The sequence below is a fragment of the Ambystoma mexicanum genome, chromosome 1p, assembly GCF_040938575.1.
Source record: "Ambystoma mexicanum isolate Mex_15411 chromosome 1p, UKY_AmexF1_1, whole genome shotgun sequence".
In the NCBI taxonomy this organism is placed as follows: domain Eukaryota; kingdom Metazoa; phylum Chordata; class Amphibia; order Caudata; family Ambystomatidae; genus Ambystoma; species Ambystoma mexicanum.
The window spans coordinates 1,420,791,754-1,420,863,842 of NC_090921.1; positions in this window are offsets into that span (position 1 = coordinate 1,420,791,754).

The following is a 72,089-nucleotide window of genomic DNA, read 5'->3' on the forward strand; positions in this document are numbered from 1 at the left end:
TTGTATTGTACTCCAGTATCACATGCTTTGTTACCTTTCCCTGTCCATGCTTTCAAGTTGTATGTAATTATCTGCATATAACTCCTCTGTTTCATTTATCCATTGCACTTCCTTTGTGTGCCCCTGAAACAGCCCCCGGTTTCTGCATAAGCACAAGTGCATCAGGCATCCCACTGTCTCTGATGCTACTTCTTACGACAGTAATTGTTTTGGTATCCCTGTAACGTGTGGGATTAGCGAGCACATATAGCAACTGCCATTGGTGCTCTCCTGCCCCACACTTTTCGTTTCATCATACAACACATTCCCAGATGCTGTGTCTCCCCCCTCCCCAATGGAATCATAGAACTTCTCAGTGCTTAATATACTTATCTTAACATTTGTGTCCTTTCCATGGTCAGTGGGAGCACCCCTACTTTTTTAATATAGTAGGAACCAGAAGAGAAAGAAAAGAGAAACAAGAAAGAGACAAAGCAATCATATGCCTATATTTTTTACGTCATATTTATACCTTCTCCCAATCCCCCCACTTGTGTCCTGCCCACCTCCTTCTCGCTCCATGCGCTTTCGATAAAATCTAATAGCTGTAAAAAATGTCAATGATAATTGTGTTATACTTCCCATCAAGTATCCTTTCACTTTCTCCTTCTGTGGTGCTGTCGTTGACCTTGCAGACATCAGGGATATGTATCCATGCCCTCCTTTCTTTCACTTTCACAGCTGTGGTTGTCATTTACACACCGTCATAAGTGCTATTGAACCTTGGCTTCTGCCTCCTCCGTACAATGTTACGGATGAGTACTTTTTCACCCAGGAAGAGGAGCTGTGCTTGTGGGATTTCTTCTTCCCTATGTGCACGTGTCTGTTCTTCAGTGTTGATCGGCCAACTTGTTGAACGTTGAACCAGGTGGGAAATGTATTTGAGGGCTGTTGTCATTTCAGTTAAGTATGTTTGCAGCTCTTCTTCCAAACCCTGTGTTGTGGTATTAGCATCTGAAAATGAAAGTGCAGGGGGCACATGTTTATGCATCCTTATGCAACCTCCTGCCAGTTACACCAAATGGGAGGTGTAACCATCTGAACACAAAAATATATGTGTAAGACAAAGACTGCAAAGTACAGTGTAACTTAATCACAAGTTTGAATCAATCATAAATAGTTCATGAAAGGTACCAGTTTAGTTAAACTACAAATCTCTTTCAACACAGGGTGAGTAACGCAACCCACAAAACTACATAAGGTCGGCTGAAGAGTTTCAGGCCTATTTACAGGTCCACATTCTAACCGAGGGAATGGGCCCGGCCTTCTTCAGTACGTGTGACAAAGAACAACAGTGTATGGGTGGCAACGTTTCATCTGTGCTTCCCAGCTTCAGTGAATGCTGAAAAAATAAGTCCAATAAAGATTGAATACAAAAAGGGCTCAATTCAATCACTGTGTATACAGTGGGCTATGTGGCCATTTGCATGAAGAGTTCAGTACCTGTGCACGAAGGTCTTCATCTCTTATCTTCATTTGTATGGGCAGACTAAATCTGGATCCAGTCCCATCATAGTAGGATTAAAGCGAAAAAGAAGCCAGCACTGCATTCAAGGACATATCAGGTACAGCTTCTGAGGGGCAAAACAGGAAGGTGCTGTCAGGGTGATAACTCTGAGCCACCTAGCAGTGAGAACCATCCCTTCATCCAATAGCAACAAAGGGTTCATGGTTGTTAACAGTGGAGACATCCTGATAACAATTTTAAAGCTGGAACTCTGGTGTGATGTTAGGTGTGCTGCAAGGTCGACTGAACAGAACCATCCTAAAGTGTAGACATGACTAAAAATGCAGTGGAAACTACAGGAAAAGATTGCTAAGATCCAAAACACACGCAGGACCTGGAGCCAACTGCAGTGTGTCCCTACCACTTAAAACAAGTAATAAAAAGTTGGTGAAGAAAACTTGGGTAAACTCATGTTTGCAACTGTCACTACATGCATTGAGCACCATACGGGTCCCAGATGGTGCAAAACAGGCTGTACTGTAATAAGACATCATGCATCCATATGAAGGGAGTGTCTTACCTTGCCTTGCATAAGAGACCGGCTCACAAACACAGTTGTCAGCCAGACATGTTAACATCTGCAATTGTAGACACACTGAAGCATTCACCCCGACAGTCCTCTGTGTCAGAAAATAACTGACGTGGGGTGTATGAAAAAAGAGAGACGACTGGACAAGCATAGTTCTGTGTATCTGTCAGATCGGCCCCGGGAAGGCTGCAATTATAGCGGTCATCATTGAACAAAATCTGCACTGCGGGTCTATGGGTTGAATGCCAAAAAGCAGGGAAATATTAAGGTAGTTGAAGTGACCCACATGCAGAGAATGGACATGAATGGAGGAAAAAACATGTGTTGCTCTGGCCAAATGGGCAGGCTAGCCATGTCCCTCAACCTTGAGAATACTAACAATGAAGATAAAGAATACGTATATTCGGGCCTCCAGTGAATTGCACCAAAAAGCAAAGTCAAGCATAACTGATTGTGGTAACAAAGGAGATGGCTTATTGGAGTAGAATTGACCAATTGAGGGTCTAGTTCAGCACATAGCTGTGGGTGTCTAATCGAAGAATCTATTGTTGTTATAACGTATTTAGAAAAGTGTCTAATGGAATGATTATTCATGTTAGGGCATATGGCTTCCTAAATAAACCCCGAAGATCATTGGCCATGTGTCCTTTTTCCAGGAAATGTTTACCCAGAGGCACTTTCATCTGGGCTGTTCTAATCTTAGACCTATGTTCATTGATACCGATGCGGGTGTTCCGTGTGTTTATGCCAACGTACCACAGCTCACAAGGGCAAACAATCATGTATATGGAGTGTTTTGTTTGACATGTTGTGAACTGTTTCAAGGTCGATGAGAAATTCCTGTAGATGGCTGTATATGTTTCTTAGTAAAGGGGCATGCGGAACAATGTCCACAGGGATGGTGGCCAACAGGTGGTGGGGTGAGGTTGCCAAACATCCTGGCAATATTCGTTGACCTTAAAGGTGTATCAGACATTGGGTGCACTCATTTATCATGCAGCTTGTAGCTTCTTTTGAGTGAAAGTTGAGACCCTGTACATTTGGAAATGTCTAGTGCTGTTCAGTATTTACGGACCAGTTGTTTTAACCTGGGTGTAAATCTGGAAAAAGCTGTGACACACACACAGATCTGGTTGGTATTGGCCTGCTTTAGTGAGGAATGCAAAAGTTGTTCTTGATTGGTGAACCAAACTCTCTTGGCTGTTCTTTCATATAGAGGTAATAGATAACTCCTTTCAAGAAATGTGTCGATCATACAGTTGGCCTAAGTGGTGTAATCTGCCTTTTTGGCACAGTTGCACTGTAGGTTCAAGAATTGATTATTCATCAGACTGTACCAAATATGTTGGGGATGCTGACTGGAATATTGTAGAGTGTACTGTACAACCTGTTGGCAGTATGTTTGATGGTCAAATCTAGGAAAGCGATTTCCTGCTTACTCCATTGTGCAGTGAATTGTAAATGATGTGTAATGTCAGTAAGCCATGCTAGAAACTAGTGCAGTTTATCAATACTGCCACGCTAGATACATAGAATGTCATCAATGTAGCAGCACCACATAACGATGTTGTGAGTGAGCTAATGTGTTGGAAAGATGTGTTTCTCTTCAAATGCTTGAATTGATTGAATTGATTGGCGATAGATTGGCGATGCTCAGGGTGAAGCCTGTCCCCGTTGTTGTACCCTTAATCTGCAGATATCTTTTCATATCGAACATGAACAAATTCCAGTTAAAAGCAATTTTCAAAAGCTGTATTAGGAAATCTGTCTGTACTGTATGTGGGATGCCCCTTGTGTTGAGCGCTATTTCTGCTTCCAATAGTTTCTCATGCTGCTGAATATTAGTATAAAGAGCTGTGATGTCAAGAGTTAACAGATAATAAAATGTATAAGATCCTTGGTGTCTTTCAGAAATGCACGTGCAGAAAAAGTAAGCTGTTTGAGAAAAAAATCCACACACTACCCCATTGATTGCAATATGGACCCACACAAGGACACTATCGGACTGCCTGGTGGTTGTAAACTGTTTTTATGGACTTTTGTTAGGGCGTAGAACCAAAGAGTTCTGACATCCTGTGGAGTAAGGAGCCTAGCTTCTGGTTCAGTCAAGAACTCAGCTTCAATGGCCGTCTTGATGATATCTTGTAAAGAGTACATGATGTTGTCTGTCAGATCTTATGAGTCTGACTGACTCATTGGACAACAATTCATACATCATTATTTCATACTATGAATGGTGCTGCACCAATACACCTCTGCCCTTGTCTGTGGGCTTAATCACTAGATTGTGATAGGTTTTAAGTGTATTGAGAGCTATTCTCTCCTCTTTGCGTAAGTTGTCAAAGATGAAGGGAGATGGATCTCAAATTAATTTATGTAGGTCCCTTATGATGCAACCCTAAAAGGTCAACATCTCAGGTGGCATGTCACAGTCTTGAGGGGTGAAGTTGGACTTATCCCTAAAATTGGTAAATGCTATGTCAGATTCAATATTAGTTTCTAAGAAATAATTCTTAAGGCAGGCTTGCCGAAAGAAAGCTCGAATTTCCAGTTTGGTTTGTTGAAGACTAACAGATTGTGTGGGTATGAAGTATAGTCCTCTGTGTGAAAGTGAGGTGTGTTGGGCATCAGGTTACATTTTGGAGAGATTGAAAATAGATGTTTTCATCGTGGGTAGGTTGCCGCCGTGTGTCGAATGTTCTAAAGGACCCCTGTATTTGGGGCTGTCTTGGCCCATGGGGGTCTTCTCCCCTTACTTTTCCCTGCAGGGTCTGGATAATTCTGAGAAGCAAAACAGAAGGCAAGTACTGAGGGTTAGAGATAATCCACTGTCAACTATGGATATACATTCTCCTTGGCAAATGCTGCAATATCTTTCTTAAGTCTGTCAGCTTTTTTGGCAGCGTTAAATTTAGAAAAATCTTCAATTTCTTTTTCAATTGCTTCTAGTTTGGTTCTGGCATCAGTTATAAGGGGGCTCTCTGGAAACTGTTTGGTGACAGTCTCCAATTCTTTGCTGATCTCATGAGCTTTAGGGGTATCTTCAGTTATTTTGTTTAGATCACAACTGCATTTTTTTGCAATCTGGCTAAACCCCCACTTTATACTCTTGATCATCCAAAAGGAGTACTGGATGAATAGAGACTGGTGAGCCAACAGGAATAATGTTAGTATGAATATATTCAGTCAAAAGAAGACTGTGTAATGCTGTCTGGAATTTCTTGTGAAAGGTCCCGAAAGGATGTCCATAGGTTGCTATTCTGTAAAATTAAGGGTGTTCTGTTCAGTCATAGTTGGCACACACAAACTGAATTTAAAACAAAAATCTGAGGTTGCTCCAGTTAACTAAAAAACCTAAACATATCTCAAGAAACATTTGCTGGAAATTAAGGCAAAAAGGGCTAACTGGCCATGGTCAGATCACACATGAAAATCACAAAGGGAACCAGGGGCAAACACCAAAGGAGGTTGCATCTGCTGCCACTGTGGCTGTGCTGTGTGCTGTGACAAACCCTTGCAGTTGTGCCATTTGAATCGCTTGTGCCTGAACTTGTTGTCTGAAAGGACATATGCATTCAAAATGCCCCATGTTCATGCATATAAAACATAGTACAAAAACCCTATATCCTGCACCCCTGTATCCTCCTCCTCTTCCTTATTGTGAGTACCCTCTCCCCATTGAAAAGTATCCCACCTGCATATAATTCCCCTGCTGTGGGGTTACTCAATGGGGAACATACTGTGGCTGCACATAACTCCTCTGCTGTGTGGGCGTTCCCCACGGGAAACCCTCCCTGTTGGCCGGGTGCCACTGCGGCAGTGTCAGGTACATGTATTGCACCTTCCATTGTATACTGTGCCACTTTCTTTTGTACTCATTTATTTTTTGCCTTTGCATCAGTTTCTGCTGCCTGCCTCTCGCTCTCCTGCTTTCTTTCAGTAGTGCACTATTGTCTGTATCTCTGGCCATCCCTTCACTTCTACCTATTCCCACAATCTTGTCTAACAACGCCTGGACATATGCCAGCAATCACTTGACCAATATATGGTAAAACAAGGGTATGCACTTGTCCCAGCACCTTCGTGTTTCCTGCGTCCAGAGATCCTACACCTGTTGTATATATCCAGTGGGGAGAACGCGATACTCACAGCGGCTGGATGCGGATTTCTACGCACCTACCCCTCATTTCTCAAAACACCTTGGGCTTGGATTTCTGTGGCCCACATGACTGTGGACTACTCCACTCCGTGCAATTACACCATGGACAGGGATCACCTAATTAAAGATTCCCTCTCAAATTGATCCAGCCTCACGGCACTAACAACTTGTGGGTAAAGTATATACACTTCCAACTGTCATACCATTACTCTCTCAATGCGGTCAGTTCTTATTCTATCTTTGACTGAACCGATTGACGGGAGTAGAAGAAAGTGGCCTCACCCACATGCTTGCCACTGAAACCGGTCGACGGTGGTTGCTACATACAAGAGGTATAAATTGTGCCTATCTTGTAGTTTGAGCATACCTTTTACCATTTCCCACAACCCGTCATACCAACACTACTCAAAGATGGAGTATGGGACTTGAGTCTTCTTTGTTGAATGTTCTGTCGTTTTTAGACTTGAGTTCACCAGGCCAGATAGACAATCTAGTGGGCAATAAACTGGTTGATACCCCACTGGATGCCTTTTCAGTTGACCATTGGTGTTCTTTTTTTAAACTACCATTGAGTACTTCTCTTCCAATACACATTTGCACATAGAGAAAGAGAGTGGAATAGGACCGACAAGGCTGAGCATTACCCATGTAGAAGTGGTTAGTTTACCTCTTTTTCTGTCCCCTGTTTGTAAGCGGCACATCACCATAACCTAGTGGAGGCACTGCACTTAGGCAGGGGTAGTTAGATACTCATTCTATCCCTTTTCTGTCTTTCTACCACAGCCTTGTAGTACATGCACCCTCTCTCTGGGTTCTACTACATCGGTCCTTGCCCACATAGGCTTTTTGATTTTTATGAGCTATAAACAACTATTTCCACAGTGGTTTTTGCCCTCCTTTTGTGTTAAAATATATCCTGTGGGGTCCTTGTCTGGCTTTATCTTGTGTGTCATTACTGTTCCTAAGTCATAGCTATCTGGGTACATGCTTCTCAGAACCTCCCACACGTGTGCTTGACAGTTGTTGAAGAGAGCCGCATCATGTGTGTTAGTGCTTAATTTCACCCCCTTGTACCCTGCCTGCTCCTTTATTTTGTCTCCTTGCTCTCCTATTATGGCCATGAATAAACTTTTCATAGCCCCTATTGCCAATGCCACCCCGGCTGTCTTCTACTCAAGCACCTGTATCCATTTGCTGGCCCTTACCACAAGGGAGGGAAGGCTACATGTTATGTTGTATCGGTCCATTCTCTGCCACAGTATGTAATGTGGGTCCTCTTGCCCCTTTTGTAAAAGCGCCATCTGCTTCACCATAGGCCCTCTCCCCCTCCCCCTTTGGTGACCTGAGACAGACCTACTTTTATCTTCCCCTTCCTACTATGAAGGGAGGTTGACCAGTCCCTTCCAGACTCCCTGCTGTCTTGCCATCTTCTTTGCTTTCTCCCCCTTCTCATGTCCTTGTCGGGTATCCAATCATCCCCTTCCCCATCACTACAGTCTCCCCCTTCTTCTTCCTCATCTAAGACTGCACTGTTCTCGCCCCTCCTTCTGCCTCTTCCTCTCCCTCTTCCTGTTCCTCGTCATCCAATCAGAATTGTATCCTCCCCGACAACCATTCCCCCTCATCCCCTCTATTTTTACTCTGCACCTCCTCTTCTATCATCCTTTTTGCTTAATTGAAGAATGCAACAACCTGTTGTCACATGTTCTTCTCAATGTCTGCTAAGTATTTCCTCTCCCCACTTTTGTGTGCCTCCTCCCGCCGTGTGTCCCTATCCTTCTTTTTCTCTATCATCTCTTTTTTCCAGTCTGTGCTTTCCCCGCTGCGGGTTTTGTATACCCGGCCGCAGGCCCTAATGTCAGATAGGCATCATTGGACGGGGTGAGAGAACTTGGTCTGCCCCCCTCCTTTGTCCCCTCTCCTTCCTTCTTTATCTGCTCCCCTTTTGTTTCCTCGTAAAGTTTCCAGAGCCCCAGTATATTCTGCCTACTCTTTAACTTTCAGCACTTGCATTTTGTTAACAAATATGAGAACATATTTTCAATTATTCTACTATTGAGCGTTCCTTCTCGAGGCTACGCATAGAAAAACGGACCTGCAGTTCACCGGACCCATTCAAAATTATACTTTAAATTTGTATTGCTATACTGAAGCAATTTCTTACACATGTGGGCCAGAGGGCTATCCAGATAGGCTATTATTTCCTGGCTCTTTGCTGCCCTTCCTCTTTGTCCTAATTACCCTAGGCACCCCCACACTCTTCTTTGTATATCCTTCTCCCTGCAACACTCACACTCACCCTTAGCCACTCGTCTCCCTCTTTTTTACCCCTTTTGCTCTGGCCTACTCCATAGGCCCACCACATACTCTCAACTGACAGAATGGCCTTCACCTGAGGCCAAACCACTCACTCCGGGCTAGTAAGAAACGGCCCTCTCCATGGGCTCACCTTCCCCTATGTTAGTAAAGGTAGGCGTTGAGTCACCTTCACTCCTCTTGCTTTCGACTACCGCAAACAATTACAAGCGTGTTATTATACACAAGGTACCTGTCAGTGATGACCCTTCCACCTAGGATAACGCAGCTAAAACAAAATGAACAACACTTACTACTATGCGCGCGTCCTTCTCTTCTTCTTCAAAATACTACACCAACAGCTACATTATACAATTGCACCCGACTTCCCTAAATACACAACTATACTATTACCTGTACTACACGCAACTCCCAACTACCAGTGCCTGCCCTCACGACGCATCTCTCCTACTCTAATGCTGTGTTGCCCACTCTCACACATCAACTCCCTATTGGGTGGCGTGTACTAAAATCTACAACTAATATGGTCAATCGTCCTCCCAGCTTGAGGATGCATCCTAAATACCATAAAATATAGTCCCTCCCCCCTCCGTGGGCATGCAACCATGGTGCAGCGCTTTCTTGCATGGTTACACTCACGTTACCTAAATTTGCCTTGAATCCATCCAGCACTGAGCCTCCCATGCGGTCTCACTCCTCCCCCTGAGCACGGGCAGCTCTCAGGACCAGGCAAACGTACGTGAACTTGGCGTCTGCAGGGCCTCCTCTGTGTTGCACGTGGCTCAGGTCTGTGGTCGTCGGATTCGTGCCCCCAAGGAGCCTGCCCGGAATACCCTCAATTGACCAAGAGTACTGCAGATCTCGTTGGGGCCTCCAAAAATGTATCAGATATAATCTAGGGCTCACAATAAATAAGTTACCACCAGCAGTCCGAACAACTAGCGCACACCAGGCAAGAAGTAAAACTGTTTATTACAGATAGACGAGCACAAATCAAACAGAACAGTGGAACAGAACTGATTGATGAGAGCTGACAAACTGTCTCACAATGGGCAGCAGTTTTATAATGCTAATACAATGTTTGTACAATTAGAAACAGTTGCACTTCAGACTTCGTGTCTTTTCGGTTCCCAAGAAGCTTACCGGTTAAACTACATCTTACCCCTATAGCTAGACTACATTAGACATGATTCGAGCAAACATACCTACCCACATTCAGCCCATCTCCTCCCAGTGTTGCACCACATTGCTTCTTGTTCTACCCTGCAAACACTTTGCAATTAGTAATAACACAATTGGGCAGATCTCCGGGTCTTTATTCATAGGCCATTGGTCAGCACCAGAAAGGAAAGAACATGAGACATCCTGAACTAGTGGGAAGGGAGACATTCACACCGCACCTGAAGATAGTAACTTCGCAAACATTGTTGTGGACACTCTGTGGGCTTGTAATTGTCCAGGTGCACCAAAACATACTGTCTGATTGGCTCTTCTTGGAGCGCCCCTCCATTACATATCCTGATTCCCATGCCTGCTGGCAAAGGGATGATTTGAAACCATCTTGGTGTCATACGAGTACCGCTCTGGATTAGATCAATTTCCCCAGCTCCCACGAATAGCTGTGGGACTGACTCACCGTCCTTGATTACATCACAGGGTGCTGTGTCCAGTGACTGCTGTCTGCTGGAGACGAGCAGCCTGAATTCAACTTCCCCTCTCCCTCAGGCCATGATGCACGGTTCATGTGATCAAAAAAGTGAGTCTACGTAGTGAAGCCCACCAGCGGTGACTCCACAGAGCGCGCTTAGCGGCAGCTTCGCCTTTCTCGCATTTTTACATCTGCTTCCCTTGGGTCCATGGTGTGTTATATACATGTGTCCCCCCGTGTTCCCTTCCATGCCTGGTTCTTGGGGCTGGCTACAGCTCCTCGAGGCCCCTCTTGTTTCCCACCCTATAAGGTGTGTCAGCCCATCCCACTGATTTCCGTAATTGGTAGGTGCAATCCCCTACCTGGTGCTGAATCAGCACCTTCTCTACAGGCACACCAGCCACCAGGCAATTGTGACAGGTACAGCATGGAGGAGGAGGAGGTGGAGGACGGGGACTACACTCTCTACCTGAACCCCTCTTTCAGCCCAGCAACACTACACAGCCTCCTTCCTTTACCCATGCCCAGCATCCAGGCCATGGATACGTGTCTAGGTGCAATGGTGGGCAGGGATGGGCAATGACCACACTTGCCCAGCAGCAGCTCACTGAGTTGAGGCTGTTGCATGAGTGCAGCCAGGCCAGCAGCCACAAGAGTGAACAGGCACATGGCTGTACCACTGCTGCCCTACTCATCCTGGCACAAAGGGTCTGTGAGGGAAATGAGGGCATGTCAGCCATGTCTGATTCCCTCACGCACTCCCTTACAAGTTACTCTTGCGCACTTGCGGGACCAGGGATCTGAGGCTGCTATCGTCCAACACTACCCTGGGAGCTTGCAGCAGGGCATCCCAAGCACCCTCCCAGCGGCTTTCGTCAACACCTGGGACAGCCAAGAGCCTTTTGATGAAGAGGCACCTCAAGTGACACTTAGCCTAACATTCAAATTCACTTTGAGCCTATTGGGTGTTTGAGGGGGTGGGGTCAGGAAGGGGATGTTTGGGAGTGAAGGATGTGTTTGGGGAGGGGTGTATCTGGGAAGGGGAATGTTTGGAGAGTGGTTGTGAGAGGGGAGTGTGTTGGGAGGGGGAGGAGCATGTGTGGGGAGGGAGGTGAGGAGAGCGAGGGGGCAGAAGGTGTTAGAGTTTGCATTTTTTCAATATATAGTTTTCACTAGAAGATTTTGGTACAAGTCTTTATTGTGTATGTGTATCATATTGAGTAAGGTGCAAGGGAATTGCAGAGTGAAAGGGGTACTCAGAAAAGGTTATCTATGATTTCTTGATGGGCCATGCACCCATCCTTGGCCTCCATGCACATGGCCATTGGGCCAGCTGGCGCTGCATCATCAGCGTCATCCTCTGGCGGAGGAATGTCCAGATCTGGGGGTAGGGGAATGTTGTGTCTGATGCAGATATTATGCAACATTGCACATGCCAGGACTATCTGCCCCACCTTCTCTGGCCTATACATGATGGCCTATACATGAGTGCACCCCAGAACAGTGTAGGCATCTGAAACATGCCTTCAAGAGCCCGAAGGTCCACTCGATGGTCACGCTTGTCCTCAAATGCGCCCTGCTGTATGCCATTTCCTCCTGCGTCTGGGGATTCCTCAGAGGAGTCATCAGTCGTGGAAGCAGCGGGTATCCTGAGTCACCTGCAAGGGGTAAGGACACATGTGTGAGTAATGATGTTCTGCAGTGGCATTGTCTGTGACAGCAGAATCTCAATGGTCAGTTTGTGCATGCATGTCCCATGTCTCATCAGGACATACATCTCATGACCCTAGGTGGCCTAGTCTACAGATTCACAGGCATTGGAAGCGCGGTTGCATTCTGGTACATGTAGGGCATTAGATGTGGATATCCTTTTGGGTTGAAATGGCCGGGTCAGCGACTGCTACATGTTCAGTCATGTTCTAATCCTGTGTGTTGTGGCCTGTCAATTGAGGCGTGCACCGGTTGGTCCTGAATGTGCAGGGTGCTTGCCAGGCATACAAATGTAATAGTCCTCCCTTTGCCTGTCACCCATGCTGCAATGTAGGAGTAAATGTTCATGTACTGCCCCAGCATCCAGGACCTTTGTCCTCTTTGACGTGCCATGTATGCCAGCAGGGTTCTGTTCCGCATTACCATGGAGTCGTGGGTTGATCCTGGGAACCTGCCACAGAAGTGTGTGATGGTCAGATCAGCGTCTCAGGTCACCTGGGCATTGATGGAAAGAAACTGCTTAAGGTTCCTGTATACCTCCCATGAGGCATGGGGGGGGGCACCAGCTCTACAAGCATGAGGTCCAATGCAGCGAATACATTGGTCATGCCTTCAATCGCATAGAATTGGACCTTGGTGACGTTTAACTGTGCCTGGGTGGTGGAGAAGGAAATGTGCTGGCCCACTTGGCTCAGGAAAGCCTTCGGGACGTGCATCAGCACTCTGGAGAAGGCAGGCTGTGAATTGACATGCAGCTGAACCACGAAGTGCTGGAAAATGCCTCTGGCCAGGAAGAGCAGGACCAACACCAGCTTCAGCAGCGATGTTATGGCTGTCCTGACCTGATCCTGCTCCCAATGTCCTCTTGGATGTGGGTCAGGAGGTCATAAATGATCTCCTTTTTTAGGTGGTACAGGGTAAGTATCTGGCTGTCTATGAGGGCCCAGGTTGTGGCCCTTGTGCGAGAGATCATAGCACGCCTCCACCTCACCACCAGCATCACCTGTATCACCATCCTCCGCCTCCTCCTCCTTCTATCTATGACCTCCTGTTACCAATGCAGCTGCTCCAGCACCAGCAGCTGGACATCAGCATGGAGCACCTCCAGGTCCATGGAAGCGGCAATGAGTGGCAGCATGGTTTTGTTGCAAAGTGTTCTTGGGGGAGGTGTGGCCCTTAAGTACTGTTCCTGTGTGCATTGGGTGCACCTGTGTCCTTATTTACCTCAGCTGTGCCTATTTACCAGCAGCTCTGAGGTGATGTTTTCTCCATCTTGGTGTTGCCGATATTAACAGCAGAAATCTAACAGTATTACTAGCAAATCCATTCTCTTGATATGCCGGTGATACCATTGTACCGCTATTACCGGCTCAGTTTTCCTGCGTTGCTGGTATTTACTTTGGCGGAATTACTGGGGATGGTAATTGCGTGTGAGGTGGTATTCGTGATGGTAACTATGGCAACTGTGTTCCTGCAACTTCATACTTTGCAGGATCGGTAAAAGTGCTGGTAAACGGTATTACAGCCACTTTTACCATTTAGCAGCAAAGTTGTAATGAGGGCCAGTGACATCTTCCTTCCTCACTGAACGGCGACCACACCCTTCTCATTTCACAAATGTAAAAAAAAATGGAACTATATATTTAACTGTATACATTTTAGTAACTGTACTGTCAGCCTATGCCCTCAGTCCATGTTCCAAGTGCCCTCTACCAGCTTCGCCAGCAGTTCCTCAATCAACTTAGGTACTGTTGGTTTAAATAAATACAGAATAAAAATGTACTTGTTGTCAGACACCAGCACCTTTTGGACTATTATCATGAATATCATAGTCTGCAGATGACAACTGGTACCCATTCGATTTCTACCACATCACCTATGCTCCTGAGACTCTCATCTTTCCTTTCTGACGCCCTGGTGCTTTTATGCACCGACCTAATCCCGCAGGAACCTGGGAGGTGTTCATGACTGGCGTTCTGCAACACATTAACTAACGTCTGGGAAGCCATGTGTCGACACCAAAGGGGACCATGCATCTGACTACATGCGATGTTTAAGTTATTCTTTTTTATTTCATACTTATTGTGTTTTTGTTTTTTATCCATTGGTGGAATTTCTTCACCATTGAAATCAATCTCTGCAATGGCACTTCTTGTAAAGTTATCACAGAAAGATCACTTCAGGTGCACTCCTATGTTGTCACTCGGGTATCTGGGGACACGCAACATCACTTCTGCTACATATATGCTTTTTGTGAAATGAAGACAGTGAAATCAAATTCACATGTTGCAGCCCAGTCCAATGAAGTGGACAGAACCACTCCCTTGTGCATGACCCAAACAACATTTGTTCAGGATTTAGTATGACCTAAATTGAAATGTTTCTATTGGATGGCAAAACGCAGGATCATTTTCAACATTATGGGGGTCATCTGACGTTTTGCAGTGCGGGAAAATGGGTTATAAAAGTGGCGCTAATTCCATTTTTGCCACTTTTACCACACCACATAACAACAGATTTGCTGGTGGGGTTGCTGATTTAGCTCCAGCCAACAGCGGGAGGTAAATCAGGCCCCCACCGGAGAAATAAAATGCCAGTAGTACCGGCACTTTGGGACTCCATGGAATGGGACTGCATGGAATTGGCATTTACCGGTATTCGGCCACCTGTAACAGCCTGGAAATTCTGGGATATTAGGCGGCAGGGAACGGTAATACTGCTGGGTGGTACCCCGCTGGATTAACCGGCGTCATACCACCAAACTCCTAATGATCCCTATATTTGGATAATCAGTTTGTTAACCGTATGCAGTTAAAAAAGAATATTCCACAGACAATCGGCCCCTAAGTAAGGTCAACAGTAAAGATGTTCAGGTTTTATACTGGACACACCTGAGTGCACCCTGTTAGCTCCATTGCCAATATAAATGGTCTTTCCAGACCATCTGCTTGTGGAAACATTGCTCTGCCTCGGATCAATAAATCATTAAACTTCATGGTGCGGAATGACAAACGAGAAACCCCAGAACAGCACACTGTGACTGTTCAGAAAATGCTGTTTCTTGCTGAATCACAAAGGTTCCATTTTCTCCCTGTGCAGAGTGTGCCTGCTGAAAATTCCTAAAATGAATGTTTGTGAATGAGAACAAAAATGCAAGTGGGCACTTAGTACCAGTAACAAGATACATGGATGAAAGTTCTTCATGGCTAAGTTCCATGTGAAAAAGTATGTTTCATCCTTGAACTAGTGAAGCAGCTCATTTGCAGATGAGAAAGTTCACTGTTTTTACCGCCAGCGCCTCGAAAAGTTGACATCACAAACCAATCTTTAGCATGTGCGTAAATTTATTTATTTATGTATTACTCGTTGGTATGGCGCCTATACACAGGTGTTTCCAGGCGCCACAAGACAAGATGGATGGCGGGGTGGGCCATAGTAATCACAAAAGTGGAAGAACAAAAAACAGTTATATTGGCTTTGTGACAATCCCACCGTGCAAGTGCATGACAAGGGGGAGGGGATAGAACGAGAATTGCAGGAGTTGGGTACCCCCAAAGGTGGGGACGGGCAAGTGCTAGGCGGGCCAAGACAGCAAGTGCCAGGGGAAGAGGGTGAGCTGGAGGATGAGTTTGGGAGGACAGGGAGGACCAAGTTGGGCTAGTATGGGAAAGGGAGCCCAAGGGCAAGTGCTGGAAAAGGATGCTGGGGGGACTTGTAGGGGATGGTTTGGCCCCTGTATGACTCCGAAAGGACCAGGCCCCAGTTGCAGCGGCAGATGGAGAGTTAGCACGGGAGGAGGAGAGTGAAAGAAGAGGAGAAAAGGAAAGTCTTGAGAGGTTTCCGGAATTTAAGAAGATCTGGCTCAAGTGTGAAGGGGGTGCGGGAGGCCGTTCCAGAAGGAGGAGCCAGCCGAGAAAAGGGATCTACCTCCTGCCCTCTGCTTCAAGAAACGCTTAACCTGCAGAGAGCTGGAGCTGGAAGAACAAAGGACTCCAGCCGGGAGGTGTTTAGGGGTTTAGGGAGGGAAAGCTGGATGTAAAAATGTCCCAAGCCCCAGACAGCCTTGTGAATGAAGCAAAAGGTCTTGAATTTGATCCTTGCGGTCAACCGGGAGCCAGTGGAGAGATTTTAGGGCTGGAGAGATGCTGTCCCTGGGCTTGAGGGCAAGGATCAATCTGGCAGTCTTATTGTGGATTAGTTGAAGGGGGCAAAGCCAGGAAAGAGGCACGTTGAGAAAGTAGCTGTTACAGTAGTCTAGCTTAGAGAGAACCAGGCTTCTGGAGACGTTGAGCTTCTGGGGGAAGGTGAGGAAAGGTAGAATGTCCCTAAGGAGATGCAACTGAAAATTGGACTTCTTGGCAAGGTAATCCAAGCTGTAAACCCACCTAAATTGCTGTATAAAACAAATATAAATAACCATCCCAATTTGGCACACGTGATAACCTATGCATGAACTCTATTTTTTATAGGGCTCGGTGAAACCGACGAGTCTCACGGTGGCCCGGGACGAAACAGGGGCTCCAGACCAACTCTCATTTCTTGTCAGTGTCTGACCAAAGCAGGAGGTTAGACACAAGCCCCACCTGCCCCGAAAACAGGTTTGCTGTCTTCCACAGGGTACGTTTTGAAAGAAATGTAACTCTCTGCCACTCTTTTTTTTTTAACTTTGTTTATTTTAAATCAAGGCAGAATGATAAATACAGACATTATATGCAAGGGTTATCTCAGCAAGTTGACTCCCAGTCTTTAGACCCCCCCAGTGTCTTCTCTCTCTATTCTCCTCCCTGGATTATCAGTCCCACAGGCTCTGCGAGCGGGCTCCTCCCGCCCGGGCGGTCCGGCCGGAGTCTCAGCGGTCAGGAGTCTTCCTCCGGGCTCGCCTGGTTCGTCAAGATCCAGAGGGCTCTGGCGGGCCTATAGGTCAGGGCGGGGAAGCGCTGGTCGAATTCCAGGACTGGGGCCCAGATGTTCTGAAAGCGGTGTAGCATCCCCGCTCGTGCTGCCGTTACCTTCTCCGCTATCAGAATGTCCCATACTTTGGTCCACCATTGAGCAATGTGGGGGCCTTCCGGGGATTTCCAGGTTCGGGCCACCACCGTTTTCCCTGCCAGTAGGCAGTGAGTCAATAGTTTCGCTCTGGGTTCCGGAGCACGGGTAGATCCCGGGAATTGGAGCTCCTAACAAGATCGGCTCCGGTTTCAAGGGAATCATTGTTCCGGTAATCAGCGAAATAGATTCTAGACAAGCTTTCCAGAACGGTCGGATCTTCGGGCAGTCCCACCACATATGGAAGAAAGAGCCAGGGAGGCCGCATCCTCTCCAGCAAGCGTGGTCTATCTGGGGGTTCATATGGTGGAGTCTGAGGGGCGAATAGTACCATCGCAGCATGATTTTGTATGCGCATTCTCTGTTGGTGATGCAGGTGGATGCGGTATGTGTTCGGGTCCATATGTCCACCCAGGTTTGATCCTCTATCGGGTGTCCCAGGTCCGCTTCCCATTGGGCCATACATCGGGTTCTTGAGGTTAGGAAGTCCCTTAAGAAGCGTCTGTAGAGGGTGGATACACTGCCGCGAGTCGGGAGGTCTCCTAGGGTGAGTTCCAGGGCAGTGGGAGGACGGGTCGCTGCTTGCAAGGTTTGGGGGTTTGAGCACCAGTGGCGTAGTTGGATATAAGTAAATCTGTCACATTCCCGAAGTTGGAACTTCTCCTTACATTGGGCGAATGTGAGCGGTTTCTCCCCTGTATACAGCTGGTCTATGGTTTCTAGCCCACCTTTGGTCCAATTTTGGAAATTGCGGGGATGCATGCCCGGCGCGAACATTGGGTTGAGAAAGACCGGGGAGCGTGGGCTCAGTCCTCTTGGCACTCCCTTTCGTTTCAGCGCCCAGTCCCAAGTGCTAAGGGTGTGTTTGGTCGACAGCAGGAGCTCTCCCCCATGGGACCTGAGGGGGGGCGGGATGTGTGGCAGAAACCGCAGAGGCAGGGGGGTCCGCGACTGTTCCAGCTCCACCCATCTCGGGCGGTCTGTCGTATTTTGCCAGGCCTGGACCCGGGCCAGTTGGGCTGCCACTCTGTAGGCCTGAAGGTCTGGAACCCCCAGTCCCCCCAGTTTGGGACTCCCCAACATAGTTCTAAGAGGGATTCTCGCTTTTTTACCTCTCCAGATAAAGTTCAGCATTTTCCTCTGGATCCCTCGTAGAATCGGAGTGGGGATTGCCACTGGCAGTGAGGCGCATATGTATAGAAATCTCGGGAGAAGGTTCATCTTGCATGCCGTGATGCGTCCAAGCAGTGAAATCTCCTGGGTCCCCCATCGCTTCAAATCGCCCTCCAGTTCCTTGAGAAATCGGGGAAAATTGGATTTGTACGTCTCTTTTGGATCAGCCGGAATGTAAACCCCCAAATAGGGGATGGTGCTCCTTTCCCATATTATCGGGCACATCCTAGTCGGCGGTTCTCGCTCTGCTGGGGTGAGGCCAATGCCCAAGACGGAAGATTTATCGAAGTTTATGGTGAGGCCCGAGACTTCGCCATAGCTGGTGATTTCGCGGATCGCATGTTCAAGCGATGAGGGGGCCTCCGAGATCGTAAGTAAAATGTCATCCGCATATAGGGCAAGTTTATGATGTGAAGGGCCGCTTGTTATGCCCTTGATTTGGTCATTCCGCCTAATTTTTTGTGCGAAGGGCTCCATGGTGAGTGCAAAAAGCAAGGGCGACAGCGGACAGCCCTGCCGAGTCCCGCATGACAAGGGGATTGGAGCCGAGAAGTGGCCGTTGATCCTCAGGCTTGTTGTAGGTTGATCATAGTTGGCCAGCACCATCGTTCGGAACGCCGGTCCGAAACCGAAGGCCCCTAAAGTGTGTCCCATAAACGTCCAATCCACCCTATCAAACGCCTTAGCTGCATCGAGGGCCACCAAGATTAGTTTTTGGGAGTTCCGGGAGGCGAGGTCCACCAGGTTCAGGGTTCTCCGGGTATTGTCGCCTGCGGTCCGGTGCCGGATGAACCCAGCCTGGTCTGGATGAATGATATTCGGCAGGATGCGATTCAAGCGGGTCGCCAAAATTTTCGAGTAAATGTTCGCATCTATGTTCAAGAGTGCGATGGGTCTATAAGAAGTTATGCTTCTTGGGTCTTTTCCAGGTTTAGGCAGAAGGATTGTGGTCGATTCCTGCATCGATGGGGTCACCGCCCCTGTTTCCCTGAAGGAGTTGAATAGAGTGGTGAGATGGGGGGTCAGTTGCGACCTGAATAGTTTGTAAAACCTGGTTGAGAAGCCATCCGGGCCAGGGGCCCGTGATTTGAGAGATTTGATGGCGTCCTCAATTTCCTCCCCCGTGATGGGCTCCTCCAGTTCATCTCTCATTGCGTCGGAGAGCTGGGGCACCTCTGCCTGCCGAAGGTATTCCTTCTGTTGTGCTGGGTTTCGTGGGGTTGCCTTCACGGTTTGGGCCAAGTGCTCAATCGCGAGGCGTTGCTTCTCGGGTTCTGAGTATAGTATGACCCCGTTGGTGTCTCGCAGGCCCATGATCGCGATGCTGCGTCTTTGCTTGGCTAATTTGGCCACCAGGAACCTATTCGCTTTGTTGCCCTTCGCATAATACGACTGTTTGACCTTCGCCATTAGTTGGGCGGTTTGTTCCGCGTAATGGGCTTCCAGCCTTTTCCGTGCCGTGCGAATGGCTCGTTGTGTTCTGGGGGACCAGCCTTTCTCCTTGTGGAGTGCCTCGGCCTCTCTCAATTCGAGCTCCAGGGCTGTCCGGGTTCGTCGTCTATCTCGATGGTAGGCCGCACCCTGGGCTATCAGGGAGCCCCTGATTACTGCCTTCATGGCGTCCCAGTTGTTTCCTAATGAGGTGTCTGAGGCCGGGTTTTCCACAAAGAAGTTCTTAATTTCCGTTGCGATCTTGTCTCTGGTGGCCATGTTGTTGAGAATTGGGTCGTATAGCATCCATTTGCGCGGGGTGGTGGGGTCAGGGTTCTGAACCCGAAGCTCCAGGAGCATTGGAGCGTGGTCAGAGATCGCTCTTGTGCCGATAGTGACCTTCTTAACTGAAGGGAACGTGTGAGGTGAAATCAGGAATAGGTCAATCCTTGAGAAGGTGCGGTGGACATACGAATAAAAGGAGAAGTCCTTATCATCAGGGTGAAACACCCGCCATGAGTCTATTATCTCCAGGGTCCTAAAGAGACGAAGGAGGCTGAGTGCTTGGGCGTAGTCGCCTGGGTTCGGGGGGTGTGATCGGTCTTTAGTGGGGTCAGGGACCCCGTTGAAGTCCCCACCGACGATCGTTTGGCCCTCCACAAAGTTGGCGAGCGATGTGCCCAGGGCGTCATAAAAATGTGATTGTCCAGAGTTGGGGGCGTATACTGAAACGAGGGTGTACAGGTCTCCCAACAGGAGACATTTGATTGCTATAAATCGGCCTTCTGGGCATGTCTTTGTTTCCAGAATCTGTGGGTTCAAGTCTTTCCTGAAGAGAATCGCCGTGCCTCCTTTTTTGCTTGTGCCAGAGGCAAAGAATTGAAGTGGAAATAGCCGAGACCGAAGGCGGGATACATCAGCGGGCAACAGATGGGTCTCTTGAAGCATGGCAATCGCGGCCTCCTCGTCGCGGAGTTTCAATAGAATTGTCTTTCACTTGTTAGGAGAATTCAAGCCATTAACATTCAGGGAGAGGATCCGAAGCGACTGAAAGTCCTCTGAGGGCTCACTCTTCGTTCCCCGCGTTAGGGGGGGGGGTCCTGGGGTGGAGGTTCAACTGCCATGACTGACGGAAGCACTCACAAAATCATTCTGCACTTGAGGTTTTAACGCGAAATCCCAACGGGGGATCTCAACTTTAACAAGGCGGTAGACTGACTTTGTTAGTACGGTCGTACCTAAGGCCAACAGGGCCATTTGTCCCATACTGTGGGTTCCCAAGGAACAGAAGATGGAAAGTATCCTTGGGGTGGGTATGAGCCATGGGAATGCCCCGCCGCCGTCATGTACTTAAAAGAGGTTGGCATATAGGTAGCGGGTTCTGATTCAGACGAGTATATCTGTGTCCCGGCTAGCTCATTGACGGAGCCTGGGACCGTGGAGGCGTCCACGTTCCTCATTTCTTGTTGTTTCGTTGTATCGACGACCAAGGCGTGCGTTTAGCTTTTGGGGAGGGAGGCGGACCAGGGTTCTCAGTCCCCTCTAAGAGTGGCGTGGGAGGGTCCCGGGGAGCGGTCGAGTGCAAGATTTTCTCCGCGTCTTCCAGGTGGCTGATTCGGCGTAGGGTGCCATTATATGTGAATTGAAGAGCTGTCGGGAACAGCCATCTGTAACGGATCTGTTGCTCCTGGAGGAATAATGTCAGAGGCCGAAGTGCTCTTCTTTTCTGGAGCGTGAGTGCCGAAAGGTCCTGGTAAATTTGAAGAGGGGTGCCCTGGAAAGTGATCTCTTCACCTTGGCGGCTGATCGCTGATATCGCTTCTTTCGTTGTAAAGAAGTGGACCCTAGTGATCACGTCTGGAAGAGGGTCCGAATCTGTCCCGCGGCGCTGGCGAAGCCTGTGGGTGCGGTCCAATATGAGCCGAGATTTGTCCAGATCTGGAAGTAGAGCCTCAAAGAAGTTTGCCACGTAGTCCGCTAGCTTGTTATCGGGGACGGAGGATGGGATGCCCCGGATGCGGAGATTATTGCGTCGGGCCCTATTTTCGAGATCTTCCTGTTTAAGTTCCATGATCTCGCATTTGTGGTGCAGGGAATCGATCGATTTTTGCATTTCCCCCAAAGCGGTGGTGTGCTCCTGGGCATGATCTTCGATCTCTCCAAACCTCTGCTCGAGTTCTGTGACTCTCTGATCTGTTTGGTCAACTTTGGTGGCGAGTTCCGAGAGACAAGCGCGGAACTCAGATTTGATGTCCGCCATGAAGGCTATTAGGTCTCCTTTAGTGGCAAGCTCGCCCCTGTCCTCTTGTTGCTTCTGTGGGGTCAGTTTGGGAGGTTCCTGTTTCTTGGGTTTCTCTGTAGCCGTAAACATGGCGGAGATATCCGTGCCTTTGCTCACTTTTGTTTGTCTCGACATGTTGCCCACGCCAAACAGTTCCAGTCGGGAGACTAGCGGCAAGGCCCAGGACGGTGGGAGATGGCAGCTGGAGAACTCCGTCACCCTGGCCTTCGCTCCGGGTCAGGTGTAGATGGGTGGGCAGGGGCGCCCCAGGAAGGGTGGAACGGGGAGAAGGACCTCGGTGGGGCTGGTCCAAGATGGCCGCAGTGGTCCCGACTTGATCTGCAAAGTAGGGAGAGGAGTGGGGACCTGCTCTCGGTAGCAACCCAGAAGGGATCCAGGCTGCCCAACCGAAATCAGGGGATTCTATATTAGGTACCGCTCCCCCTCTCCGGCTCTTCTGCCTCCCAAGGTCCCGCTACCGACGGGTGCGGAGCGTGCTGCTGAGTCCCGGTACGGCGGCCATCTTAGTTTCGTCCGTCGGGTACGGGAGAGAAGTTCAGCTTCAAATTTCTAGTAGAACGCCGCCACGGTCGAAGACGGTGTTTAGCCAGGTTATGCCATGTCGGTTCCGGTCGCTGTAGATGGCATTAGCGACACGAAACCCCGCCTAGAACCGCCAGATTTCGATGGCGGCGTCGGACATCCCACGGGCGGCCTCAGAGGAGCGACCACGTCAATAGCGCTCCAAGCCACGCCCCTCAACTCTCTGCCACTCTTAAATGACATTAATTGGCTGGGGTAGGAGAGGTAGTTACTTGCAGAGTTACACGAGGACTGACCGAGCAACAAGCGAACTGGGACTGGCGGCGACTGTCATGTTCCCCGGGCTTAGGGGACTTCTGATTTCCCGCGGGAAATAATGCGAGGAGACAGAATGACTCTGTGTTGTTAAAATGGTACTTCCCAGTACAGATGAGGCAGCAGGGACAGGTAGGCATAATACATTATTTACTTCAAGCCCCAGTTGCAGGTTTCCAGGATTGTAGGTAACGGGTAAGTACATTAGGTTATGTGGACACAGAGACATCCACTGGAACCCTCTCTCTCAAGCAGCTCACTTCCCAACTGACATTCAAGGAACACTCAAGGGAAAACACACTCTCAACATTGCAGTCCAAACATTCCACAGGCATTCCAAAGCTCACATGCTCAAAGCACAGAAATGAGGAGAAAAACAAATAGCAACCTTATTGATTAGCAGAGGCGTGCAAACTGAAGATCTACAGGACCTCTCTCACCAGCACACATGCGTGCAACAAACAAACCCATTTGCCACATCTCCTGATATATCAGCCGCATTTCGGTGTGGCTGCTTAACCTCTTGCGTGCCAGAGAACATCTCCCCAGGTGAACAAAATAGACATGTCCCTTCTGATGTCACTGGTTGTATATCTCTTCAATGAGGCACACAGGCTTTCTGATGCACCTGATGGGTCGGGGGTGATAACCGTCTGCTCACCTTCTTCCCTTGACTCCTATACATTCACTAAGTTGCCAGAACATGAGTCCTCCTTATCCTTTTCGATGGCTCTCTCGATGTACCTTTTGAAGTGATACACATTCCGGTTGCTTACACGATTAGAAGACCTCGCTGTTACCATGTATCCCTTTGCATGTGTGACCGTCAGAAGTATAGGATGAAATCTGCAATCAGCTTTTCTCTTCTATCACTGACATACCAACACCTGATCTCCTGCCTGCATTGATGATTCGACTGCATGCCACTGTTGAGCAGCATATCTCTTCATGCTTTGCTTCCTGCTCTGATCCACCACAACCAGTTCTTGATCCAGGCCAGACCAGGTAGATGAGAAAGTCACAGTTGTCAGTTTCCTTCCAAACATCAGCCCAGCAGAACACCTACCTGTGGTGCCATGCAGTGAGTTCCAGTGGCCTTGCAACATGTGGCACAGTGCCTGGAGTGACATGGATCACAGCTCATTTTGCTGTAACACATTTTCGAGACTGCCCATGAACCTTTCAACCATTCCATTGGCCTGGGGCCACAGTAGGGCTATCTTTCTATGGCGAATTGCCATGTGCTGCATGAATCGAGCAAACTCCAGGGTACTGGACGGAGGTCCATAGTCTGACTTAAGCACATCTGGTATTATGATCATGTTGAAAATATATTGTCTAGCTCAGGTATTACAGTGCTGGCGGCCGTGGAAGACACCATCTTTACAACGGGGAATCGTGAATACTCGTCCATGACCATGAGCCATTACTTGCCACCATTGAATGGCCCAAAAAAGTAAACTGCTAAATGAAACCACACTGCCTCTGGTAGCTCTGAAATTTGCAGTGAATCTAATCTATCCAGCTGCATCAGACTTTGACACAAATGACATGCTCTGATAACATGTTCAACAATTAAATCCATCCTGGGAAACCACATGGTGTCTCTAATCTCTTGCTTGGTGGCAACTACTCCTAAATGACCTTTGTGAGTTAGGTCCACAATTTGTTGTTGGAGTTCAGAGGGAATAACTAGTCAGTACTCCTCGTGATGAGCCCTTCTGCTGACACAGACTTCATCCATCACCAGTTTGATCGCACACAGATCCGCCATCAACACTTTCTCCTTTTTCACTCCGCTGATCCCCATCTCCCAGACTCAATCAATTTTGTTACTTCTGTAAAGTGCCATCACGTTGCGTATATTCTCTCATGAGAGTTGTAGTTACTGGGCCAGACGGGAGTGTGTGAGTGAGAAGGTGGATGAATTCCTCATCTATGAGAAGATCAGCCGTTTGATCAGGGAGCAGATGTCAAGACATGAAATTTGCTGTGTTGTATTCTTTGCTGGCTTATGTACAATGTTGAAATTACAGTCCTGCAGGCAAAGGCCCCATCTCTCTATTCTCAGAGGCATATTGCACTTTGGATTCCCATAAATGATGATCAGAGACTGATGGTCAGTTACAATTGTGAATGTTTTTCCAAGTAGAAACATCTGAAAATGCTTGCATGGCCAGACTATGGCCAGCCCTTCTTTTTTAGGCGTGCACATACTGCCTTCCTGCATCTGGAGGCTCTTGCTGGCGTACACGATCATGGCTCACAGGGAGTCTATTCCTAGGTTGTGTTGCACCAGTATGACTCCCAATCCGACATGGCTGTCATCCACCGTCATCTCTGTGCAGAGTGATGGATCAAAGTAGGTCATGTGATCCATCAAAGTGATGCCACGCTTGACTTGGTGAAAAGCTTATTCATAATCTCTAGACCACTGAAATGGAACACCTTGCTTTGTGAGCTCTCTCAGTGGCCTGCTCATGGTAGCAATGTTTCTGATGTATCTGCTGTACAATCTAGCTATCACCAAGAAGGAGCAAACATCACTAACTAACTAGGGGTGACATTTGTGAAATGGCTTTCACTTTTCCTTGGTCAGCACTCATTCCTCGTTGAGAGAAAATGTCATGAAGGAATTTCAAATGTGAATTGTGAAACACACATTTCTCCAAGTTGAGAGTCAGTCCTGCATCCTGTAGCGAAGCACACACTTGCGTCTGTGCTTGATCATGTCGTTCAATTGTAGATTCGAACACCAGAATGTCATCACTGTAATTAAAACAGTGCTCTATATAAATCATTACTCAGCGAATGCTATCTTGAAATATCTCACCAGCCGAGGAGATGGCAAAGCTTAGCGGTTTGTAGCAGAATAAACCCAGGTGATTGGCAAATGTGGTGATGTACCTGGAGTGCACATCCAATTCAATCGGATTATATCCCTTATTCAGAGTTTTGAGAAGAATCTAACTCTGTTCAGCAGGTTCATCATGTCATCTACATGCATCCCTGAATGCCTTCCCCAACCAATGGCTTAATTTGCTTGGCTCATGTCCATGCAAAATCTAATTTCGTTCATCATGCCTTTTTTTGGGACTGCTGCTGTGTGTGACAACCATGGAATGGGACCAGATGCCACTTCGATCATAGAGCTTGCTACCAGATGATTCAGTTCCTTCTCTACTTGTTGATGAAGGTGAATGGGTATTCTCTTAGGAGGTTTCATTACTGGAATGATTCACTCATCAATATGAAGCACCACTGGTCCTCTTTGAGGCATCCTAGTCCTTGGAAGTGTTAGGCAGAATTACATGCAGTACCCTTTGGGAACACTACACACAATTAAAACTACAGGTGTAAGCGCAATCTCACCTTTGGTACAAGCCTGTACTACACAGTTATGTGGTAGCAGTGGCTTACCAGCCATACTTATCTCAAGAGCAATGTGAGCAGTGCAAGATGTTACACAAAGGACTTGCAATCACAGTAGTTCAAACAAACACTATTCAAGTTTTCTTGGTAAAAGAATATACATGTATTTACACAGTTAGTTGGAAAACATTACACTAGTAAGAACGCAGCTCAATATCACACTCTAATACACTATAGTACACACCCAATACGTTTCTGAACAAGTTAATCTCCCTTAATTCAATAGGCCTGGGCCAAAGTCAATGGTTCAGAGTCTTGTATAGGATAGCACAGTTCTGATAGTAAACGATTTGGGGGCCGATTCATGGAACAAACGTGCGCCGAAAATCCACGCGCAAGCAGGCGCAAGCGGAAAAAAAGAGGCGCACACGCACGCGTGCGATTCATGGAAGTCCCTGTGCGTGTCTCCCTCGGGATGTGCGCTAAACCCGTGCATGGCGCACACGTCACTGCAACATCCCGAAAGACGTGCGCGACGCGCACAGTGAAAGCGCACAACCTCTGCGCATACACTAGAAAGTGGGCGGAACACGGGGCGTAACGTGCGGAATGGGGAACAACTCGCGAAAACAAGGGCGTAACTGGGGATGTACTGCAGGGAAGCAGACGGAACGCCCACACGCATCCGAACCACACGTATTCATGGAATCGAATAGGGCAAAGCCACGCACAGCGAAAGACACGCACAAGCCCAAACACGTCCACCACACGAAGGCAGGCGGTAGCGTCCCTGCGCATTGCAAAAGTGGCAACATACATCAATAGTGCCTGTGCGAGCGGGGCACGTGTATTTTGGGGTTGCGCGGGAAGTTACACACGCGATTGAGCAGGCTACGTGTATTCCAGGGGTTTGCATGAAGTTTCTCATGCGATCGGGCCTGGGGGAGCGGGCTACGTGTATTTCAGGGGTTCGCGTGAAGTTTCTCACGCGATCGGGCCTGGGGGAGCGGGCTACGTGTATTTCAGGGGTTCGCGTGAAGGTTCTCACGCGATCGGGCCTGGGGGAGCGGGCTACGTGTATTTCAGGGGTTCGCGTGAAGTTTCTCACGCGATCGGGCCTGGGGGAGCGGGCTACGTGCATTTCAGGGGTTCGCGTGAACTTTCTCACGCGGTCGGGCCTGGGGGAGCGGGCTACGTGTATTTCAGGGGTTCGCATGAAGTTTCTCACGCGATCGGGCCTGGGGGAGCGGGCTACGTGCATTTCAGGGGTTTGCGTGAAGTTTCTCACGCGATCGGGCCTGGGGGAGCGGGCTACGTGTATTTCAGGGGTTCGCGTGAACTTTCTCACGCGATCGGGCCTGGGGGAGCGGGCTATGTGCATTTCAGGGGTTTGCGTGAACTTTCTCACGCGGTACCACTCACTGTCTGCCTTGCTTGTAGTAGAACGCGTAGCCAACACCCGCTGTGAAGTAATAGCGTGTGAACCCCAACGGATGGAAAACACACGCACCGCACGAAAAGCACGTACAGAACATAAAGGCACGCGGGATCTCCAAGCCCTGCCAGGGCAACGCCCCTGCGCAAAACGTCACAGACGCGCTTACGCTGTAAGGGCCTTTGGTCCAATGAAATCGCGTACGCGTGCTGACGCACTTACGCGCTAAGGGCCTTTCCTCGATTTTCACGCTGACGTGCAGGATTTTCACGTGCCAAATCACTCCGTATCAAGCTGGCCACGCGAAAACACACGGAAGACCACGCTCCTGCCCAGAAGGCCGAATTACTGCCCCCCAGTGCCCCGAGCAGCCTCCCACGTGCCATCTGCTGCTGCCTGCCTGCGTGCCTGCCTGCTGCCACCGTGCCCTGCCATTTGGTGCCTGCGCATCAGCCATCTGCAGGGGTACAGTTGCTGTGTCCACCCCTGCTGGTACAGAAGACTCCCGACTCGAATAACATCGCTCCACAGCCCAGCCCCAGGACCCAGTTGCCCACCCACTCCTGCCCCTGGGGTTGCCATGTCGGGCACATCCACATCTGACCCCAGTGGCAACCCCCGGCCAGAGGGGCAGAGGGGCACCAGCTTCACTGCCACCGAAGTTGGTGTCCTGGTGGAGCAAGTCCTGGGGCAGTATGATGCCCTCTTCGGATCGTCCCGCGCCAAAGGGAAGGACGGGATAGGATCTGGGCCGACTGTGTGGTTGCCATCAACGCGGAGGGGGTGGCAACCCGCACCATCCAGAAGGTCAAGAAGCGCTGGGAGGACTTGAGGTCCAGGACCCTCATGAAGGCCCGGCGCCTCGTGGAGGGGGGCCGGGGCCGCATGAGTTCCATCCAGTTGAGGGTCCTGGAACGCGCACACCCAGCGCTCCACGCCCAGGTCCTTGAGAGGGAGACCCATCTGGAGTTGAGCGGTAAGTGGCCAAGCATTGCTGTGTGAGACAGGGCATGTTGCAGTGTGCTGGTTGTCTGATACTTGCCTGCATGTGTGACATAGGCCATGTACGCATGTATGTGTGCAGGGACATCAACGGAATGCATGTGCGACCTGTAATGTGTGAACCGCACGGTTGTTGCATGTGTTTGAATGCGACATGGGGAGCCCTGTGCAGATTGCACACATGAGAGCATGGCAGTCTCTGTTCCTGGACATGGGTGGGGGCGAGGGATGGGTGCTGATGCCAGATACATATGTGGTATCCATGTCTGTGTGCCTGACCTGCGTGTCTGTGACTTGTGAGTGCCATGGATGCATGACACATGTCTGTGACAATGTACAGATTCACTGATGCAGCCTAGTCATCCTTGTATGCACTGTGATTGGGGTGTACGGGGCCAGGTGGATGTGACTGAGGTGAAGTGTGTGCATGTGATAGGCATGACCCATGATGCATGTGAGTCCCATTACATTGTATGATTCGAGAATCCATTGGACATGCATTGAAATGTCCATGGCACGCACCATGACTGTCACTGTGTGTGTTTTGCCTGGAATGACACATGTGTTGTGGTGTGACATGATGGAAGTGTACTTTGATGGTGGCACTCATCTGCTATTGCTTCCTGTCTAGGGGACCATTGTACAGTACCCTGATGCTTGTGTTCTATGTCTCCCTCTACGCAGCGGCTAGTGAAGGAGAGGGCGGAGACGGCGCTGTGGAGCAAGGCGGCAGGGATGCCCCCACAGCTGCAGCGGAAGGGGTGGGTGAGCCCCCACAGGGGCCTGCTACAGCGGTAGACGGCGAGGAGCCATCCAGGTTGGTGGTTTCCACAGAGGAGGAGGAGGCCGCCACTGAGGCGCACATGGGGCCTGGTGGGGGCATTCCTGCTGGTGCAAGTGGTGCAGTCCAGGGGCAGGGGCAGGAGACAGCACAGGTCACCGTGGAGGGGCCTCTGGATGTCGCTGTCCCTGAACCTGTGGGTGCACCACCTTGCACCAGCAGGGATGCCCCGTCCCAGGCCCGTCCGCAGGTAGAGGGGATGTCCATGTCATCTGACTCCCCTCCACCTGCGGACGAGGGGACCCCCAGGCCGTGTGGAGAAGGTCCTGATTGGGGTCGCGATGCGCACGGCTGTGATTCGTGATGCCGTGCGTGCTTTCCAGGAGGAGCACGCACGTCATCACGAAGAGCACCGTGCCGACGTGGCCCAATTGGGATCGGCCATGTTCGGGGGTTTCCTGCATGTGTCGGCCAATCTGGCGGCCCTCTCCTCCTCTGTGGAGACTATACGCCAGTCGTTCTCCTTGCCGTCTTCCGGCCCAGATGCCACCAGGGCCCCCTGTGGACCTGCGCTGACCAATGCAGCCAGCTCGGTGGGGATCCCATCCCTGCCACAGTCGGGAGTCAGAGGTCCAGCAGGGGTGGACAACACAGCAACTGGACCCCAGCAGATGGAGGATGTGAAGGCATCATCGGGCAGGGCACGTGCACGACGGCGTCGGTGGTTTCCATCATCCTGGATGCCGTCGTGCTGGCAGAGGCAGTGGCTTCGGAGGCAGCAGCAGGCTCGACGTGGGAGGCATCATGGCTCAGGGCCATCAAGATCAGAGGGGCAGGCATCGGCCGGAGGGCAGGAGAACCCTGGGATGGTAGTGTCTTCCGTGTGGGAGCAGTTGGTCCAGCGGATAGGTGCGGAGCGGCAGCGGGCGGAAGAGTAGCGGCTCACCATGGTCAGGGCGGAGTTCTCCATGCGTCGGGCGTTGAGGCGGGCCGAGTGCCTCAAGGAAGCTCGCAGGGAGTTTGAGGTGAACATGGGGTTATCCCTGCGAGACCTCTGGGCCAGGACAGAGTCCCGCCTCCAGGACATCGACATGGAGTTCGATGATGCCCTGGCCGGCAACATCAAAGAGTGAGCCGCAGGACTTGCCCGCTGCCATTGTATATAGTTATATAGTTAGTGGTAGGTTTCCTTTGAATTATTTATTTTTTTTATTTGGTTGCGATTGGACAATGCGCCACTTTTTTGTATATAGTTCAGTTTTTAGTTAGTTGACATAGTTAGGTTTCATTTGGTTGGGCTCATGGATCCGGGATTGTCTTGTATATAGTTCGTCTATGGATTTTTTGATTTTTTGGATTTTTTCATGGACATTCATCTTCTTTTTGTTGTTTTGCTTTGTGGTTTTTCTGATTTCATTTCCATTCTAGTTGATTTTCAATACATTTTTATTTTCATCCTTCAATGGGTCGTATCATCTCATTACTTTCATGCATGTCATGTTGGGTGTTTTAACATTCACTTGCAGCCATTGTGTGTGACAGACATGTGTTCATTTGCATTATTTACATTGGGTGTGTAACATGTAATTGCCTTTGATATGTGGGTGGATGTGATAGTTGGTTGGGCCTTTTGGCAGGGGAGGATGGCCATTACGGACATGATTGGGGATTGTGGGGACCCAGGTGCAGGGGGGCATGGATGGGACATGGGCGAGGGCCTGGTGGAGGGTGCCCCGCAATGCTGGGGGGTGTGGGTGGTGGGGGACATGAGTTGGACATGGGTGGGGGCCTGCTGGCAGGTGCCCCACAGTGCTGGGGGGTGGGGGTGGTGGGGGACATGAGTTGGACATGGGTGGGGGCCTGCTGGCGGGTGCCCCACAGTGCTGGGGGGTGGGGGTGGTGGGGGACATGAGTTGGACATGGGTGGGGGCCTGCTGGCGGGTGCCCCACAGTGCTGGGGGGTGGGGGTGGTGGGGGACATGAGTTGGACATGGGTCGGGGCCTGCTGGCAGGTGCCCCACAGTGCTGTGGGGTGGGGGTGGTGGGGGACATGAGTTGGACATGGGTGGGGGCCTGCTGGCAGGTGCCCCACAGTGCTGGGGGTGGGGGTGGTGGGGGACATGAGTTGGACATGGGTGGGGGCCTGCTGGCGGGTGCCCCACAGTGCTGGGGGGTGGGGGTGGTGGGGAACATGAGTTGGACATAGGTGGGGGCCTGCTGGCGGGTGCCCCACAGTGCTGGGGGGTGGGGGTGGTGGGGGACATGAGTTGGACATGGGTGGGGGCCTGCTGGCGGGTGCCCCACAGTGCTGGGGGTGGGGGTGGTGGGGGACATGAGTTGGACATGGGTGGGGGCCTGCTGGCGGGTGCCCCACAGTGCTGGGGGGTGGAGGGGGTGGGGGACATGAGTTGGACATGGGTGGGGGCCTGCTGGCGGGTGCCCCACAGTGCTGGGGGGTGGGGGTGGTGGGGGACATGAGTTGGACATGGGTGGGGGCCAGCTGGCGGGTGCCCCACAGTGCTGGGGGGTGGGGGTGGTGGGGGACATGAGTTGGACATGGGTGAGGGCCTGCTGGCAGGTGCCCCACAGTGCTGGGGGGTGGGGGTGGTGGGGGACATGAGTTGGACATGGGTGGGGGCCTGCTGGCAGGTGCCCCACAGTGCTGGGGGGTGGGGGTGGTGGGGGATATGAGTTGGACATGGGTGGGGGCCTGCTGGCGGGTGCCCCACAGTGCTGGGGGGTGGGGGTGGTGGGGGACATGAGTTGGCCATGGGTGGGGGCCTGCTGGCGGGTGCCCCACAGTGCTGGGGGGTTGGGGTGGTGGGGGACATGAGTTGGACATGGGTGGGGGCCTGCTGGCGGGTGCCCCACAGTGCTGGGGGTGGGGGTGGTGGGGGACATGAGTTGGACATGGGTGGGGGCCTGCTGGCGGGTGCCCCACAGTGCTGGGGGGTGGGGGTGGTGGGGGACATGAGTTGGACATGGGTGGGGGCCTGCTGGCGGGTGACCCACAGTGCTGGGGGGTGGGGGTGGTGGGGGACATGAGTTGGACATGGGTGGGGGCCTGCTGGCGGGTGCCCCACAGTGCTGGGGGGTGGGGGTGGTGGGGGACATGAGTTGGACATGGGTGGGGGCCTGCTGGCAGGTGCCCCACAGTGCTGGGGGGTGGGGGTGGTGGGGGACATGAGTTGGACATGGGTGGGGGCCTGCTGGCAGGTGCCCCACAGTGCTGGGGGGTAGGGGTGGTGGGGGACATGAGTTGGACATGGGTGGGGGCCTGCTGGCAGGTGCCCCACAGTGCTGGGGGGTGGGGGTGGTGGGGGACATGAGTTGGTGTTCATTAGTTCAAGGAGACATGTGCCTTTGCTGGGGGGCATGCCCATGTTGGGTGGGCTGCCTGCGGGACATGACCAGGGATGCAGGGTAGTCCCCTGTGGTGTGGGCTGCCTGCAGGGGCCGTGGAGGGTGTACAGGGAACACCTGGGAGGACCCACACTGTCAAATCACATGTAGGACTCCCCGGCACCCCGGAAATACAAGTACCCTGCTGAAATCGCGTGTAAAACTTCCCGCGCACCACTGAAATACACGTACCCTGCTGAAATCGCATGTAATACTTCCCGCGCACCCCTGAAATACACGTACCCTGCTGAAATCGCGTGTAAAACTTCCCGCGCACCCCTGAAATACACGTACCCTGCTGAAATCACGTGTAAAACTTCCCGCGCACCCCAGAAATACACGCGCCCAGGCTATTCGCGTGTGGAACTTCCCGCGCACCCATGAAATACACGCGCCCAGGCTATTCGCGTGTGGAACTTCCCGCGCACCCCTGAAATACACGCGCCCAGGCTATTCGCGTGTGGAACTTCCCGCGCACCCCTGAAATACACGCGCCCAGGCTATTCGCGTGTGGAACTTCCCGCGCACCCCTGAAATACACGCGCGCAGGCTATTCGCGTGTGGAACTTCCCGCGCACCCCTGAAATACACGCGCCCAGGCTATTCGCGTGTGGAACTTCCCGCGCACCCCTGAAATACACGCGCCCAGGCTATTCGCGTGTGGAACTTCCCGCGCACCCCTGAAATACACGCGCCCACCCTGAAATACACGTACCGTGCTGGAATCGCGTGTAAAACTTCCCCTGCACCCTGAAATACACGTACCCTGCTGATATCGCGTGTGGAACTTCCCGCGCACCCCTGAAATACACGTACCCTGCTCGCACGGGGCCAATCGCGTGAGGTACTTCCCGCGCACCCCAGTGATACACGTAGCCCGCTTGCTGTGCTGGTACAGGGTTAGCGCAGCCCTTTGCGCTGGATTGGGTATGTTGATGGCTTTTCCCTGCGCGGGAGGCGTTCTTGGGGGCGTAACTGGCGCTCCTGCAGGGTCGCTGCGCCACTGTGCGCCACGGCTGGTTTTGGTGGCTGGAATCCATGAATACGCTGTGCGTGGAAATGGATTTCAGCACACGTGGCTGGCGCAGGGATTCGCACGCACACACTGTGCGCCAGCCGCGTGCGCCACTTGTGCGTTGAATTCTATGAATTACCCCCTAAGTCTTTGCCAATGTTCTGAGAAGAAGTTTGCCAGAAAAAGAGTTATATGATGGATTAGGAGTGAACAAGACTCCAAAGTTGGGAAGGTTTCACAAACTTTCACTGCAGCAGAAAGGATTTCCACACCGCTTTTTTACAGTACCTTAATGATGAAGAAAAGCTGTAGCCGGGACAGTTGTTCTTCGCAGTTCCTGCAGATCTTGCTCTTCCTGAGCTTCAGTCATGGGGACAAGAAGGAGGACGTCGGGAGGTTCCTGCACTGCCCAGGGAAGAGGAAACAAGCTTGGCAAAACGTTGGGTTTAAGGTATGAGTGTCTTCTCACTGGCTATCCGGTTTTCAACAGCACTCTGCAGAAAATTCAACCAGAATGGAGACGGTGTCCAGGTGGCTTACGAGTTGGTTGTTCCCACCAGCTCAAGGGAAGAAGCCGTCCTTGAAGGAGCTTCTCTGTCAATTGAGTTTCAGGCAATTCGGACCTGCAGCAGGGCTTCACCAAGCAAGCCAACGGTCCCGGAGTTGCAGCAGTCGTCTTCCTTCAGCTCGCCTTGGGTTCTTTTGTTCCAGTGGTCGACACTGCCTTCCAAGTCCCAGAGACCTGCTTTTAAACAGTTTTCTCCCATTCATTCCAGCCTAGCTGCCACTCACCCAGCAGGTTGGCTGTCCTTGCAGGACATTCAGCCAGCCAATCACGCCAGAGTGCATTCAGGTCTCCTAGGAGACTAAGCACATGGAGTTCCAGGCACCTCCCTCATATCCTGTCCACCCCAGACACTCAGGTGCCAGAGGAGGGCTTCAGCACTGAAGCCCGCCAAAGGGCATTGAACAAAGAGACCAAACCTGGTTTGACACACAGAGTTAAACACAAGAAGGACCTTTCCTAAAAGAAATGGCAAAAAAAGATAACCGGAGTCTGTTTTTACAGAGGGGTCATGGGCTCCATATTGCAAAACATGGCTGACACGATTTTTAGCTACTGGTGTTCGCGGTCGGGAAAAATCATGGTAGTTTGTTCTAAAACAACTGTTACCAGCCATTTCAAGAGGAAAGGGTAACATTTGACTGTTACATGCATCTTTAGACACAGGGCATGCTAGGTAACCCCTCCAGCACTCTATAGGAAGATAGTGTGTGGTGGGACTATGAATTTAAAAGAACTAGTTAAGTCAATTTAACTTCACATGCTCTGGGAATGGTTTTCAGTCCCAGAGAAGGTATTTAAACCTTGGGGAGTCTGAAAGACACCTCTGTGCCACTGCACTGAAGGTGCTGTGTGACACACAAGAAAAAGATGATGCCTATGGAGTTTGTCTAAGTCTCCATATCCAAAGAACACAAAAGTAAAACGCAAATCAAAATACATGAAAGAGTGGGGAAAAGGGCTCACACTCTTTACAGGTAAAAATGTAAATCCTAGAAATCCAGCAAAGTTGCTGGAGGTCTCAAAAGATAAGGGAAATTAGCACATTCTTGAGAATTCTCCCTAACTCTCATGCCCCCCAGACTAAGGGACAGGAGGATTTAATCTACTCCTGGATGAATCTCCTTAATCCAGTCGATCAAACATCCTGGAGAGACCATCAGCATTTTGATGGTGACACCCAGACCTGTGTTCAATGGAAAAATCAAACCCTTGCAGGCTGATTGACCATCTCAGTAGTTTAGGGTTTTCCCCTTTCATTTGCATCAACCATCTCAAGCTTTGTTGATCAGTCTGAATCACAAAAGCAAATCCATACAAGTATGGCCTAAACTTCTTCAGTGACCACACAATAGCAAAACATTATCTTTCAATGGTTGCCCATCTTGTTTCAGATTCCTTCAGCTTCCTGCTGATGAAGCAGTTTGTTATTAACTTCCAAAAATCTGATCCCATTACAGAGGATGCAATTTTCTTTTATAGACTCCAGGACGTTCACCATCAGCATTGCAGCCAGAAGACCCCATCAGTAGGGAGGTCAGGAAGGCACTGGAGGTTTCATTGATTTCTGTCAGGCAGGTCGCTTGCATCATTGGCCTTCTCTCATCCTCAGTTCCGGCAGAGTCTCAGGCCCTTTACATTACAGGGCTCTTCAAAGTCTAGAAATTCAGACCTTTCATAGAGGACTAGGTTATGCCAGCTGGGTCCCTCTTTCTACAGAAGCAAGAGATTGATTACTCTGGTAGGCAAGACACGTGGATACATGGAATGGCAAGGCTATATTCACAACTGCCCTCAGTCTACAGATAGAATCAAACCCAAGTCAAAGAGTTTGGGGTGCAAGTCGTGCTCGAAAATTGTTTAGAGATGCTTGCCATGTGAAAACAAAATCAAAATATCGAGGCTGAGAACCCCAAAAGGAAATACACCGAACCCCAAAAGGAAATACACCGAACACCGTTTACAAAGGAACATACAAAGAACTTTATTTTATACTGAACAGTTTTCCAAGAAAAGTAACAGATAGCTATTGGCCCTCAGTAAAACACAATGAACTCCAGCGTGGTTCAGTGTGCTTAGTGGGAGACGCTGTACATTAGAATTCATTGCTCTTTTATACCATTTGCAAACATGATGTCCAACCCTACTTCGGGTTAATATTCCTCTAATACATTACTGATCTAGGGTTCATGCCGAGTTTGCATATTCACATGCAACTAGTTTGCCTTTAATACATATGTCAACAAGCCTACACAGCAACTGTGTATTTTGGGATTTCCCATACAGGTCTTCTCAAACATTAATACAATGTAGTTAAGTGTTCTTAGTTCAGTATTTGGATACATTGTTCTTAACATATGCTTGTGGATTAGTTTAATTGCACGAGTAATCCTTTACACACAGGTCAGCGAAGGTCAAGGTCTCAGTTCACGACCCCAACAAGTGGCCTTCAGGCAAGTTACATATTAATTACACACAGAGGTCAAGACGGCCATGTTGTATTTCGGAATGACATCGTCCACCATTTTAACTCACAGGGTGACTTTACAGAGAGAACCTAAAATGGCGGCTTGACCTAAAATGGCAGTTTACATTGGTTTTAAGGTCAGGACCTTGCAACACGGATTCCTTCGCAAGTGGCTTATAAGCAGCTTGGCGCAGGCCAATATACACATATTCGTTGCAATAGGAGGCACAATATAATTTCCCATTTGACAAACCCTCCTTTTGGCCTATGCCAAGTGCTAAACTACTTCGGATCTCCTTGCAAATAACTCCATACATCATCGTCCATGCACCCTGAATCGCTGTCAGAAATATCTATTGCCATCAGATAATTCGCTAAAATTTCCTTTAACACTTATTCCTTGGAGGTTTTATCTGGGGCATACACTTTATGTCCGATTGTACCTATCGCTTGTGCGCAACATCCCCCTAGCATCGAACATATACTAGGTAGACACTGGATACAACAACAAAGGAACAACAGAATTCCCAAAATGATCAGCAAGACCGAAAGTACCTTCCAAACCCAAGATTGCAAGAAGTCCCAGAACCAAGCGCTAAGATCCCAATTTCCCTCGGGAACATGCACTTCTGAACTAAGGACGTGCAGATTCTGTATTGCCTTGAAGATAGTTGGGGAGGAATTTGGCACGAAAACACAGCAAGCGGACCCCACTAATTTACACACTCCACCACGTTCAGCCAGAATGACATCTAATGCCATCTGGTTCTGAAGCTCTACTAATCTTATCGATTTCTGTTCTAATGTCATATTATAGAGTATGTCCGTGGTCCGGTTGATGGTTCTTTCCAGTACTCTCGCCAGTCTTCCGATATCTTCGGAATTCGCTATCTGCCCCAAAATGGCACAAATGATTTTGCTACATCTTCCAAGATCTGTGCTGGAGTGCCACCATTCTCTTCCCGCCGTGGACAAGTCTGTGAAACCTCTACTGTACTAGCTATAAATACCCCAGGTAACAGGATCCCTAAATAACAGGTTCCCTGCCAATCCCTGGGCAACCATGGAAATGCTGCATTACCGCAAACAAAGAAGACAGGTTCACCTACATACAAAGGTCTGTCTTCCTCAGTCAAATTTGCAACGTTGGCACAACCTTTAAAATCTCCCATTGACTGAGTACCATTCCTCTGTATGCAGAAAGAAACTGAATCGGGGCTATCGTTAACAGTGTAAGAAGGAGGCATGGCATCCTTATTGCCTATCTGAGCCATCTTGAAGGAAATCAAAGATTGGAAAGGACGAGACAGTCTGTCAGAAGGCCTAATAGAAGCAACTTTGAGCGTACTCCTATTTGCGAAAAGCGAGCATCCCAGGGGAGTCAGAACACATTTCTCAAAACTATTCAAATTAGTGCCATCAAAGTTCCCCGAGATGCTATTGTTCCAACGGCCAAAGAACAGTGCCCTAAGAGAAGCATAACAAGCAGTTGTCAAAGGTAAAGGATGAATATACCAACCTAGCCCCTTATCCCCTTGTTGCGGTAAATGTGAACAGACCCAACAGTTGGAGTTATTAAAAATGGCATGCGTGGCATTCATGATAAGTAATAGAGTATTATTGTGGTACCTTTGTCTATGCCAGGAGTCCCTAGGGGACAGAGTATGCAAATGTACAAAGGGAGTAGGAACAGTAGGTACATTTTCAGTCGGTAACAAGGACTCTAAAGGATGAGTTTCCTCGAGGTACCATAAGCCTAAGACAGTGACTATTATAAAACCAAATATCATTATAAAAACAAAGCAATACGTTTTTGGGGCCCAAGTTCTTTGTCCATGATCCCGGTTGGTCACACAATCATTTATAAGTCCCATACGAGCGGTAGCAGTGGTAGGCATTGCCGTCTTCAAACGGAAACCCCCAATGTTCATTGCTGGCAACCTCCCGGCTGCGTGACTTCTTAGTCCTTCCACAACCCTAGCCAACAGAATCCCCTTTCTCAAATGTGGGCAAAAACAAGCCCTCGATGATCCTTTCCTTCTCTGAATGCACAGCCGAACCGTGCCGTAAGTCTATCAGATGCACAGCAAAACTGTGCCGTAAGTCTATCTTCTTGGACGTAGATTGTACCTTGCTTTTCTCGGTACTGATTGATCCGGAAACAATGTGTCGTCACTTTCCGTTGGAAGCAACGTATCAGAAATAAGTGAAGATGCCAAATCTGAGACAACAGTTTCCGGAAGCAAAACTTTTGGAGAGTGTGGAGACAAAATGGCAGGTTCCCCAAGCCTCACGGGCTCAGAAAGATTCTCTGACACACTCTCAGCGCTATCTACTGGTTTGGGATCGTTGGTTGCAGCGTTAGCGAGGGGTTCTGTTTCTTCTGTATCGTGTGGCACTGGGTGAGGAAGTTTCTTGACATGCGACACGTGGATCCAATTCTTTCTGCCAGAGACCCACACCGCCGTCTGTGTGGCCAACAGGACCTGGAATGGTCCCAGCCAGCGAGGTGCAAGGCAGGAAGACCGCTCAAATGCCTTGATGAGCACCCAGCTCTCAGGCCGTATGCTGTGGCCCGGGCCCTCGTATCGCAGAGGTAAAGCCTCTCGCACCTGGTGATAAATCAAATACAGGTTTTTAGTCAACTGGCTGCAATAATCTGAAAGAAGTACATTCTCTACATTTGGGTCTACATTTAAGAAGATTCCAGATATTGGCAGGTCTCCCGATTACCACCTCAAATGGAGAGAGCCCAGTCTTAGTTTGAGGGATTTTACACATGGCTAATAACACGATCGGTAAGGTGTCCGGCCATTTTAATTTAGTGCCGGCACACGTCTTAGCGAGCTTGTTCTTGATGATACCATTGTGTCTTTCTACTAGTCCGGCGCTCTGAGCATGTCTGGCCGATTGGAACCGTTTGTCGATCTGTAATGCCGCACATATCTGCAGAATTACAGCAGCGACAAAATTTGGACCATTGTCCGACAAGATGTCTCTTGGTAGCCTGAACCGCGGGAAGTATTCTTTTAACATGGTTTTTGCAGTAGTCGTGGCTGTAGCATCTTTGACAGGGAAAGCCTCAACCCATTTACTAAAAGCACAGATGACCACTAATATGTACTTCATATTGTTGCACCGTTCCATTTCAATAAAGTCGAAATGGATAACTTCAAAGGGGACAGAGAGTGGCCCAAAACTTCCCCTTGGAGTTGCTGTCCCCTTTCCCACATTATGTTGTAAGCAAATCATGCAATCCTGAATGTAGCGCTGGGCAATTTTCGAAATTTTGTCATTTGCCCAAACTTTCTCTAACATTTTTGTGACTTTCTGGGCACATATATGCGTAGGACCATGGGCCATGATGACCATCATCATTACATAAGTGTCAGGGGGTAGCCATTTCCCTTCAACTATGTCCACCCAACAACCATCATCATCGAGTTTCCCCAAACATTCAGCCCACCTCATAGATTCTTCTAACGTGGCATTAGCTTGGATATCCCGTACAGACCCAACACCCTTGTCCATTGCATAGGCATTTACAGTCTCCCTTGTAACATACATCTCCGTAAGGAGATAGCTAGCAGTTTGTCTAGCTATCTGATCAGCGAAAGCATTCCCTATTACTATGTCATCTGTAATCTTTTGATGTGCTGCACATTTAATGACGGCTAACTGAGTAGGGAGCGCAAGCGCTGAGAGCAGTTGTACTATTAGGGAGCCATGTTGGATTTTGGTGCCATGTGAAGTTAATAACCCTCTCTCTGACCAAAGTCTCCCAAAGTTGTGAACCACCCCAAAGGCATACTGACTATCAGTATATATGTTTACTGTAAGCCCTTCGGAAAGTTCACAAGCTTGGGTCAATGCTATAATCTCTGCGGCCTGTGCGGAGTTATGCGCGATTCTCTTGGTTTCCACAACCGTGCTTAATGTGGTGATTGCATAAGCAGCTGTGGATGTACCATCCAGGAGTTTGAAGCAGGAGCCATCACAAAACAGCTCTCCTTGCGATTTATTCAAAGGAGTGTCTTTCAAATCAATTCTACCCTTTGTCTCTTGTTCGGTAGTATACAGTCAGTCATGTGACGCTTCATCACCGCAAGTAGTACCTTGCGGAAAAGGTAGGAGTTCAGCCGGATTAAGAACACAACACCTCTTAATTTGGATGTGAGGAGCAAACAAGATCAATTCATATCTCGTCAACCGTGCGGAAGTGAGGTGTTGCGTTTGTGTTCGGTTTAGTAGAACATCTACAGAGTGAGGCACCATCAGGGTTAGATCATGGCCTAGGACCATTCCCTCACTCTGTTTTACAGATGCAGCAGCAGCAGCAGCGACAGCTCGCAAACATCTTGGCAAAGCGCATGCTACAGATCAAGGGCGGAAGAAAAGTAACCGCATAGCCTATTCTTCCCTCCATGTTCCTGCGTTAATACAGCCAAAGCACATCCATCACATTCATGCACAAACAACACAAAGGCCTTTTCATAGTTCGGTGTGCCCAAAACTGGTGCCGAGCATAATGCAGTCTTGAGCAAATCAAATGATTGCTGGTGTTCTGCGTTCAACGGCAATGGCGAAGAAATGCCCTTCTTTGTCAAAGCCAACATCGGTTTGATCACTAGTGAAAAATTCGGGATCCACAACCCACAGTAAGAAGCCATACCTATCAAGGCTCTAACTTCCTTCTGTGTATTTGGGACAGATATGCCAGAAATGTGTTTTATACGTTCAGGTGTCAATCTTCTTCCCTCCATTGACAGGAGATAGCCTAAATAGGCGACCTCCTGGCAACAATATTGAAACTTTTTAAGCAAAGCTTTGTGACCATGTTTAGCTAGATGTATAAGCAACAACACAGTGCCCTCCTTGCAGGCACTTTCAGAGTCTGCAGCTAAAAGCAAGTCATCAACATACTGAAGCAATGTACAAGTAGAGGGCAATTCAAGAGTATCAAGCTGTTCTTTCAAAGCCCTACTGTAGATGCTAGGACTCTCTGTGTAAACTTGAGGTGCACGAGTAAATGTTAATGAGCGTCCCCCTAAGGTGAACGTGAACAAGTATCTACTATCCTTGTGTATAGGAATACTAAAGAAAGCATTCTTCAGATCGACAACACTAAAGTAAGTAGCTGTAGCTGGAATCATGGTTAATATTGTCGTCACATCAGGCACAATTGGAAATTGCGGAGCGACGACTTAGATCAATTATGAAATGGAATGGAATTGCATTATCGCCTTTCTTGTACATGGGTAAAATCGGACTATTGCACAAATTTCCTGAAATTTCCTCAATCACCCCCGATGCACAAAATCAGAAACAATGCATTTCAAAGCTCGCTCGCCCTCAACTGAAATCTTATACTGGGGAATGCGTGGCAGGTCAATTCCATGTTTTAAGACTATCTTAACAGGCTCAATCTGTAAAACACTGACATCATTGTCGCCAACTGCCCATAAGCACTCTGGTACATCAATGAATTCTGGCGGCAAAGGTCTGGTTAAGAATTGAGAGACAAAAAGTCGCTGTGGTGAAATCGTCAAGCGCACTCCATTGGAAGAACAATAAATTACTGCATTCAATTCCTTTAACAGGTTCAACCCCAGCAAATTCTCTCCACAATTCGAAGTCAAAAGGAATGGACAGTGGTCCCTAAAGGGACCCAAAGAAATAGGTACCGGAGAAGAAACTGGACAAACAACTGGTGTGCCAGAAAACCCCCTACAGAAACATTAGTTTGCCCTGACACTGGAATGTTTGGAACCCGTGAATGATCAATGGAACACTTCTGTGCTCCAGTATCTATCAAAAACTGATGTTTCCTATTTCCCACCACCATTTCAACGTAGGGACCTTTCCGATTGACGAGAATAGGTGTAGGTTCCAAACCCTGCTTCGGGCAATCCTAACGAAACAGAATATCATCAAAAGGAAGCTCTTCAGATAGATATGCAGCACAAGGATGATCAAATATGTTCCTAGTATCCACACTCGGAGTCTGATTTTCCTGTGAAAAAGGTTGCTGAGGATCCTGTGCAAACTGACCTCTACCAGGACCCCCTACACCCAGGCGACCTCTAGATCGTCTACCCATATTTCCAAATTTGTTATTCGACCTCTGTCGAAGGACAGGGCATTGTGCACGCCAATGACCCTCTTGTCGACAGTAGGCACACTGGTTTATGTTCATAGGACCCAAGAGCACATTCCCTTGCGGAACATACTGACCTCTAATCTGTGAACTACCCTCTCTGGGGTTCTAACAATTTGCTGTAATAGCGCTTTAGTCTTTAAATCACCTTTTCGCTTCTCGACTCTATCTTTTTCATTATTGACACAATTCTCATAGTACTGAGCCATGTGCAGTACTTCTGATTGGGACTTCGCCTGCCAAGCGCTCTCAGAAATCAAACCGATTAAAGAACTCGGTAGCACCCTCAGACTTCCCTTGGACACAGGTCGTACGTTTGTCCCAAATAATTCTTTTCCCAGGAATTATGGTTTTCAATTTTGCAATGATTCTATCAGGGGTGGTCTTTCACCAGCTGGCCTTTCTCCATCGAATCTAGTTATGTTCGCCCATGTATCTCCCAACCCTGGTACGTCGTCTATAGTCCTAACTTGTTTCCAGGAAATAACAAATCAATATCACCTAGGGTGAATACTGAGGAGCGCAAGACGGACTTATAGAACCCGGTTATAGAACCCTGTCGGATTTTTCCTAATATCAGGAATAGATTGTCTAATAGTATTCACTTCCTGTCTTGAGAACGGGACATGAACAAACTGTGATACATAATGTGCAGGAATGTCCACAGTGACTATACCCGCCGCAGCATCGGCCGCAATCTCAACCTTCAGGACAAATGTCTGAGGGACCTCTCTCATAGGCAACTGAGAAGTAGGCAACTCCAAACGCTTACTAAGCAACAGAGCTAAATCGAGCGCTAAAGCAGTCGAAGAAGTGTCAAGTGAAAAAGCTCTCTTATAAATACTCAATAACTCTGTCGGACAACTAATTTTTCTCTTTGCACAATCATCCTGTAGGTACTCTATTATTACCTGAATCACTTTCCTCTGCATTTCTGGCGTATACTGACTGTATGTGTCATATACCTCAACTGGAGTTATCGACATATCTGAAATCTATCTAAGTGTGTCTTTCGTACAAATTCGTGCTTCCTCAGATATCGATTTTCGACAAGGAAGGAACCGTTTCTGTACATACATACTTTCCCCCTCGTCATCCTCATTCTGTAACCTTTCCAACTCCTTTCTATACTCAAATAACCTTTTGACATGCTCATTTACTTTCTCCAAAGTGTCTCTTGAAAATGCTGAAGTGTTTAGATCTCTTAACCCTTGCGGGAGATCTATATTATTTAATTTGCCCCACATTACACATAAATGAATTCCTAAACCTTCAATAAAAACATTTTTCTCAGGAAAATTATCCATATTAAAAAGTGTGACAAAAACATTAGCTTGATCATCTCTCTCCATACAATGCTTAGCCCATACAATCAAATCACGTTTCTTCTCTGGCGGTGCAGTATTGCGGGTGACTACCCTCGACCCCGCACCCTGATCGCTATAAGCGGTACAGGACCACTTGGAAGAGGGGGAGCAGGCAAATTCAATGGAGGTACTGTTACCGGTGCAATAGGAAGAGGTGGAGGAACAGTAACTGGAGGAAGAGGAACATTAGGAGGAGCAAGAACAACAGGAACAACAGCAGGAAGAGCAGGAATAACAGGAGGAAGAGGCAAAGGAGCAGGAAGAGGAACATACGAAGGTGACACAGAGGCACCAGGCCTTTGTTCATTTAACAATGTGTCGATGAATTCGTCGGAAACATGAAGGACTTTAGAAGGATACCTTTTCTGAATTCCAAGTGAGAAAGCCCTATCCATATTCCTAGTCGATTCAGAATGTTTATCTTGGTCATACAATAATGCTTTTTCGGCGTTCGTTTTATGACGGCGGGCATGTTTTTCCCTACTCTTAAGTTGCTGCAACGCTTCTTTTTTCCAATTCTGCAAAACATTGAATGCTGCAGGTTGTAACGCTCATCTGACTCCCACGGAGGAGCTGGCCTGGTTCGCGCTGCTGTGACCTCTTCTAAGGTGGTGCGCAGGGTTCGGAAGACAGACTGGACCGGGCCCCCAAATCTGGCTTGTCTGGCTCGCAGAAGTATCCTTCTGTAGGCAAAAATAGGGGATTAACTGTCTGCGGGGTAATTCAATCGGCCTCCCACTTTCCCCTCTCACCCTCCTCGAACCCCTTCTGTGATTCCCCCGTAGCGTCTCACCTTAGGGTCTGGAAGGACAAGCTCTCCATCCTGCTTCTGATGCAGGGACGCGTTGGTATCCAGTTACTTCACTGGATTTTCGGATTGGTGAGAACCAAACTTGCTTGGCTTCCAGGTAAGTTTTTTGATAAGAGGTTCCCCTTGTGTCCATGCATTAATGTACTAATGCTAGTGTCTTTTTCCCCATAGGGGCCGGGGTACGGAATGCCGGAGAACAGGCACTGACCCGAGATGAGAGGTGAAATCCTTGTAGGAATCAGGTAAGTCTTTAATGAGCGTTTTTTGGTAATGTCTTTTCATTCGCTCATTAATGCTGATGTCTCTTTTTCCCCTTAGGGGCCGGGGTCCGGAAATGCCAGGATGCGGCACGGATCCGAAATGAAGAGGGAATGAATCAACAGGTAAGTATTAACATGGAGATTCATCTTTCCTTATTCCCTTCTCTCTCTCACCTTTTGTTCTTGTCTTTTTCTCCCTAGGCGCTGGGGCGTGACTGCGAATCCGGATGATCGCTGCTGAACATGGAGGCGCCCTGTAAAGGTGAGTGGAATGCGGCGCTGCAGCGATCGACGCGATGAGCTTTTAAATAAAAGTCTTCCTTTTCAGGATTGTCGGCGAGATGCCTCCGGAATGCAGATTTAGCAGGTAAGGTCTTTTCCTTCTTCTGTTCTCTTCTTCTCTTCCTTTGCAGGTGATCCAGGATGCTGGCAGGCGTGGCAGAAGTCAGGATGCAGGAGCAGACACAGTGAGCGTCCAGCTGCTAGATGCAGAACAACACGAAGCACGTGTGGCAGTTCGGGTGGGGTTTAAATAGCCTTGGAAGAAGTTCCAGGTATGTATCCTTCCTCCAATCAGGTATGTATCCTTCCCCGACCACGCCCGGATGGTAAATTAGTCCCACTGGTAAAGTAGTTCCTTTCAGGCCTCAAGGAAGCCGGGATCCTGCAGCATGGTCTGCATCAGGTAAGTGCACCCAAGCATTCCCATAATGAGCCTGGCGCCTATGGCGCCAGGACTGATGTCTTTCATGAGCCTGGCGCCATAGGCGCCAGGACACTGTCCAAAGGGCCCCTATATGGGGTTGCTGGGTCCTTCCTTGGGGACTGGATGTCCGCTTTCGGGGACGCAGGGCTTGAACCGGCTCCTCGGGAGCGGGCATCATGACAGCACTCCCCCCCAAGACCCCTCCCAAGGTTGTTCCCTCCGGGGGTTTTGGTTTGTCTGGGAAGAGTCGGTGGAATTTCCTGCCTAATCGAGGTGCATGCACATGGTCGCTGGGTTCCCACGACCTCTCCTGAGGTCCGTACCCCTTCCAATCAATTAGGTAGAACAGTTTTGACCTAAACATTTTTGAGTCTAAAATGTTCTTCACTTCGAATTCGGGCTCCCCATCTATTAGAATAGGTTCTGGAGGTTTGAGTAGTCGGGTTCCGCGTACCACTGGTTTCATAAGTGACACATGAAAAACAGGGTGAATTCGCATACTAGCTGGTAAATCAAGTTTAACAGCCACTGGGTTAATTATTGCCTTAATAGAATAAGGTCCCAGATATTTTGGGTTAAAAGTTCGAGGCCCTTTGAGTGGTAAATGTCTGGTAGCTAACCACACTTGATCCCCAATCTGATACGGAGGTGCTTCACTCCGATGTAGATCAGCATTCTCCTTGTATTTTCTCTTGGCTTGCTGTAAATGCGTAGTTGCCTCTTTGAAGGCTTGGGTAATTGTAGAATGCAGATGTTCTACTGCAGGCATTCCGAGGTTCTGAGGTGAGTCAAGGTTTGAGGTTCAAGGGTGATGCCCAAACAAAGTATAAAAAGGACTGTGGCCAGTTCCAGAGTGTACCGAATTATTATATGCGTATTCGGCTATCCAAAGAATGTCTTTCCTGTTGCTTTCAGATTGCTGTAACATTCATCGTAAGTACTGCTCAAGGGTCTGATTTGTCCTCTCGGTCTGACCATCGGTCTGAGGGTGGTGACTGGTCAATAATCTTACGTCGATCTGCGCCATTTGACAACATTTGCGCCAGAAGTGGGAAATGAATTGGCTTCCCCGGTCAGAGATTAGTATAGATGGGAATCCATGTAGCCGAACAATATTTTCGAGGAATTCTTTGGCTAGGACAGAAGCTGAAGGTAAACCTTTCAAAGGAATAAAGTGGGCCATTTTGGAAAACAAATCCACAATTACCAGAATAGTATTGTACCCCGAACAAGGAGGCAGGTCCGTAATAAAATCCATCGATAGGGTGTGCCAGGGTGCTGGCGGTATGTCTAGAGGTTGAAGGAGACCGGATGGTCTTTTCTTTTGACTTTTATTTTGGGCGCAAACACCACAGGACATCACAAAAGATTTAACATCTTTTCGCCAAGAGGGCCACCAAAATTGTCGTTTCAACTTTTCCTCTGTCTTGGCAATACCGGGGTGTCCCTCTATTAATGTATCATGATAACCGGAAATAACTAGTTCGTGTAATTCCTTATGTGGCAGGAATAAGCGTCCTTGGAAATAAGGTAAACCATTATCTATGGTAAAGTCTGATCCCTTTTGTAACCAATCCTGTAAGGTTGTAGGGTCCAGGAGTTGTTTCACTCTGGCTTGAATGTCTTCAAGCGTCTGTAACAAAGTCATGCCTAGAATCCTCTGTTCGGGAATTATTGGTACTGGTTCTGAGTTTGTATCAGATTCTCCCATTCCAATTCGGGATAAGGCGTCTGCTTTGCCATTCTTGCAGCCAGGTCAATAGGTAATCACAAAATCAAATTCAGCGAAAAACAAAGCCCATCGGAACTGCCGTGATGACTGAGCCTTGGCGGTTTTCAAATACTGTAAATTCCGGTGATCAGTGATCACTGTGATGGTATGTCGAGCGTCAAGCAGATAATGGCGCCAAGCTTTAAAAGCGGACTTAATGGCTAACAGTTCTTTGTCAGTGATTGCATAATTACCTCGGGTGCCGAGAATTCTCTGGACCAAAATGCTACGGGATGCAGTTGGTTGGTTTCGGGATCTCTTTGGGACAGGACAGCTCCCATGGCTAGGCTGGATGCGTCAGTCTCGACGACATAAGGGAGATCTGGACGCGGGTGTTTCAATATAGGTGCGGAAGTAAACTTAGCTGTTAAATCCAGAAAGGCTTGCTCGGCTTCTTCAGACCATTCAAAACGTTTATTTTTCCTCAAGAGTGCAGTAATGGGTTGTACCACACGTGAAAATTGCGGGATAAACCTGCGATAGAAATTGGCAAAGCCGAGCATGCTTTGAACCCCTTTTACAGAGCTAGGTGATGGCAATTTGAGGATGGCATCCACTTTTCTTGAGTCCATTCGGACTCCTTTGGGTGTTAGGATGAAATCTAGAAACTCGACTTCTGTGGTATGGAAAACACATTTCTCCAATTTAGCAAATAGTTTGTGTTGGCGCAGTTTTTCAAGTACTGCCGTGACGTGTTTTCTGTGATCAAATTCCGAAGAGGAGTACACCAGAATGTCATCGATATATACGACTACACAAACATCGATGAGTTCCCGAAGGACATCATTCATGAAGTATTGGAAGGCAGCCGGTGCGTTACACAATCCGAAAGGCATCACGTGGTACTCGAATAATCCGTATTTAGTACGGAAGGCAGTTTTCCATTCGTCGCCTTCTTTAACTCGTACCAGATGATAAGCCCCCTGGAGATCTAACCTGGTCAAGGAGTTCAGGGATCAGAGGCAGAGGATAACGGTTTTTAACCGTTATCTGGTTCAATGCGCGGTAATCGATACAAGTTCTAAGGCCGCCTTCTTTTTTGGGCACGAAGAACAAAGCCGGGGATGCCGGGGACTTTGACGGGCGAATAAAACCATTAGCTAGGTATTGATCCAAATATTGTCTCAAATGCAGGTTCTCAGGTTCGGTAAGGGCATAAATCCTGCTACAAGGGGGTTGTGCACCGGGCACCAGATCGATTTGGCAATCGTACGATCTGTGAGGAGGTAACGTGTTGGCCTGTTCCTTTTGGAAGACGTCCTGAAAGTCTTGGTATTCCGGAGGTAGTTGCATGGAGGCAGAGGTTACAGATGCTAGATTAATCTTCAGGTTTTCTGGGTACGAGGTTTGTGTACAATCCGGGAAGGTTATTCTCTTAGCTCGCCAATCAATTCGAGGATTATGTGTCTCTAACCAAGAAATTCCAAGAATAACCTGAAACTGTGGAGCCTTGATTACATCAAACACAACACCCTCCCGATGGCCGTCGGGACCAATAAGAGTCACCTCAGTAGTGGAATGTGTTACCGGTCCAGAGGCAATTTCAGTTCCATCGACTGTGGTGATGACATCTTTGCTGGTTTTAGGACGGAGAGGGAGGTTAATCCTAGAGACCAATTCACGATCCACATAGTTTCCAATAGCCCCACTATCGATGTATGCCTTTATTGCATGCACCCCTTAGGCTGTTCAGGATCTACGAGAACCATTGGCACAATGAAATACGAGGTCTGAGAGTTAGTTTTCAAGCTCGGCAAGCGGACCCCTGCGCTTGTCGGGCGGAGTCGTTTCCCGAAACAGAGTCTTCATGGTTTTTATCAGCGGCTCCTACCGCCTTTCGGGCGGTTTTGCCGGGCAATCTCGTAGAAAGTGTCCAGAATTCCCACAATAAAGACATAATTTTAACTGCCGCATCCTTTCACGTTCCTTTTGAGTTAAGGGTCCTTTAACCCCTCCAATTTGCATAGGCTCAGAGACATCAACTCCCTTGGGTTTAGCATGGGTCTTGACCAACACCCGGGTCTCAAACCTGGACCAATCTGCTTTTCTGTTTTGAAGTCTGTGATCGAATTGGACCACTAAGTTTATATACTCTGTGCATTCTTGGGGCGGATTTACAACTTGGGCCAAGACATCTTTAAGTTCTCCGCGTAGGCCTCGATAAAACAACGTGACTCTTTTATCCTCTGGCCATCCCGTTTCCACAATTAGTCTATTAAAGGTTGCAATATAGGGTAGGAGGTCCTGATTGCCCTGTCGCAGGGATAGAAGTTCGTCATCCAGAGCCTGCCCCTGAGAGTGTCTAGCAAATAACCTTTCCATGCTTGCTTGAAACCCTTGAAAATCACGGAGAATCGGGTCATCTTGAGTAACCAGTGGAACTGACCAATCAGCAGTGCAGCCGCTGAGATATGACAATACAAAGGCTACCTTGGTCTGATCATTAGGGAAGGCCCCAGGTCTGCATAGGAAGTGCAAACGACACTGATTCATGAATACGGCGAATCGTTTGGGGTCCCCAGCAAAGCGTTCGGGTGGGGCCAGCGGCATGTTTCCAGGTAGATTAATCTGCACAGGGTTACTGGAAACCACAGGAGCAGGGTTCCCTCGGAACCGGGTAGAGGAGTTTGCCCAGCTTGACCTTGCAAAAGCTGTCTGGCCAAGTCATCAGTTCTTTCCTTTGATATTATTAATTCCCTCCTGAGGGCATTAGTCTCTTGACGAGAGGCATGTACTTCGGCCCGTAATTCCCCCAGTAATTGGGCCAACTATCAGTCTCAGAACTTTCCATAGCGCCTGGGTGGGAATTTGTAGGAAGGCTTCGCATTCTGTAACGCTCACCTGACTCCCACGGAGGCGCTGGCCTGGTTTGCGCTGCTGTGACCTCTTCTAAGGTGATGCGCAGGGTTCGGAAGACGGACTGGACCGGGCCCCCAAATCTGGCTTGTCTGGCTCGCAGAAGTATCCTTCTGTAGGCGAAAATAGGGGATTAACTGTCTGCGGGGTAATGCAATCGGCCTCCCACTTTTCCCTCTCACCCTCCTCGAAACCCTTCCCCCGTAGCGTCTCACCTTAGGGTCTGGAAGGACGAGCTCTCCATCCTGCTTCTGATGCAGGGGCGCGTTGGTATCCAGGTACTTCACTGGATTTTCGGATTGGTGAGAACCAAACTTGCTTGGCTTCCAGGTAAGTTTTTTAATAAGAGGTTCCCCTTGTGTCCATGCATTAATGTACTAATGCTAGTGTCTTTTTCCCCGTAGGGGCCGGGGTACGGAATGCCGGGGAACAGGCACCGACCCGAGATGAGAGGTGAAATCCTTGTAGGAATGAGGTAAGTCTTTAATGAGCGTTTTTTGGTAGTCTTTTCATTCGCTCATTAACACTGATGTCTTTTTTTTCCCTTAGGGGCCGGGGTCTGGAAATGCCAGGATGCGGCGCGGACCCGAAATGAAGAGGGAATGAATCAACAGGTAAGTCTTAACATGGAGATTTAGCTTTCCTTATTCCCTTCTCTCTCTCACTTTTTGTTCTGGTGTTTTTCTCCCTAGGCGCTGGGGCGTGACTGCGAATCCGGATGATTGCTGCTGAACATGGAGGCACCCTGTAAAGGTGAGTGGAATGCGGCACTGCAGCGATCGACGCGATGAGCTTTTAAATTAAAGTCTTCCTTTTCAGGATTGTCGGCGAGATGTCTCCGGGATGAGAATTTAGCAAGTAAGGACTTTTCCTTCTTCTGTTCTCTTCTTCTCTTCCTTTGCAGGTGATCCAGGATGCTGGCAGGCGTGGCAGAAGTCAGGATGCAGGAACAGACACGGTGAGCGTCCAGCTGCTAGATGCAGAACAACGCGAAGCACATGTGGCTGTTCGGCTGGGGTTTAAATAGCCTTGGAAGAAGTTCCAGGTATGTATCCTTCCTCCAATCAGGTATGTATCCTTCCCCGACCACGCCCGGATGGTAAATTAGTCCCACTGGTAAAGTAGTTCCTTTCAGGCCTCAAGGAGGCCGGGATCTTGCAGCATGGTCTGCATCAGGTAAGTGCACCCAAGCATTCCCATAATGAGCCTGGCGCCTATGGCGCCAGGACTGATGTCTTTTATGAGCCTGGCGCCATAGGCGCCAGGACACTGTCCAAAGGGCCCCTATATGGGGTTGCTGGGTCCTTTCTTGGGGACTGGATGTCCGCTTTCGGGGATGCAGGGCTTGAACCGGCTCCCCGGGAGCGGGCATCATGACAAGGTCTAGCCGTTTCTTTAATAGAATTGACTCTAAATACTCAATACGAGGGAAACTACCATTGATTGGCCACTGAAGTTCAGAGGCATGTCTGGTTTGTCTGTGCCAAATATCATTAAACACTATACTTCCAATGCCATGCTTACAGTACATAGTACACGCCGGCGACCCCTCCTGTGGTGCCGGATGGCTAAATTCCAAAGATTGTCTATCGCTGCGGAATAACACCCTGAAGCAGGTAGACAATTTCCCAGGCATATCAAATTATTGGTGTTACCTGGTCAATAATTGTGTCTGCAGATACAATACGCCAAAATCAAGTTATCAGGATTATTTAAGAGTCGGGTCATGACTGACCTGATCGATTCCTAAGGAGGTCCAATCGGATTACAAAGAATCTTACCTAACTAATCTTACCTCGTGTTTGGTGATTTCGGAAAATCTGCCCGCCTCGATAAGTGGACCCTCGTCAAGATGCCGTCTCCGACCACAAGCTAATCGTCCAGGGATCGGGTCGTGCAGTGCTGCTGAGGTGTCGCGTCTTGTTCAGTAGGGGCCCCTTTTCATCACACCGTCCGATCCCGGTCCAATAGCGAGGACCAACCTTCGATAATCCGGCATCAATCTCGAGGGTCCTTATTCGGGCACCAACTGTGAAAACAAAATCAAAATATCGAGGCTCAGTACCCCAAAAGGAAATACACCGGACAAGGGTTACAAAGGAACATACAAAGAACTTTATTTTATACTGAACAGTTTTCCAAGAAAAGTAACAGATAGCTATCGGCCCTCAGTACAACACAACGAACTCCAGCGTGGCTCAGTGTGCTTAGTGAGAGACGCAGTACATTAGAATTTGTTGTTCTTTTATACCATTTGCGAACATGATGTCCAACCCTACTTCGGGTTAATATTTCTCTAATGCATTACTGATCTAGGGTTCATGCTGAGTTTGCATATTCACATGCAACTAGTTTGCCTTTAATACATACGTCAACAAGCCTACACGGCAACTATGTATTTTGGGATTTCCCATAAAGGTCTTCTCAAACATTAATAAAATGTAGTTAAACAAGTTTTCTGAGTTCAGTATTTGGATACATTGTTCTTAACATATGCTCATGGATTAGTTTCATTGCACAAGTAATCCTTTACACACAGGTCAGCGAAGGACAAGGTCTCAGTTCACGACCCCAACAAGTGGCCTGCAGGCAAGTTACATATTAATTACACACAGAGGTCAAGACGGCCATGTTGTATTTCGGCATGACATCGTCCACCATTTTAACTCACAGGGTGACTTTACAGAGAGAAGCTAAAATGGTGGATTGACCTAAAATGGCGGTTTACATTGATTTTGAGGTCAGGACCTTGCAACACGGATTCCTTCGCAAGTGGCTTATAAGCAGCTTGGCGTAGGCCAAAATACACATATTCGGTGCAATAGGAGGCACGATATAATTTCCCATTTGACAGCCAGTTCTTCACCGTTCATGTGCTTTGTGGACAGATTTTCATATTGCCTAGTAAGGCTACTCATGGAAAACATAGCAATGTCAATTTGGAGGCACCCACTCATGTTCCCTGTCAGATCCAGCACTCACATTCTGAGATTTGTGCTTCAGGAACCACATCAAGATACAGACGCTTCTACCCTGGATGCTGATTGGTGCACTTGCTAGTAGTTGGACAGAGTAACTGGAGGCTACATCGCCCAGTTTTTTAATTTTTTTATTTGTATTGGATAATAAAATCATCATTTTGTTTACATCATCATAATTTCATTATTATACACATTTACGACATCGTGTAAATCATAATTCATACTTTTCATAGTTCATGCAAGTATAAATCATAGTTCATAATTCATGCAAGCAATACACCATAAAATGTCCACAGCTCACTGCAATCACCCTCTAAAATCAGGGATCAATCAAAATGATATTATGTCCGGAAAAATACTCAATAAAAAATGAATGATTGCTATACAAACCGTTAACTTTCCGTTATTAATAAAAGGTGCCACACTACCTTTGGTTCCATGTTGTTACATGAACTTACAAAATCATCACTGAAGTGTCTACTCCTCAGTTCTATTAGGTTAGGGCACTTAGTTAAAACATGTTCTAAATTTTCCTTGCTGAATTTGTTATTACAAAAGCGACAATATTCCAACTCTTTTGAGGTCATCCTTCTTCTCACCAGAATTTCACGTGTTGGCCACAGATTCAACCTTAACCTTAGATATAGATTACGCATTTGAGGGCTAGGAAATTTGGAAAGATAGTCTGCCATACTTCGAAAGTGCTTATGTGCAAATGGATTGGATTTAAAGTCAATATAACTAAAACATAGATTCCGATTTACAATCCAATCATATTGGTATAATTTGGCTTTCGCTCGATCAGGATTCTCAAGCAATAAATCCAACGTTATTGATGCATCAGCCAACGCATGCAGTACGTATTCACACCAACCTTTGGTGAAATCCTGATCACGAGCAAGCAGATGTTTTGCCATGATTGCCAAAAGATTCGAGACATCGCCCAGTATTTCTTAGACTCCATAGGTGCTTGGGTACAGGGTGCTGGACCTGTTTACATAGCGGCTGAACACCCTGCTACTGCGGTTCTTCAGTTTGCACCTGGATCTGTTTGTGTGGGCAGCAGGCACATTATGTGTGGCTCAGGGCACCATACTAAAGGTAACACAACCTTGATGTGCAAGTCTCGCTGTTTGCTCTCAGAAGTGTTTGTAAATATTAGGGACCACGGAATTTGAACCTCTTTTATATATTTTCATCTTAAAGACAACTTCACAAATTTCTTTGCAGCAAATGGTTGTTTGACAAATTTGGTGTCTACACCCTCCACTGGGAGTTTTATTGTCATGGCAGATTTTAATCTCAAGCTGGGTAAATGTAATGAAGACTTCTTGGGCCGCAAACAGTTAGAAGCAGAGTGCAATATCCTAGAACGGAATTAATGTTTATTAAAGGGTGATTTGGGGGTGCACATGTTGGATCTATTCATGAAACAGTTCTCATTAGTGGAGCTTAATGGTAGAAGCCCTAGGGGCAATTCCCCAAAAATGACTGGGTGAAGAGTTTTGTTTCAGCCAGTATTGTTGAAGCCCTACATAATATATTGTATAAATGGCTTGCTTTATTTTTTTTATTTAGCATGCTTATTGTTTTTTGTTAATACATTTTTATGTACTTCCTTGCTTTAGGGTATGTTTAATATGTATGCATTGGGGGTGAGTGTATATGTTCTGTGTTTTCGTACTGTGGTTTGAATAATATATTTGCTGCTTTAGTGTATGTTGTACAGTGTACGCAATGGGGTGAGTGTGTGAATCATTACAGTGTTGACGGCTGCATATTGTGGCTTGATTTATGAATTTCCTTGCAATACTGTATGTTGTAATGTGTACGCAGTGGGGGTGAGTGTGCATGTTGTGTTTAGCCATATTGTTGCTTGAATTATGTATTTCCTGTTTTAGTGTATGTTGTTATAGGTACTTTGTGGGATGAGGACATATGTTGTGTGGATATGACAATGCTGGCTGCATATTGTTGCATAAATTATTCGTATCCTTTCTTGAGCATATGTTGTAAGTTTGTACTTTGTTCGTCATTGTGCATGCATCGTATATAGATATTGTTGCTTGAGTTATGTAATGTGTATGCAGTGGGGTGAGTGCATATGTTATATGAGGTTTTGACTTCTGCACCTAGGCTTGGCTTGGCTGCTTTGTTTATGGTTGGCATGTAATTTGTACTTTGTTCCTAATTATTTTTATTCACAAACATTGTTATCATTGACCATGCATCATTTATAGATGCATCTTAAATCGTTAATATTCCAAAATTGACTGAGTCAATTTTCTAAATTAATTTCAATGCACCAATTGCAGATGAAATCTAGGCGCCTGCAAAAAATTGTAAAAATGGAAACTGACAATAATGTTTACATATTTGGGGTGGAATTTGTTTTCCTATGGGAAAAACCCTTGTTAAAAGCTGTTAAATACATGATCAATGTAAACATTTCTTAAACGATGAATCTGTTAATGTACATTTCTTACATTTTGGAATCACAGACACCTGCCTCAAAATATTACTGATGAATATATTCCGATTTTTTTCATGCAAGGGTTTTAAAGTTATTCAGAAATGTCTTTTCCTGTAACGCCATAGATACTTCGTCTTAACCTTAACTATGCCTTGTGCAACTGCATAATTTTACGTCTTCTCTCTAGCTCAAGGCATATCTAAGGTTAAGACGGAGTATCTATGGCATTTCAGAAAATGACTTTTCTCAATCATTTTCGAATGTTTACGTGATAAAATCTGAAAATATTTCACAGTATTATTTTGAGGCAGCTGCCTGAGCATGCAAACATTTAGAATGTTACATTAATAGCTTTATAGATAAAAAAAATATTTACTTTGATCGTGCTCTGAACAGTTTTTAACATGGGTTTTTCCCATAGGTATTAAAAATTGCGGCCCAAATATCTCAAAATTGTTCGTTTCTATTTTTCAGTTTTTTGCATGTGCCTAAATATCATCAGGAAATGGTGCACTGACATTTTTTAACTAAACAAGCCCACCCAATTTTGAGTTATTAACAAACATTTTAAATGTACCTATGCATCACGCATGCCCAGAATGAGCTTGCATTTTTTTTTTAGATGAACTGTGCCAAGAACATGAGTTTTACAGTTTATACATTATACTATTGCATCATCTGAAAATACATGAAAGTCGCCAGTTTTAAGATGTAATTGCATAATGTATGAACTGTAAAACTCATGAGCCTATTTCTACAGTTCAGGCACATTAATTCAAGTATGAACTGACTCTTTCATACAAACTGTGATAAGAACGTATATGTTTCACAATTCATACATTATAACATTGCATCTTCTGAAAACTCAAATAAATGTCAGTTCTGACTTTGATGTCACTTATCAGATGTAATTAATGTGCACGAACTCTGTAAACAGGTGCATGAGTTTTACAATTCTTACATTAATCAATTGTAATCTCCTGAAAACTCACATAAAAGTGAAGATTAATCTTGATGTCAGTTTTCAGGAGCTTTGAATTGATTAATGTGCGAACTGTAAAACTCAGATGCTTCTTTGTAAAGTTTGTGCACATTAATTCTAGTACAAACTGTAGAAGTCTTGTACGTATTGGAAATGCACATCAAAATTAGATTTTACTTTAATTTGAGATTTCATATGTTAATGTTAATGTTAATGTTAAAGGTTACTTGTTCCATGCACTATCACCACCGGAGTGGTCCCCTGGCATTCTGGCAGATCTGAAAAAGGATTGTGTGAAACAGGAAGGCTGTGGGAGTGGTCAGTAGGGTGCATTGGGAATAGGAAAGTAAGATATGATGTTCTGTCGGCAGCTTCAGTTCGGTTTGCACTGTTCACTGAGCTTAGGTGCGTTTTCCAGTCTGAGCAATTCCTATGTTCTGTTGTGCATAGTTTTGTGTTGTTTGTTTGTTGTTGCAGTGTGGTGACGTATGTACGGTTTGCTGTGTAGAGATGTTGTCATCTGAGTTTCTGTAGGAGAAGAGTTTGCTTTGGTTTCTGTGGTCGGCATCTATGACCATCCTGTGTGCTTTGATATTGTTTGGCATCCTAGTCGGCAGGTACATTGTGGTGTGGTAATTATCTTCTGTAGAAGTCTAGCGGGATGTGGGCATGGATTATGGAGGTGTGTGCCCCCACCCTAGGGTTAGAGATGGTTATGTTAGGAAGGGTATGCGTCTCTCCCTTGACTTCCAGTGTGGGGCCCCTGCATACTGTCATATTCCTCTGTAAACTTGGCAGTGTGTGTGCATGAGAGGTCCAAAATGTCCTCCCTATGCCCACCAGTTGGGGAGTGTGGTCATGTCATGGAATGTATTGCATGTGCATATGCAGGAGCCCAGAATGTTATTTTTGTGTTTTGGTATGGATGGATTTCTGGGTTCCCAGATGTGTAGTCCACGGTTGCCTCCGATGGGAATGCAGACATTCGCTGGGGGTGCTCAAGTTGATTTTGATGTGTAATCCATGTTTGAGATGATGGGGAGCAAGGTCATAATCACAGTAGTAATTTATTCCATTGAGCCCTGTCAAAAGTCGATTTTGATTAATTTATTTGTGTGTTATGTGCTGATCAACTGTTCAACCCTCTGCACTTCCGAGATTGAGTAGCTTGGTTGGTCAGCCTAGTGACAGATTCCATCCCACTGCCGAGTTCTCAGTAGTGTGCAATATTTTGAGTAGGTGGGTTCTTAGTTGCCTGGCCAGCAGCTCTGAACGTGTGTTGTTGATAGTCAGGAGGACTCTGGTTGTTGATAGACCTCCTATTGGAGAGCGAATAGCATTTTCTGTGTGTCCATGTTTGTGGTCATTATTTCTACCTAGTATCTATTAGTGGCTTAAGAGAGTAGGTGAGGTGTGTTAGCTTTGCATATTGAATTTGTTTTGTGGTTGGTTTAAGGAAAGAAGGTGTGCTGTGTGTTGTGTCCTCTGTGTCCTTACCTGTTTGCTTTGTGTAGATGGTTTCTTCTTTGTTATTGGTCTAAGGGAAGGAGGTATGTTACATGCTGCTCTCTGTTTCCCTTCGGTTTGTCTGTGTATCTGAACCTGTGAAGCTGTAATGTCATGAAATTTATTGCATGCGCATATGCAGGAGCCCAGAATATTGTGATTTGGTTTGGGTTCTGCCCAGGCCAGTTGAATGAGAGATGTAGCCTGGGTCGAGGAAGTCAGTGGGCTCTCCCTGTATTGCCTGAGAACCTGCCATCTACCTCCTGTACCTGATGTCATATATGTATCCTGTGAGTGTGAAATGTAATAAAGAAACATAAGGACTTACCTAGATGACTCCAGGAACTTACTTTGTATCACGGGGCTTGGATGAGGATCTCAAATTGTGTGAGGATATGGTCCTGGATATTTGAGCACCATTAAGTACGATTTTTCATTTGGCAGAAGAAGCCATGTTAAAAAGGGTTACAGTGAACCCAGTTCCCCGGCGTGAATTGACTCAAAGAACTATGTACTATGTCAAAATGCCCAACACTACTGAGTGGGTAAAGAGTTAAACTGGCTCTAGATTCAAAACTCGCTGGTTTGGCTTCCAGACAGCCAAGGGCTGATGTACGTTCTCAGTTGTTTGGGGAAACGTTTTTGAAAGATATTTTTCTAAATATGTAGGGCATTATACTTTTCTAGACAAAAGTACAGACTTCCCTTAAGAGAGTTTTCTGAGGTTGTGTTTTTCAAAAGGCCTGAGAAAGGAAGGTCTCATTTGCCAATCATGCTTTTCAAGGACCCATTAGACCAGTGCACTCTGTCAAGAAGTCTCAAATCAGTGTTCCAGCTGAGATCTTTTTCCGCCAGTGTGGCACGGGGTGACAGAGTAGAGTTGGAAATGACAACAGAGGATTCCACAGACAAATATAAAAGAGAAGACTCCTTCCCTTTCAACATAGTTTTTCCAGGGAAAAACAGGTTTGCTGGGTTTTTCCATTCTTGGTGCAAAGTCTCACACTCTCTGTGGGTTTCTCCACACCATTTGATGATTTCACATTCTCAAAAAGCTGGTACAGATTTATCTACCAACTCTATTGTTTGTTTCCCATGGAAATGCTGTTCACATTCTTTCTGAGGTTCTACACCACCTAAACAAAGAAGCTATCAAGCAGGTTAGCATGGCGACTCTGGGGTTTGTGAGCAGAATATTCTTAAAGAAGAAGAAGTTGGAGTACATGCATCGTTTAAGGGACACCTTGCTTCCAGGAGACTGGATGATCAGCTTGGATCTCAAGGATGCATATCTGACCATTCCTATTTACTGCCTCTATCAAAAATGTCAATCTCGCTCCCACAATAATTGACTTTTGTCATAAATTGGAAGAGATCCCACATCACGCATAGTGAGAGCAAAGATTTTCTAGGTTTCCAGATAGATGCCTTGCAAACCCTACTTCAATGTTCTTTGTCTAAGAGCAGGCCCATCAAGAAAGACGTCAGAATGGTTCTAAGGTTCCAAATTCTCTTCTTGAGAACAGTAGCTCCATTTCTGAGTCTGTTGTTGGCAAAAATACAGCCAATGTTTCCAAGCCCATTTAATTATTGGGCTCTTCGAAGATAAAATCTCTTCAGCTCAGGAGAGGACTTAGATATGCAGAGGGGTTTATTCTTTCGCAAGAGGCCATGATGGAACTCAATTGGTGATTAAACCATATAGCTTAGATTGACAAGGTCATGTTTGCTGTCTCCAGATTTGATTAATGCGTCAAATGCCAGCGTTCTGAGCTGGGGGCGAGCTGCAGTTCCCTATTCAAAGGCGGGAGATGAAAACTACAGGAGAGGGAACTTCCCATAAACTATCTAGAGTTTATGGAAGGTCTATTTGCATTCAAGAATTTAGCAAATGTTTTGAAGAACTATTGTGTTAAAATGGATTTGTAAGATCTGGCCTAGTGGACAGATTTTAAGAGACCACCTTAGTGTTGGTGAACAGGCGAACTCTGAGAGGTTAGCCACACCCAGTCAAAGTAAGCATGCAGAGTGGTCAAGACCTAGTCTCAGGAGAATGTGAGCGGGGTCAGATGTCCAAAATGAGTCCACACATTGAAGAGAACACAATAGTTCAATTTAGACAGGTAAGTACAAAAATACGATATTTATTATAGGCCCAAAATACACACTAAGAAATTAAACAAAGAGGTGGCAATATCACACAATACTCCACTATCAAACATAAATACAATCAGCTTAAGGTTTGTAGGAATGCATACAGTAACTTTGACAACTACAAGTAGGTAATTAATGATGCACTAGAGTGAAATCAATTCACAAGAGTGATACCCTAACTTTATAAGTTCAATCCCCATTATGTGTGGGGCCATGTGCCCAAAAATAAAAGCTTCTTAGGAGTGGGGCTGATGTAAGAAGAATTTTTGTGGTAGTGAAAATGTTCCAGAAGATATTTCAACAATGTTACAGATCAGTAAAATTATATTCCTATCTTTTAGATCCAAGCTTTTAGATCAGGCCATTAAAAAGCAATGAATGGAATGACCAACGTTTCTTCCAAGGTTTCTTCTAAGGAGAACAGGGGGAGCTTAATGTGTTGCAATTACTTAACCCCCTGACTCTGATTTTCCAGATGACTAGATGGATCTACTGGGGGTTGCTGGAGGTAGGTTTTCCTGCCATTGGTTCCATTGAGAGGTGCCCAGGAGCTGCGGTTGGAAAGATTCTTCCGGTCAGTTCCAGGAGCAGTGTGTAACCCTTTGCAAAGAAGATATTCAGAAGGCACCACTGAAGACCTCTTCATGACACTTCACAGGATGGGGGATAGCGAGTTTCAAATATGGCTACTGCACAAAGGTGACAGCAAGCATCTTTCCAGTTGTAGTTGAAGAAGACCTTCTAGAGCAGTATCCCTTCATGCTGGGATGCTGAAATTTGGTGGGAAGGTGAAATATCCCACAGGCTGGTGAAGTTCCTGCAACAAATGCAGAACTGCGACGATTCGACATAGGTAGCCCACTGGAGAGCTGGTCAGTCCACCGGTAGGACCTGGGACAGGTCCAATGGCTCAGGAAGGCTCGATCCTCGAGAAGACATTGAGACTAGTTGGTCCCACTAGTCCAAGTGTTGAAGCTCACCTCAGGGCCTTCACAGATCTTGTACTCCAGAAGGGCTTCATCAAGCCAATCAATGGAAAGGATGCTGGGCCTCTTTCGGAGTCATCCACGAATCTTCAGTTGGCTGCTCTTCTACACAGGATACTTGGATCCAATGCTGATCTAAAGAAATAGCTTCATGAATCCTCTTCTTATCCTGAATCCTGACTCGAAAAAGTCCTAGCCCACCAATGGTAAGGATTTGCACCATTCAAACAGCCAGCTGTGATCCAATCAGGGACCTCTGTAGGTTTCACTCATGCCACAAATCCAGACTCTCTGGCACCACAGATTTGGAGTGGGACCAGACAGTCCCACCCACTTCTTGAGCCACACAAAGGCATCTCTAGCATGCAAAGGCAGCAGCTTTTGGTGGCAAGTGCATCACTATATATGGGATTTGCTGACCTGAGAAGGCAGAAAGAAGGCCAAACAACAATATAGCCAAAGAACAAGGGAAGTCACATGACACAGCCATTTTAGGGCACTGGCCATCGTTAAGTGACCATATGCTGTAAATGTGAATGTGCATACTAAAAACACTGCAAAAATGGTAGAAATATAATTGCTGCCACCAGTTTGTCTTTAGGCGCATATGGCAATAACCCAAAATCCCCAGTGCAAACGTCTAGGGTGATAAAAAGGTATCCCCGCTGCACTGCATGGTAAGATGCTGTGTGCACTGTTAAAAAGTTACCAAAAAGGTAAAAAGACATACTGATTGTCTGAAGTGGTTTTGAGGATTGTAGTGGTTTCTGGGATCTCCATGGACTTTCATCTACAGCTTCAGGGAGTCTTAAGCCCCCAGAGCTTCCAAAGGTTATCAAAAGTGTTAAGGAGCTTCTGTTCACTGATGTGGGGGGGGGCTTAGATCCCACTATGGTGTCTTAAGTAGAGGTGGTACATTTGTGTTTAGCCTCTCTGAACAGGAGGGGAAAGCATTTTGTGCCATTAATCTGGGTAGCCAGTGAATATGTTGCCAGCAGAAATGCAGCCACTGAAAATGTTGTGGTGAAAATACCTATGTAGTGAAAAAGTAGCCAAGAAAAAAGTAGAAAAATAATGCAGCTGAAAAGTAGACAAAATATTGTAGTTTTGTTTGTTTTATGAGAGATTAAGTGATAGGGTGCAGATTATGGTAAGGTTATGGTTAATAAAGTAATGGTTTGGGTACATTTTAAGGAAAGGTCTGGTGATGTTGGTGCAGGATAGGGGTTAGAATAAACATAGTGGTTAGAGCAAAGTAAGCATTTGGGTACGTGTTAGAGCTCTGGTTTGGGTAAGGCTAAGGTTAGGATTAGAGCAAGGGTTAGGGTTAGGGTTAGTGAAAGGGCTGTTTCATTTGTGATGAGCTGGTGATGGCATTGGAGGTAGGTACACTGTTCATTTTCCTTTGATTTCGTATTTAGTAACATGCAAATAACATGCTTTAGCGTGCTGAAGAGTAAGGACCTGATTCACAAAGTATTTTCCAATGGGGTTCTGCCATTATACAATGCTTCTCTGAATCAGCCCTCAGTGTTCTGTAAGACTTCATAGTAGTAATTAGAGTTAGGGGAAGGTTTAGGAGCGAAGTTAGGGTGATTGTCGATTTTTTATCAAAGGTTTGAGTCATTGTTAGGGTTACAGTATTTTACCTTTGTGTATTTAAAAATGTTTTTTGGGCTACTTTATTACTGACAAGATGTTCACACACTGCACTGATTGTATTGAATGACTTCATTTTTGAAAACCACTTTTTTCTTGCTACATTTTCACATGACTACATTTTCCTGGGGACATTTTCACACAGAACCTTAATCTGAACAGATTGGCATCTCAGCAGGTCATGTCTTGTTGGATGGAGTACCTATTGTCAATCACCCTTTGGAATGCTGCTTGCTTAAGGGGGTGAAGGTACTTCATGACCCAAGTCACTGCACTTTAGGACATGCATTTTTATGTTAGTCTTTTTTTTGTCTGGCTGCACACTGATCTGTTATCCTTGAAACAGTCATCTGCCATATTTACCATGTTTCTTTGTCTCACTTTGCCCAGAGGAGTCATAGGGCCTCATTCTGAGTATGGCGGTAAGGAATAGCGGAAACCGGTAACAAGACCGGTGGCGGTGATCCCTTACCGCCATACTCCGAGTTCCCTTTGCGCCCTCGCCCTTAACGCCTGCTTTGAGCAGGTGTTAAAGTCGAGGGCGCAAAGGGGCCTCCAAGCCAATAACGGTGACCGTAATGAACGGTGACCGTTATTTGCATCTTCCCCATTCCCATTGAGCCCTATCGGGGCTCATTTGGGAATGGGGAAGAGCCTTGGTGAATGGGGGTTTACCGCCCCGCCAACCTTGGAATGGGGCGGTAATTCCGCCATCCACCAAGGCGCTGCCGGTCCGGGTACGGCGTCAACCAAGGCGTTAATAGCGCCATTGGTTAGCGCCGTACTCGGAATGAGGCCCATTGATGTTTATGCTTTAGATATCACAAACCGATCTTTCACTCCTTGTGCTATACGTTTTAATGTCACTACTATTGTAGTATTCTGCTATTAATCATTCTACTAAACAAAAGAAACCTTGTGTTGTCAACAGTTTAATACAATATTACCTGCTGGACAGATTTTAGGAGGCCACTCTGGTTATATTGAACAGGGGAACTCTGAGAGGTTAGCCAAAACCCACTAACGGTAGCAATGGATAGCAGTCAAGGCTATTTTCAGGTGAGTGTGAGTCGTGTCAGGGGTCCACAATGAGTTCACACAATGAAGCATACAATAATTGAATTAAGACAAGAATGTACAAAAAGACTATATTTATTCTAGGCCGAAAACACACACTAAAAAAGAAACAAACAGGGGATAACATCTTACAACACTCAATAATAAACATATGTACAGTAACCATAGGTTTTAAAAATGCATTCAATGGGCTTTGGCACGAGTTGGATGGTAAGCAGCCGCTAGTTCCGCTGGCCGGCATTAGCCACATTTAGTATCCGTGCATGATAAACGTGAGTGTGCAAAGTAGAAATAACGCAAGAATGGTAAAAATATATTTGTTGCCACCAGTATCCATGTATGATAAACGTGAATGTACAAACTAGAAATAATGCAATAATGGTAAAAATCTATTTGTTTCCACAAGCTTGTCTTTAGGCACATATAAAAGTAGCCAAAAATCCCAAATGTAAACGAATATAGTGATACAAAAATATCCCCATTGCACTGCATTGTAAGATGCTCTGTGCAATGTAAAAAAGTTACAAAAAGGTCAAAGACAATCATCACTCCTGCATCAGCAAACCTCCACTCTCATCGCAACTGTCATGACATACCTGTGATCTCATCACTCAGGCACAAGAGAAGTTATCTCTCCTCATACCTGCCAGGACTGAGCCTGCATCTCATCATAGCCACCAAAAATGATATCTATCACCTTTCTCATCACATCTGTTATGTAAGGGCCCCTTTCTTCTCCTGCCTGCCATGACAGATCTCCACTTTCTCATTTTCCATGCTACATCAAACCACTTCCTCTTATTCCACCTGCCAAAACAGACCCACTTCTCATCCTAGGTGCCACAAAAGACTCCCTTCTCGTCATACCTTTGATGACAGACCAGATCCTTCTCATCCTACTGGCCTGAATAGAGCACCCTTCTCATTGCCATGTCTGACTCTGCTTCACATCCTACCTGCCATGTGAGAACTCACTTCTTATTCTACCTGCTAAGACAGACCCCTCCACATTTTACCTGCCATAACCGCTCCATATCGTATCTGCCCTTGCACTCACCAGGAGACGAGATAAGAATTTTAGGTAAGAGGTTTTTACTCCTTACATTTTTAAGTTGGGAATAAGAGGATTTGTTGGGAGTCAAAAAGCATTTTCTATTTTTAGGCCCAAAAATAGCCATTTATATAGAAAACTGACCTTTTATATTGCTAGCAATGCATGTACACGAAAATAAGTATTATCATGTAGACTCCCTTCACATCAATAAGCACTATAGCAGGAGTCCTTATTGTGGACTGTGCTGCTTGCACTACTGGTGCAAGCACATCACAGGACCACTACAGATCAAATACCGGGACAAGGATATCTCTTACACCCCATTTTTCTTAATTAGAAGTATTGCACTGAAAATAGGAACTAAAATATGCAGGAATACAGTTTATCAAGTGTTCCGTTTCATTCTTTCTCTTCAAATGTTCTATGAAAGACCTATTCTTGCCTTGTATAAGCAACGACAGAGCCAACCTTTTCTCATATGTGCCATGACAGACCTGAATTCCCCCAACATTGTCGTTGTGGGAGCCTAGCTGCCATGTGAAGCCATCCCTGCCTGCCTCTCACCCTGCCTGTAATGTGAATCCATCTGCTGCCCTACTTGCCTAGCACCATACCTGCCATGCCTTCATGATGCAGGTTACCCCTGGGATTAATCAACTTCCAGGGCACCAGTGGTCCAGGGATAAATATCGGTTTCTGAACCAACAATCAGCCCCACATCTCTAGTTCACCAGAGGGGATCCAAACAGATTGGAAACACAAGCAAATTTTAAACCTCCTTGTCCAATTTTGGTAACGTGGACAGAACAACAGGTTTATCTCCAAAAGGTTGTGGATCGTTGGTTAGTTGCAACACAGCGAAAATAAAATGATGACCCAATGATAAAAGGGACTGTCCAGTCAAGGTTGTATACAAATATCTAATAATTTTTATCACTACAGTAGATAGCTTAAACAAGCATGTATAGTGGGGTCCTCTTTTTTATAGGCGGCCAACCTGGGAGAGGACAACAAATATGAGTACAAGGCAGAGACCCAGTTGGCTACCCTTGGATGTAACAATAGTCGGGGACAACCAGTGATGTGGAGGAAACCATCTTTCTAAACATATATCAAAGACGGCTGAAACCGGAAATATAGAAAAATACAATTTATTAGGAAGCAAATTAAAAAGCCACCAGAGAGTGGCCTTCAAAAAAGGATCAATCGGAGAAAATCAAACAAATATTTCATGTGTAATCAAATCAAATATACAAGGGACACATCCATTATTTTCATTTTTGTACGGTTGAGATTATCACACAGTACTGTTCATAGTTAGTGGATGACACAATCCAATTCTTGTCAAATCCCACATTGACAAAAGTGTCGACAGGTTTTAGACTGTTTCCAGCCTTGCTACTTGGTTGTGGAAAAGCCTTCAGATTGTTAAATCACCAGATAGAGCTTGGTGCAAGGCTTTCTTCAGGAAACACAAGGGCCTCAATGTTGGGGCAATATTCAATCTTGATTTTCTTTCTCTACAACAAAGTACATAAAAAATACATAAAAAACAATTAAAATCCACTATATTTCCAGTCAAATAGTTATTTCAAACAATATCTATTCACATTACGAGTTCACAAATTCACCCAACATGTCATTTGATTGTGCATCCTTATTACTTTCTTGGTTTTATCATTGTTTTCCAAAGGACATTATTTCTAGCATCTCTTTTTCTATTTGCTGGTTAATTCATTCAATATGGTTCGTTATTACACAAGAGTTTACTTATTTTGTTTTGTTTTACCATATATAAAGCATACACGAGAAAGGAAACACATGTATACCAGAATAAGGTCAAATTACCGTCAGAAAATGACATTTTTTTGTGGGAGCTTTGAAGTTCTATTCTGTAACCCAGTCTCGTTTTGTTTCTCTTTTTCAGTATTGTAATTGTTATACAGCGTCTATATGTGAAAAATGTATTCATTTAGGGTTCCCATCATGTCTTTGTTGTTTATAGTTTATAGTAAGGAGGGGTATTGGTCCTACCTCTGTTATTATTTGCTTTTCCGTCTTTTAGCTCATGCAACAAATGCTGTGGCGAGTGGATGGCGTAAATGAAGAAACCTGTTACTATTCGCGTCTGTCAGACTACAATAGAGACACGAAAGGGACAAAAGTGCCTTCTGTTAGGGCTGGCTTTTCACGTATAGTAGGTGGCATATAGAGCGGCTCACATACATACACTTACTTATGAGATAGCTGGTGTTCTGCGGTCATTTCAGAAGGAGTCCGTGGCGTTGTGATCATTACAACGTACTGCTGATCATGTGATCTATTTATTTATTTATTTATTATTTTTATTTTTTTGGTTACATAGTAACCTTTACAAAAACAATATAAAACCAATAAGAACAAATCTTAAAAAGAAATACATAGATAAAATTTTGGTTACATGGATTCGATTACATTACCTATAATACATCCTAATACAACCAAAAAGTATACATGCATTATACATCTAAATGATCAATATTATAACAAAATGAAAAAATACACGCAAGATGCATAAGCCTACAAAAATGTTGTAGCTGAAATACCTCTCTATAGTTCGCATTTAGCTTTTAGAAAACGCAGTATGGCCAGTTGAAGTTTGACCCTAGATCCATACAACATGTCTTTCCATAGGGAAACCAGATCCACATTCTCTGCGTTGGGCACATATTTAATAAAATAATCAATGCGTGCCGATCTTAGACCCAAACATTGTGTCAACAGGTCTTGTAAAGTTACTGCTCCAATGTCTGAATCACAAAATAGACATTTAACCATTTGCGGAGGCAAGATTTGCCTTATAGTCATAATCTCACCTGTGTTAAGGACATTAAAACGAAAGCGCATAAATTCCTGTCGAAGCCCTTTGTTTGGAAATGTTATGAGGTAAGGTTCTGTTGTTGCAATTTTTTTGTGACTGCCTGCCAAATGCGCATATAGTGTTTTCCTTTGCATTATGTCAACAATGTGATTTGTAAGGAGATTCAATCCAGCACTACAGCCAAGTCAATGCCTAGCCTGGGATACTGAATGAAAAACCCTTATTGATATATCCTTATGTCCAGGTTCATATTCTGGATGACAACCCCTGTATAACACCCCTCTCTTAGAATCCCCCTGACCCCACTGAGCCAAGAAGTAGATCTGTTTTGCAAGTTTAAAAGGTTTATTTGAAAAAAAATTGAAACAGTATATATATATATATATATATATATATATATATATATATATATATATATATATATATATATATATATATATCACACTTTTATAATGAATTAATAATTGAATATCACACTTAATCTGAGCAGTAATCAATAATGGATAGTCTGGCACTAGCACACTTCTTTATAATCAATGATGAGTGGGTATAGGATGGATAAGATAGCAACAATACTTTTATGGTTTCAAATAGATGCAATGTGGAATGAAAATGCAGTACAGAAAATAACTTGATAGGATTTCAGCAAAAGACAATGTAATCACTTTCTTGGACAATTCACCCCCCCCCCTTTATGCAATGTAAGGAGATGAAGAGGGGAGCACGCAGTTCTTAGGAATGCAATCAAATAGAATTCAGTTCAATTCCCCCCCAGCAGCTTATACAACAGATAGGAGTTTTGAAACACAGGCAAAATGCTTTAAATATTGTGACAATGCAGTGAGAAATATGCTGAAAATGCTTTTAATTCCCTTTAGGAAGTTCAGGGTGAGTGAGAGATACTAGGGATGAGTGCAGGCTCACTTTAGCAATGATTCAGAGATGGTGATTAAGAGGCAAACGAATTTTTAGCAAGGAAAGAAATGACTGCTGATGGTTACACGTGGCTGGATTTTTAACCAAATCGCAAATCGCGGTAAAATTCACAAGTGCGTGAATCATGATTGCGGAAGTCGGTTCTAGGCTCATTGGAAAGGTTAGATTCTAAGCTTTCAGAGGAAAGTTAAACCAAGTTCGTATCCCAAACGGTTCCAGAGATACGGACGATTAAATAAAGGTGGTTTTTCGGATTTTAAGTAAACTCAAAATGACAAGTGACAGCTATGCAGCTGCAGAATTGACAAGTGACAACTTCTAGGAGGCAGTTCTGGTTAGATTAAAATAGTTTGGATTAGATTATTTTAATTAAGAGATTGGTTCTGCACAGTTCTGCTAGGTACTCACAATATATTTTTGAAATAGGCCTCGCCACGGATCTGGTCAGGTTTTGGACTGGACTCCGGTTCTGGTCTCGGCACTTCACAGTGATCTCGGTCAGCTCTCTGGTTCTGCTAACAGCGGTCTGGGTCACTCTGGATCTCTGGCCTCTGGTTCTGGATACTGCTCTGCTTGCTCTGGGTACAGCACTGCTTCTGGATCTTTCTGCACAGCTTTCTCTGGACACAGAGCTGATCTGCACGGCTCCTGGATGCTGCTACCGCTGCTAGGTTTGCTGGATGCTGAGGCCTACTGAGAAGAGTTCTCAGTTTGTGGGTTTAGGCCCTTGCTTTGAGTTCTGAATCAAGTTCTTTGGAGTTTTAAAGTCTAAGTGTTGGATCTGGTATCTTCTGGATGTTGTGTGGTCCGGCAGAGCTCGTTGCAGCAACTGGATTTGAATGTCCTCTCTAGCTTCCAGTGGCTCTTTTTATGTCTTTTGAAAGTGGGTGTGTGTGCAGAATCACTAGCCAGCCCCTCTCTCAACTGCCCATTGGCCAAGCTTTCCGCACTGCTTTGATTGGGGGAAGGAAATGTGTGTCATGGTGATGCTGTTTTATGGTCTGCAGAAAGGATACTCCCCTGTCAAATTGCACACAAATCTATAGTTGACCCAAATACATATTTGCAAAGGTACACATTTGTTTAAAATTTCATGCACCCATCACATATCACATGAGGTATACTCTGTTCAAACGCTGCTCTTCCTGGGGGCTTGCATTCAGAAATGCAACATTTTGTGCTTTTTAGTGGGTTTTGCAACATCTGATTTTTCTCCAGATTTATACACATGTACACCCCCCTCCCACACATATCTCAGTAACTTTCCAGGTCGTAGCTTAAACACAGAGTATGTGGTGTCAATAAATAGCGGGTTTTGCCCGAGAACATCACACCAATTCCCAACGCGTCTTAAAACGTGCACAGAAAAATCACAAGAATTATGGTATCATTTAAATAATACTGTGAGTTATACATCTTTCTTAGAATCATATTCTGGCCAACAGGGGTGTGTCTTTTCAGGTCACATGGTGTAGAAACCAGTTTATCCAGTTTCTGCCAAGCTCAGAGACCCTGCCCCTCCCAGATTCTGCCAAGAGGAAGCTATTTTACGGTCCCCCCAATAAACCATCTGCCTGAGTCAAGGCAGGGCTTTGTTCAAAAGGAAGCCATATACGACCACCCCAATAAACCATCTGCCTGGGCCCTTTCTTTAGTTTCTTGCAATCCCCTGGTAATTCAATCAGAGAGTGTGTGACCTCCTTTTGGCAGGAGCAACATAATGCAGCCAGGCCTGGGAATGCATTTGTTGGGCAAGCCCCCACTCCTGTTGGGGGTAGCTGTCTGGCAGAATTCCAGTTTCCTTAAGCCAGGTTTCAGGTAAAATGTCACTTTTTGTTCCCCAGTTTAAGTCAAGACAATTTTTACATATGCAGCTAGAATGCTGATTCTAAGTTCAAAACTATGACATTTTAACAGTTACAAACTATGTGACACTCAAAAGTAGGTCACTCAGTTAATTTAAACATTTTTGATTTTTGGTAGTTTTAAATCCAGTTTCAGTTAGGCTGCTGCAGACCTGCAGAGCTCAGCCAGTCTTGTTATGAACATTGTTTTGGGGCTCTTCAACTTCCCAGATTTAGTATGCACACATACTTCATTCTGCCAGATGTCCGCTGGTGTTCAGTGAGATTTTTGGATGTGTTGCAATGTTTGAAAATAGGCATTTTGAGCTGGCATTCAGAGAAACCAAAGGTAATTTTAAAGCGTTTTTGAGCTAACAGGCGCTGCTGTTTTTCCTTTGGCACCCATTCCACTCATGGCACCCTGGCACATCATGCTCGCACTGGTGGGTGGCAAGTTAGGCATCCATTTTGGTGTGCGCACAAACTGCGTGGTTCTCCTGGATTCTGGCGCACATGTGGGCTTTTTGGCCATCTTGAATTTTTCTAAGCCCACAGCACCAAATGTTGCAGCATGATAGCTCAAACGTGGGTCAGGACACCCAACAAGGCCCCCCCACCCGACTGCACTTTAAATCTGAGTCGATGGGGAGTCGGGTGCAAAGAGTGTTTTGACCCACGTACTGGTATGTCCGCATAATCTTCTTCCAATTCTGCAAATGGCACAGTTCAGCATCTTTTCCTCCATCCGGTACTGATCGATCGGTTCTCCTCGCCGGTCCTGATGGGAATATTGGGCGGTACCCCGGGCCCCTTGGGTCTTTGCTCCTGGTCTCCGGATCGTCCTCCCTGGTCAGTCTCAAGGTTTTCTTTCTCCTAGGACGACAAAGGAAGAGCGGCAATACCTATTCATAGA